General features: G+C 43.1%; 1 protein-coding gene across 1 annotated transcript; it reads left to right on the top strand.

Annotated features, from left to right (window-relative positions):
* Positions 1-33,113: 33,113 nt before the first annotated feature.
* Positions 33,114-48,210, top strand: NPTX2 (neuronal pentraxin 2). Its single transcript, XM_054042031.1, has 5 exons — positions 33,114-33,801; positions 36,433-36,649; positions 41,846-42,090; positions 43,831-44,010; positions 46,391-48,210. Exons 1-5 carry the CDS (start codon positions 33,340-33,342, stop codon positions 46,616-46,618), a joined length of 1,332 nt encoding a protein of 443 aa, XP_053898006.1. The 5' UTR covers positions 33,114-33,339; the 3' UTR covers positions 46,619-48,210.
* Positions 48,211-72,089: the final 23,879 nt, after the last annotated feature.

Consider the following 72,089-nt stretch of genomic DNA (forward strand, 5'->3'; position numbering starts at 1 on the left):
GTTAGATTGGTCGGCGGGTTCTGGGGGGGGGCTGTCATGAGAAGGGGATGTAGAGAGCGGCTGGGGCAGGCAAGGGACAGGGAACAGTGGGGGTTAGATTGGTTGGGAGCTGTGTGGGGGCTGACAGGAGAAGGGGGTGTAGAGAGCGGTTGGGGTAGGCAGGGGACAGGGAGCAGGGAGACTTAGATAGGGGGTGGAGTCCTGGGGACAGTTAGGGTGGGGGGGGATAGGTAGGGGAATTCTGAGGGGGGCGGGAAGTGGGAGGGGGTGGGGCGGGGCTAGGGCAGCACCCCATGTCCTCTTTTTTGATTGTTGAAATATGGTAACCCTAGGTATAAAAATGAGAAAAAAAGGTCAAACCTGCTAGTTTCTGTTGATGTGAGAATTTCCCTCAGTGACTCCAAGTAGTTTTCTTTATTAAAAAAAAAAAAAAGACATAAGGAAATGTACTCGTTTACTAATTAACCATTATATTCTGACTAGGCCTAAATGGCCATTGTGACAGATAATGCAACTTATTGTATTAAGTTTATGGAATGGGTTTTGTATTGCACGCAGTTCCAGGGGTGAGGGTCGTCACAGTTCTGCCAGGAACTAAGAACAGCAACTGGTGATTAAGGTGCATTTCTTAGGTTCTAAGCAGGGTGGATTTGATTTAAATAGGTTAGTTCAATCAGGGTCCAGAGAGATTGAAGTGTTCTCCAAAATATGCAATATACAAAAACCTGTAGGAGAACACTTCAATCTCCATGGACACACAAAGCAGATTTAAAGGTAGCCATCCTGCAGCAAAAAAACGTCAGAACCAGACTTCAAAGAGAAACTGCTGAGCTTCAGTTCATTTGCAAATTTGACACCATCAGCTCAGGATTAAACAAAGACTGTGAATGGCTAGCCAACTACAAAAGCAGTTTCTCCTCCCTTGGTGTTCACACCTCAACTGCTAGAAGAGGGCCTCATCCTCCCTGATTGAACTAACCTCGTTATCTCTAGACTGATTCTTGCCTGCATATTTATACCTGTCTCTGGAAATTTCCACTACATGCATCTGATGAAGTGAGTATTCACCCACAAAAGCTTATGCTCCAATACGTCTGGTAGTCTATAAGGTGCCACAGGACTCCTTGTTGCTTTTTACAGATCCAGACTAACACGGCTACCCCTCTGATACATAAAAGTGCATTCTTATTGGTTGTTATAACCTTAATACATATTCTTCACAACTCAGAGATAGATGTAGGTTTCATTTTTAGAAGGTACACACTATACATTTTTTAAATGATTTATTTTGAAAACTTTCCAGATTAGTTTTACAGCTATATCAGAAAATGAATGATTGTTTGGTTATTTCATTTATCAAAGGTAATTGAAGCAGATATTTATAAAGTCATTGTGAGGTGAACTATTTCCAATTCTACAGGTTAATCATTAATATATGGAGGATTTTCTTGCCATGCTGTATTAGGAGACCATCACCAGACAGACATTTAAATTGTTTTATTTAACTAAAACAACAACGTTATGTATTCTGGATTTTTTTCTTCAACAGCAAACATATATTTTAACAAAACAAGCATATGAATTTTTGAATTTAGTTAAACATTCAAGTTTTTTAAAATCTGGTTTGTTTTTGTTAAAACCGTTTTTAACTAAAATAGTTAAATGAAATTTAAAAACAAAAATTAAATCGACTATGTCAGCCCAGTCAACATGAGAAACTTAATATTGGCGTCTGCAGCTAACTCAGTTGTCTTCACCTTCATTTTCCTGTTTGTTCATAATCTGGAAAAGAAAAAATAAGCTTTCTTGCTTTTTCAGGTCCCAAATGATTTCTCAATTTGGAATGAATTAGTCCAATGGAAGAAAATATTCTTTCTATACTGGCAGAAAAAGCTACTGTTAAAAGTGAGATTATCACTTCAACAGTCTCTGAATACAAGTGTTTAAGTGACTTCCACCAGTTCACTGGTGTGACTTTCTTTAAAACATCATCAGCAACCATATTTCTTGAATGGTTCACCCTTAGCGCTGAAGTTTATTTTAGTTGGCATTATGGAAGGATGATTGCTGGACGTCCATGTCATAGCCAACTCCTCTTCTTCAGCAGTTAAGTACCTGGTATTGAGAATATTTGCAAGAAAATGAGCTGGAGATAGTGCTTATCCATTTGTTTTTTTTAATGCTTGTAATTTAACTCTGTCATTGCATATTTCTCTTAAGATCTCACTCAGTTCCTTCCATATTTCAACAGCATCAGCAATAAAACATCTATCTCCTTGCATTTTGTTCAAGGCTACAGAAATAGGCTTCAGGGTACTCAGCATGTGTTCAACATTTCTCTTAAGCCCAGTGTTGAGAACTTTGGCTGTGACAGTGCCATCTATTTTTTTCATGATTTTGTTCACAAACTGTTATCAGATTAGGCCAGTTTTTGATATAGTGCTCAAAACAGTCCACTATTGAGTTCCATTGCACGTCTTGTGGGAGAGTTAGCTGGTTCCTCCCACTTTTTTCAGAGCAGCTGCTGCAAAGTGGTCGTTACGGAAGTATTTTGCAATTTCAACGTTAGCCTTTATTTCTGGAACACTGAAGTCTTTGGCTAGGAAGTGCATCAAATGAGCACTGCAGCCGTATGTTATTAGCTTGGGACTCTCTTTCCTCTCTTCTAAATAATTTCTTCTCATCTTGGATACATTTGCAGCATTGTCTGTGACAGATTTCAGATTTCTGCCCATTTCAGCTATTTATTTTTTATCACAACTGCATCTAAGGCCAGGTCTACACTACCCCCCCTAATTCGAACTAAGGTACGCAACTTCAGCTACGTGAATAACGTAGCTGAAGTCGAAGTACCTTAGTTCGAATTTACCTTGGTCCACACGCGGCAGGCAGGCTCCCCCGTCGACTCCGCGGTACTCCTCTCGCCGAGCTGGAGTACCGCAGTCGACGGCGAGCACTTCCGGGTTCGACTTATCGCGTCCAGACTAGACGCGATAAGTCGAACCCAAAAGTTCGATTGCTTGCCGTCGAACTAACCGGTAAGTGTAGCCAAGGCCTAACATGACAGTACCATAAAGTAACAACTATATTTTTTGCTCAAACATGAGAATTCAAGAATAGTCCAGAAGGAAGACAGGCGGTCCTTAAGAAAGAAGTATGAAATAAAAAGTTTACCAACCTAAAGATCCTGTATGTTCAGAAATGTTCCTTTCATCATCTTTAACGCAGCTTCCTCCTGAGAAGGAACACTTCTCATGATGTTGTTTCATTCGGGCAACCAGACCCTGCATTTTTTTGTTTGCATTTTGCATGCATGCCTGTCTTACCCACAGGTAGAGGAAATTCATTAAAATATTCCCATACTGGGTCTCTTTTATGGCCTGCTGCCATTATAGGTTTTCCCTTCTAGTAAGAGAATGGTATGGTAGATCTCAAATCAATGAAGGCTACACTCAGAAAGACCCCAAGACTTCTGGAATATGCTGCTCAAACAGTTTCACTTTTGTTTCTACTGCTTGTCCCTCCCTTCTCACACTTATCTCCAGACTTTTCCTCATATAGATCTATTCCGACCCCAACAGACTTCTATTCATTGAACTTTTTGAAACTTTGCACTTTTAGAGAGAGGTAAGGGATTGACTCTGTAAACAAATTTGCAGAGAGACAATAGGGTTGAGGTCTGTTATTTCTCACCTCTATATATTATTTATTTATTTTAAAACAGTTCTGCTGTTAACAAGCATGTTATCTCTAGAGACACAAATCCACAGTTTGAGAACTGCAAAACTAAGCATCTCTGATGGTATCTTCTAGACTGAGCACTGAGTCCCATTGGGTAGATAGAAAGATTAACTTAAATAATCTATACAGAAGCCCCTGAAAACGCACAAGATTGGGTCCCTAATCCATGAACTATTGGAACTCATTTACATAACTTTTCTTAAATATTACATGAATATATTGTCTCATACTATAGAATTAATAATCACTATTCCATGATGAGATAGTTTTAATTAGGATACATTATAGCTCAAAGATATCTTTAGATAGGTTTTTTCCTCAAAAAGCATTTGATCAAAAATTTGTTTGTGACCCCTTGTTCTTGTATTATGAGAAGGAATAAATAACACTTCCTTATTTACTTTCTCTATACCACTCATGATTTTATAGACCTCTATAAAGGTAGCTCTTTGCAGTCTGCCTGGGACTTAACTATCTTGAGTAGTTTTGTATCATCTGCAAATTTTGCCACTTCACTGTTTACCCCTTTTTCCAGATCATTTATGAATATGTTGAATAGGACTGGGCCCAGTACAGATCTCTGGGGGACACCACTATTTACCTCTCTCCATTCTGAAAACTGACCATTTATTCCTACCCTTTGTTTCCTATCTTTTAACCAGTTACCAATCCATGAGAGAACCTTCCCTCTTATCCCATGACTACTTATTTTGCTTAAGAGCCTTTGGTGAGGGACCTTGTCAAAGGCTTTCTGAAAATCTAAATACACTATATCCACTGGATCTCCTTTGTCCGCATGCTTGTTGACCCCCTCAAAGAATTCTAGTAGATTGCTAAGGCATGATTTTCCTTTACAAAAACCATGTTGACTATTTCCCAACAAATTATGTTCATCTATGTGTCTGACAATTTTGTTCTTTACTATAGTTTCAACCAATTTGCCCGGTACTGAAGTGAGGCTTACTGGCCTGTGGTTGCCAGGTCACCTCTGGAGCCCTTTTAAAAAAATGGCGTCACATTACCTATCCTCCAGTAATTTGGTACAGAAACAGATTTAAATGATAGGTTACAGATGAGTTACTAGTCCTGCAATTTCACATTTGAGTTCCTTCAGAACTCTTGGGTGAATACCATCAGGTCCTGGAGACTTATTACTGTTTAGTTTATCAATTTGTTCCAAAACCGCCTCTAATGACATCTCAATTTGGGACAGTTCCTCAGATCTGTCACCCAAAAAGAATGGCTCAGGTTTGGGAATCTCCCTCACATCCTCAACAGTGAAGACCGATGCAAATAATTCATTTAGTTTCTCCACTATGGTCTTATTGTTTTTGAGTGCTCCTTTAGCATCTCGATCGTCCAGTGGCCCCACTGGTTGTTTAGCAGGCTTTCTGCTTTTGATGTATTTAAAAATTTTTTTGCTATTACTTTTGGAGTCTTTGGCTAGCAGTTCTTCAAATGCTTTTTTGATCTTTCTAATTATGTTTTTACTCTTCATTTGCCAGAGTTTATGCTCTTTTCTATTTTCCTCATTAGGATTTATCTTCCACTTTTTAAAGGATGCCTTTTTGCTTCTCACTGCTTTTTACTTTGTTTAACCATGGTGGCTCTTTTTTGGTTCTCTTACTGTGTGTTTTTTAAATTGGGGTATACATTTAAGTTGAGCCTCTATTATGGTGTCTTTAAAACATTTCCACGCAGCTTGCAGAGATTTTACTTTTGGCTCTGTACCTTTTAATTTCTGTTTCACTAACCTCCTCATTTTTGTGTAGTTCCCCTTTCTGAAATTAAATGCTACAGTGTTGGGCCGCTGTGGAGTTTTCCCCACCACAGGGATGTTAAATTTAATTATATTATGGTCACTATTACCAAGCGGTCCAGCTATATTCACCTCTTGGTCCTGTTCCTGTGCTCCACTTAGGACTAAATCAAGAATTGCCTCTCCTCTTGTGGGTTCCAGGACCACCTGCTCCAAGAAACAGTCATTTAAGGTGTCAAGAAACTTTATCTCAGCATCCCTTCCTGAGGTGATATGTACCCAGTCAATATGGGGATAGTTGACATCCCCCATTAATTATTATTATTATTGAGTTTTTTATTTTAATAGCCTCTCTAATCTCCCTGAGCATTTCAGAGTCACTAACACCATCCTGATCAGGTGGTCTGTAATATAGCCCTACTGCTATATTCTTATTTTTCAAGTATGTAATTACTATCCATAGAGATTCTATAATACAATTTAGTTCATTTAAGATTTTTACTTCATTTGATTCTATGCTTTCTTTCACATATAGTGCCACTCCCCAACCAGCATGACCTGTTCTGTCCTTCCAATATATTTTGTACCCTGGTATTACTGTGTCCCATTGTTTATCCTCATTCCACCAGGTTTCTGTGATGCCTATTATATCAATATCCTCATTTAATACTAGGCACTCTAGTTCACCCATTTTATTATTTAGACTTCTAGCATTGGTATATAAGCATTTTAAAAACTTGTCATTTTTTGGCTGTCCCCTATTGCATGATGTAATTGAATGGGACTTTTTTCATTTGACTGTTTCTCATCAGATCCTCCCTGTATTTTATCATTTTCCATTCTCTCCTCCTTATTAGGACATAGGGAATCTCCATTTATAGATCCTCCCCTAAGGGATGTCCGAACCATATGATCCTCTGCACCTGTCGGCTTTCCCCCAGCCCTTACTTTAAAAATTGTTCTATGACCTTTTTAATTTTAAGCGCCAGCAATCTGGTTCCGTTTTGGTTTAGGTGGAGCCCATCCTTCCTGTATGGGCTCCCCCTCTCCCAAAAGCTTCCCCAGTTCCTAATAAATCTAAACCCCTCCTCCCTACACCATCATCTCATCCGTTATTTTCCCCCTCTGAAATTTAACGTGAAATATTATTTCATTCCATACCAAAATGGTTTTTACCCACTAGTGTAATTACATTGATTTCAGTGGAGTTGCTTTTCACTGACACCAGTATAAGTGGGAGGAGAACCAGGTCTATTACAGTGATTATCATCCTAAGTGCAGTTCATTCTACTGCTTGTAAATGACAAGAAATGTTTAAACATTCAGTCAATTTTGTTTTCTTCACTTGACATACGGCTGGATTCAGAAAGCAACATGTTTCTGAAATCTGGAGTGTCACCTCCCTGAACTAGAGTCTCTAAGGACGTTTGCTTTCCATTGAAGTTACAAGAAAAAATAGTTTACCTCACCGTCATGTTCTACTAGTATCGAAGTACAGCTTAAGGTTAGTGGGGAGGAAATGTATGTGCCTTTTAATATGTGACTCTTGCATGTCAAAAAAAGATACATTTTAGCTGCAGCCTTTACTGCTGGTTTGGATTAAATGGATGTGATTCCCTGAATGTATGTTAACATTAAAACAATGTAATCAAGAATTAATGTCTAGTCGGAATTGGATTTCTTCAGCCAAATAAATGTATCACAACTGGTTTAGATAGCACAGTTATACCCTATTTGGCTCCTTTGAGACTAGATCTTTGGAGCAGAGACAGTAAAGTGTTAACACGTCACTGGTACTATACAAACAATGAGCCTTAATACACTTAATGCTTGATCAAACATATAGTAACACAGGGAGTGCTGTTAAAACCTTAAAAGATATGCTAGTCAGGTTGCTGAAAAACAGCATTCACACAGGTGATGCTGCCATTACACCTTAACTTAGAAGCACATAAATACAGATACATCCAAATTTGAAAAGCTTCAGAACTCTGCAACTGGCTGATTAGCTAAAATGAAATAGTGGAGCTGGGCAAACCAACAACAGATTAGAGCTACTGCGAAAATTATCCTGGGATTATTTGTTTGAATTTTGAAGTGAATTTACTTGAGCTGTGTTGGTGCCCCTTACATTTGCTTTCTGTAACTATTCTAGCCAACAACTTCACTGATGGGAATGTTCACAGAAAATACCGGAGAATATTTTGGAAAGCAAATGTTGCAATTGCAAACAATATCCACATTGGAGAGACCTGGTTGTACAAGTTCTGGTCCTGCAATCTTATATCAAAAACATACCATGTGACCCATGTGGCTAATCCAACCTAAGCAATCCATGTCAAACTTCAAACACCCAATGCCTGCCACAAAAATCTCACAAAAGAATCTACAGATCAAGAATTATTTGCAGAAATTATTTGGCAAATGCACTAGAAAAACAAATTCGAAAAAATCTTGATCTTATGGGTTATGTCTACACTGCATCTCGGAGTGTGCCTCCCAGATAGTAGATGGACACATGGTAGCTCTGCTTGAGCTAATAAACTAAAAATAGCAGTGTGGATGTTGCGGCACGGGCTAGCCACTCAAGTACATGCCCACCTGAGCCCTTGGGTCCACATTCAGGTGGCTAAGCCCATCCTGTAATGTCCACACTGCTGTTTTTAGCACCCTAGTTCAAGCAAATCTAGTGTGTGTCTGTCTACCCAGGCTGGGAGTCATGCTCCAAGCTGCAATGTAGACATACCCGTAATGAGAAATTCATGAACGAAAAGAGCCAAAATATGTTGAATGAATTCATCATAACTTATTAATGTGGTTGTAGAAAAGAGATTAAATAGCTGCATATAAAGGAGATCTCTCTCAAACCATTAAAGAAACTGGTGTGATGAGCTGTCATGGGGCCAGTACACCCTGTCACCCTAGGGTGGGGCAAGGGCGTGAAGCCCCGCAGTTAAGTTAACAGGGTTGCGCTCAGCCTCAGGGCTGCGTGGTCCAATGGCCAGCACCACTAGGGCTCCCCTCGTCTGCAGGGAACTGCAGCTACTGGCCAGATTCAATAGGGCTCCCCTTGGCTGCAGGGAAGTGTGGCCCAAGGGTCAGAGTCAATAGAAGGGGATGTTTGGTGGGGAGGGCTCCCTGCTCCACCAGGTCCCAGCCCAGGGCCCTGGTAGTGGTGAGGGGCTTTATCACAAAGTCGGCGGGGAATCTGCCCGCAACACACTGACTGCTGCAGGGACACTGGCTAATCCCTCCCTGGGCTGCTTCCTACTGTGACTCTTGTAGCTGAAGTTAGGGTGTCTGAGGGGTCTCGGAGTGCCTCCGGTGGTGACTGCAATATCCCTAGGGCATCCGTGGGTGCTTGGGTGCCTGCCTGGCCTCGGCATCTCTTGCTCCCTCAGTCCGGGATCCAGGCTGCTCCTTGTCTGGAGCCAGCGAGGTGTATCCTTCCTCCTCAGCAGTCCGCCCACATTGAACTAGGATGCTCTCTTTTATGCTGCAGCAGCAGTTGGAGCGTGCCCAGCAGGATCCAGGGGGCGTGGCTTCTGTTGCTAAGAGCACTGCCTTAACCCCTTCCGCTCCAATGCGGGGCCAGTACACCCCAATCACACCAGCTCCGTGTAATCTCTGCATATTTATATTCCAAAATGTTCCATTATTATTATTATTTTTATTACTATACTGTCTAGGTGCCCTAGTCATGGATCCCATTGTATTAGGAGCTGTACAAACACAGAACAAAAAGACTATTCCTTCCTCAAAAAGCTTACAATCTAAGTATAAGTCACAAAACAGATGGATACAGACAGATGGATGAAGTACAAGGAAACAATCCTGCAATATTGGTCAACATGATAGGCAGTGGTCTCAGCACGCTAAAAGTCTAATTGTTGTCAAGTTTTTTTTCGTAGGCATCATGGAAAAGGAGAAGGTAGGTTTTGAAGGAGAATAATGAGGTGGCTTTGAAAATGTTATAGGGAGCTCCTCATAAGCATGGGGCTGGGGGTTGGCAGGGCAGACCTTACAATGGGAGACAGGGGACAAAGAGTTAAGCTTGGAGGAGTGTGAAGCATGGAGAGAACAAATCAACAACCATATCAATGGAAAATAGGGAAGAGAATCATAGAATATCAGGGTTGGAAGGGACCTCAGGAGGTCATCTAGTCCAACCCCCTCTCAAAGCAGGACCAATCCACAGACAGATTTTTACCCCAGTTCCCTAAATGGCCCCCTCAAGGATTGAACTCACAATCCTGGGTTTAGCAGGCTGACAGCAGACAAGATATCATCAGTACTGATGGACTGGATGTCAAAGAGAGGCTGAGTGACAGGGTTATGTTAAAAGAGACCAGATGAAGGTTGGAGAAGAAAAAAAAACCTCAGCAATAGAGGATGAATGACTGATAAGCATTTTGTTTGAAAGAGTTAACTAGGTTGAAAACGCGAAAAAAAAAATGTCTTCCAAAATGTTTCTAGGCAAAGTATATAATACATTAATATGACAAATATTTGTTTTTAAATCTAAATGTTATGCCCTTTTAAGATAATGCCAGACATCTCATTCAATCCCATCTTTATGCTTATCTCCATGTATCAGGATGCTGACATCTCATAAAACATTACAGTATTAGCATTATAAACTCTAAAGTTCCCTGGAGTCATAAAGGCACTGAAAGCAATTATCATGAAAGATTGCTTTAACAGCTAGGTTTCTGGTCTCAGTGAAGGGCCCAATCCTGAAAACACTTCTTACAAGCATAGTGCTTCCTACTAGAGCTGGTTGGGAAATAATTTTCTAACTAAACATTTTGTCATTGGAAAATGGCTACTTGCTGAAAACAACTGTTCACAGGAAAGGGTCAGTTTTGACTAGTCCCCTGATTTGAAAAAAATGAAAAAAGTTTTGAAATAGTCAAAATATCCCACTTTGACAAATTTGGACTGAAAAATCTCATTTTTTCATTCAAAATGACTTTTTTTTTCAAAATTTTAGTTACCTTATACTTAAAAGGTCAAAAAGGTCAAGATCAAAATGAAATGTTTTGATTTCACCTGATCAAAAAAGTTTTTCAGATGATAGGTTCATGAAATTTTGACTTTTTGTCCTGATTTGAGGCCAGGAAACTTTTTTGAAATCTCAAATTCTGATGGGAAGATCATTTTCCTCCCAGCTCTATTCTTACTGTGCCTTAGGTCAATAAGATTACTCACAGTAGTAAGTATTATGCTTGATGGTGTTTTAGGATTGGTTCCTATATACAGAGATCATTTGGTGCCTCAATAGATTTCTCACAGTCTTTCAGGAATAGCCCTTTCACTGGAAAACTTCTCCAGTCACTGCTTAGTTTGGCTAAGGAAACTTCGGCTGTTTTTTTGGTGTTTTACACAAATATACATCAGAGTTCCTATGGTACATCCTTACCATTGCAGCACGACTGTTTCTGTGGCAAGGTTTCAGATGCCAGGGCTCAGCAGAGACACAGAACTATTCTGCTGACATGCCCTGGAAGGCAGATCAAGGGAGTTGTGTTAAGTCAAATCTAGGAGAATAAGGGGTTGAGAGTTGTTTCTAGGGGAAGGGAGAAACAGGGATGAGGGCTAGAGGCAGCCAAGCTCAGTAGGAGGTTTGGGCTGAGATCTGTTTATTGAAGTTAATATTGAGGTCCAAGTCCAGGAAGGAGTATGTTTGGACCTGATGCAGTGCCCGTACTGCTTACAGTTTCCATTTCTCTTTGTGGTAGCTTTTTACATATTTGGGGTGGTGGTGGCAGGGGACAGGGAGATTTTATTAATTAGGGAGAGGTACAAACCAGAATCTTGTGCATCTCTCTGCGCCCCTTTCCAATTTGGTGGGATCAAATGAAAACCATCTCCACATCACCCCTGTGTTTGAAAACCTGCAGAGATTTGCCATATCCACCACTTAGTGTTGGGGTGGAACAGGATGGTGAGAAAGTGAAGGGTGTGGAGTACCAGCGTGTACAGCTGTTTCCTAGGCGTGGTTCAGAAATGGACTGGCTGCATGCAGCCGGCTCGGGTACAAAGGGGTGCAGCCGGGGAGGTTCATAGGGCTGGGGCCTGACGGTGAAGCCCACAGGGCCAGGGGTGGATGGGGAGCACCCTCCCGCAGGACCTGCTCGAGGAAAGCCCGAGAGGTGGATGGTAAGACTGCCCTCACCACCTGGAGGACACGAGGGATGGAGTGCCCCTGGCACCAGCTGAGCACCAGGAGTCTACCCTGTCCCTCAAGTTGTAGTCCAGGAGGTCTCCGATCCTGGTGGTACCAGCCAGGACCAACCTCCAGCATATTGAGTGGGACTGCACCACCTGCACAGATCGAGGTTGTGTAGCATGGGCTCCACGAGGAGATCTTCCCTCTCGGTGGCCGCTATGGAGCTGGTCGCTGAGACCAGCTTGCAGGTCCTGACGAGATCCTGGTAGACGACCAGCAGCTTGAAGAGGTCTCATGGAAGACCCCTCAGATGGAAGTAGAAGAACTGCTGGTTGTGTCGGAGCTCTCGGAGGTGGCAGAGGAAGGCGTGCACCAGCACGTTCCAGGCTGGCTACCTGCACTATAAAGGAGTCTCTGCAGGGCCTGGAGCGGAAGACATGGACCTGACTGCAGAGACAAAGCAGGTTGGAGCACTTCCAAGGGACTAAAAGACACAGAGTTGGTGATTCAGTCATTGGCATTATGGTCTTTGAATCCCTTTTGAGCCAATGTCTCAACCTGGAAGTAGGGAGCATAATTCTGCTAGAGGGGAAGTTGTCCTGACCAAATTCCAACACGGGGAACTATATTCTGCCTACATATCACCCCCTTTCTCTGCCATTGTGCTTTGATGCTTTGGATGAAGTCCTGGCCCCAGTGACATCAATGGAAGTTTTTCCATTCTCTTCAATATGGCCAGGATTTCATCTATTGTTTTTCTTCCCTTTCTTTCCTAAATTATTATGTAGCATATTAAACAACATTCTACCCTAAAAACAGCTGCATTTCAGTGGTAGATGGAGTGAACTATATGGGATTCTGTCTTTAACTCAGAAGAGTAAGAGGAAGCTAAATTAATGTTTGCAAAGCACTTTGAGAGTCTCTGGTGAGAAGTGCAAAGTGTGATTACAAATTTATTATTTAAGAAAACAATCCCAGCCAAAGGAAAAAGCCAGTGGGTATCACTGAAAAGAGGTAAAATTAGGTCAGCTTTCTGACTTCTTGGAAATGCTTTTGGAGCAAATATATTTTGAAAACAAATGCTCTGTTCTTCTATTATTTCCAGCTTTTGAAATTTCAGATCTTTTCAGTCAACACCACCAGAGAGAGAGAGAGAAATTTGGACAGTCTGGTCAAGATTCTCCTCTGTTCTATGCTTATGTAAATTAGGGTTAGCATCATTAAAGTCAATGGTGTTACGTGGTATAAAATCCCATGTCAGAGAAGAATTTTTGTGATTGAAAAGATGAAAGGTGCTACCTCCAAATTATTGGTTAGATGAGCAATTCACACTGACATCTGTATTAATGGTGCTCAATGGATTAATTAGGGTCTGTCACTGCAGTACCTTCAGTACTTTCTTGCATATACTGAAATTGTTCTGGGCTCCATCAGCGTGCATCCCATGGAACACACTATTCCTAATTCATTTTCCCATGTGTGATTTAAAAGAACACTTGAATTTTATAGCCCCTATTGGCAAAATGCTTTCAGATTCTCCTGACTGGCTCCAGACTAATTAGAGACCTCTTCCCTTGCCTAATTGAGAATGGAGCCATTCTTGTTTTCTTAGGATGCATTTTTAAGTCCACTGAATGCCTGGCAACAACTGTATGAGACGTATTGAATTATCACTGGGAGATATGAATACCTTTTGAACAAGAGGTAGCAGGGGAGAAATAAATATTACACTCATGCCCTGGTCAGGTGTGTCTACCCCTGAAAAAAATTGAGCTTAAGATTTGCACTTTAAAATAGTTTCAGATATTACAGATGGGAAGTGCACAAAAATTGTAATTGTCTGGTTATCTTAAAAAACAATAACAAGAAAATGAATGGAAATTGATGGGGGGAAAGGGACCTTGTAAAGTTGGCCTGAGACTTGCCAGGTGAAATGATAAATGGTTATGTCAACCAGCTCGCTATAACCATAGAGAAAAGCGTAGGCCCTTGCTATCACAACTTATCCCACAGTCATATTAAGTTTTATAAATCAAGGTGGTTGTTCATGAGCATGAATGTTGAAAGAAAGAAGGCATCATAGTATATGTCCTCTTAGAGGGTGGCCACTTAATGCAATGTATATGAACTCATTTTATTGTTTACACAGGATTTAATTTCACTACCCCCAAACCACCATGGCATTACCCATGTCCTACTTTCAAGTGTGTGTGAAATGTCACTTGGAAATGTCCCATAAAAAAAACAATTCTGCATTGGCCAACAGGTGACTTAATGGGTCCGTTCCATTTCTAGGATACCATAAATAAAAGAGACAATCCAGCACCTCTGAGAGTCATTCAACTGGGAGTCACAGAAAAATGGCAATATTTATATATTAAAAAGGATAATGCTTATTAAAATGAAGACTTACATTTAAACACTAATGTAAAGTAGCTTTTTACATTAAGCCTCTAAATATGTAGATGCTGTATTTGGTGTAAAGAATTAGAGAGGGGGCATAGTTATAATAATAGTTGATAGAAGAATTGTGAATAATGAGTTGGAGCAAGTGAAAGCTAATGGAAGATAAACACAGTTCAGAGATAACTACTTCTATTCCTCTCATTTTCATGATGCGCCTTGGGTACTGTAGGAATTAATGCCACATCTGGCAGTACTCAGGGATTTTCTCCATATTTATAATACTCTGCACATATCTACAAAAACTCTTAGCTCAAGGGGAAAAAATAACACAACAAAGTTCAAAGCAAATAACTGCAGAATATTAAAGACTCCGTCAATGTCATGAAACGTGAGAAAAGGAAGGAGTGACGGAAGTCCTAAGGAAAGCAGAGACACAGCATTACTGAAGGACGCACATTGGAAAGTTGGGAAATGAATCTCAGTACATGGAATGGTGACTGTGAGCGTTTGAAAATAACTGGCCTTGAAAATCACAAGCTTCAAGAAAACAATGGTAACTTTTGTCAGACTGAAGCTGGTGCAGCCAGAGGAAACATAAAAGATGTAAGTAAATCAAAACGCAATTTAACTGAAAGGAGAGCAGGAAATGCAGCCAACAGCAGTACAAGTCGTAACAGCACTAGCAACAGCCTAGGCAGCAGATCTGGTTAACATTAAGGGAAGTATAAGTAACACTTATTAAATGAAGACCTATCTCAGAGGATGCTTACTTCCCCTGGACATTGTGTTCTTTTTCAATGTACATGCATAGGCGTGCGCAGCCCATTTCATTAGGGTGTGCACCCAGGGAGCCCCGCCCTTGCCCTAGCCCCGCTCCCACCCTGCCCCCATCCACTCCCTCCTACTTCCTGCCCCCTGACTTCCCCCCTCAGAACCCTCAACCCCCCTGCTCCTTGTCCCCTGACTGCCCCCCTAGGACCTTACCCCCTACCTGTCCCCTGACTGCCCCGAGCCTTATCCACACCCCCACCCCCAGACAGATCCCCGGGACTCCTACGCCTATCCAACCGCTCCCTGCCCCCTGACAGGTCCCCCAGAACTCCCGACCCATACAACCCCCCCTGCTCCCTGCCTGCCCCAACCCCTCTCCACACCCCTGCCTCCTTACAGCCCCCCGAACTCCTGACTCATCCAACCCCACCCAGCTCCTTGTCCCCTGACCACCCCCTCCAGAGACCCCCCCCACCCTAACTGCCCCCCAGGACCCGCCTTGCTCCCTGTCCCCTGATCCCTATCCACCCCCCGCCCCCGACAGACCCCAGGACTCCCATGCCCCATCCAACCCCCCTGCTCCCTGACTGCCCCCTCCAGAGACACCCCACCCCTAACCACTCCCCCGGATACCACCCCCTATCCAACCCAACCTGCTCCCTGTCCCTTGACTGCCCCCACCCCTTATCTAACCTCCCTGGCCCTGGACCCCTTACCATGAGATGAGGCTCCTAGCCTCCCCACGGAGCCAAACACTGCCCCACGGGAGTGCACAGCCCCGGCCCCCAGAGTGCTGTGCGTGTGGCGGCATGGCTCCAGGGGAGGGGGGAGCGTGTCTGCTTCCCCGCGGAGCCAAACTCTGCTCCGCAGGACTGCGCAGCCCCGGCCCCCAGAGCGCTGCATGCGGCGGCATGACTCCAGGGGAGGGGGGAAGGCGGGAGAGGGGCTGGCGGCTCCGGCCTGGGAGCGCAGACCCCGCGGCTTGCCGCGCTGGGAGATGGGGGCCATTTGCCCACCCTTGTATTAGGGTGTGCCTGAGCACACCCTACACACCCTGTGTGCACGCCTATGTGTACATGTTTCAGAGTAACAGCCGTGTTAGTCTGTATCCGCAAAAAGAAGAACAGGAGTACTTGTGGCACCTTAGAGACTAACAAATTTATTAGAGCATAAGCTTTCGTGGAACGAAGAAGTGGGCTGTAGTCCACGAAAGCTTATGCTCTAATAAATTTGTTAGTCTCTAAGGTGCCACAAGTACTCCTGTTCTTCTATGTGTACATGTCCCTTTTTGTGGCTAAGGCTACTTGTAGTCACCTATGACACCGACTTAAAATGATCCACCACTCCCAAGTGGCTAGCAGCAAAATCTTCTACCAAAAATGAGAGCGCTCCACAGCAAAAAAGGCTACTTGGCTTTCATCATCCTGTTATGAGGACATAGGTTGATTGTGCAAGCTAGACAGGTTCACAGGAAGATTCCTGAATCACTAGTGAAACTTGCCAAATGTGCCTTTTCACTTATGGAGGGCCCAGTCTGGCAAAGTGCTGAGAACCCTCAAAGCCCATTAGAGCCAATCAGAGTTAAAGGTACCACACATCTCAAAGGATTGGACCACTCCCTACTGAGCAATTAGGTCCCTGACCATGCTAAGAATGAAACTCAGCCACTCTCACATATGGACGAATGTTTGTAGTTATAAGTTCCCAGGTGTGATTCTCCTCTCCCAGCACTGTATATCAAAAGTAACTATCACAATGAACTAGTTAGTGGAGAATCAGGCCCCTAACGTTTAAGAGACTTTAATTTAGCAAGAGACAAAATTTTTAATGCTGTACAGTATTTTTTTTTTTTTAAGACGGTCACACAACTGTGTCCACTTTCCCTCAGCAGCCACAACCAGTTGTGCCATAAAGAAGACAAAGTACCAGCATGATGTCCTCAGAAGAATCCTTAGGGGCTAAAATGGCCTTTCAGCTGACTCTTATTAGCCTGCTCATTGTAATTTTGAGGATTTCTTGCTGCTTCCTTCAGCATTTCCTGATTGCACTGATTACCTTTCATTTACAATGACTACAATGACTTTTCTTTTCCTTCTTTTCTAAAGGCTCAGCACTGCAGTCAGTACTGACGAGCCCATATGGATCCTGCCGTTTAATGACAGAAATCAGATGGAAGCTGTGGAAGAGATCTGAATGTGTCGTGAGCCTCATTAACCGCATCTGAAGCTTAGGAGTTCCCAGTATTTGTGCCCCAGGCTGTAGGGGCACTTGGACTTGTTCTCATTCTTTGTTGCTTTCGCTCTCTTTAATCCTGAGCATTGTATTTATCAGATAAGTTATCTTTACCAAGAGTTAATTTCTGATTAAACTCTATGTGCAAGCAAAAAACTTGGGACAGTGCCAAGAGCTAACTAACCTTTTCCTCCCTTGAACTGCCTCACTCTTAAATCTCTGTGCTATTGCTACTACCTTTTTTTTATCAACAGGAGGGGTGACTGTTGAGCATTTTCCAGCTGTTAAATAGGATACCTCTGAATCACTCTGTGCCTTCCAACCTGGACAGTGAAAGAGCAGGTTTGGCAATTAAATTAGAGCACTACACAAAGTTCTCGCATAATGGCAATTATATAAGATTTTGCGACCATACCCTACATAACTAGGTCTTTTTACCCACACACAATTGCTTTTGCGTAACTGTGGCAAAGGAACATAAAATTTAAACTCTGCTCCCAAGTTCATAAATCTTACAACCGCCTAATTTTTCTGGTACTAATTGGTCTTGAGCAATGCCTGCATGTCCCACAAAGGAAAATGTTTTAATATTATTGGTGAAAAAAATAAAATTAAATAACTATTTACTCCCTCTCCCTGAAAGATTCCAAGCCCTCATTCTGATTCTAAAAAGCTGAATTCCTTATCCAATCAGGGCACAAACCCAATGTGACTTATGTGACCAATTACAACTAACCAATATAGCTCATTTGGAGTAGTGAATAGTCCTACTGAATTGTTTGTGATCAGTCCATAGAGTAAGGAAAGGAATCTTCCCCGCCCCACACACATACATACACATGTTCCTTGAGTAAATTCAAGTAATAAATAATTTGGAGGAAATCATGATCTGCTTGTAAGTAGGAAAAGGCTACATTAATTAAATGATTCAGTCCCCCCTCCTTACAACTTTAGCTATAGAATCACTATAGTAGCTCCATAATCCCAGATGACAATGGGACTGGGTCACATTTAAAACTCTCCAGTGCTAGTGAAATAAATAGATGACTAAGGATCTTAGCATTGTACAAACAGATAAAATGAATTGGATTTTAATGTACCGACACCTATTCAACTTAAAATTTCATAGCTAAGTGAACTGCCTTATCTCTATGCATCATTACTATAAATCTTTCAGATAGCTTTATGGGGGTTTAGACTTTGATTCTTTAATCCTGAATTGTTATTAATTACTTCATTTGCCTTTGTCAGAACTGCTGTTAAATCTGAGAACTGTGAAAAGCATCCATCAAAGCAGAGGTACAAGATGTCATCTCTTTGGCCTTTAATCCTGTTTTTCCGATTTGTGTGAGCACTGGTGGTTAACTCAGGTTTCAATCAAACCTAGACAAGTAAGCTTTTTTTTCTGCCCTCCCGACAGCTAGTCAGACAAACGGTGATTTTTTTTTTCACACTACTCACAAACTCATTTAGACCTTTGTCCAGACTGGATGAGGCACAGCAAGGACCAGAACATGCTGTTTCACAGCGCACGATATTTTTCACAGACTGAAATGCGTGGATTATGAAGACATTATTTTTCAGTTCATTGGAAATTGCATCAGATTAGTTTTATGCAGAATTTTATTGCTTTAAGAAATGAAAATATTCAACTCTGGTCTATTGAACAAATGAATACGCTAATGTTTCATAATATTTAGAGTGGCATCAACCAATTTAAATCAAACACAAAACACCAAAAATTTGCAAGTTTAATCACTATTGGCTTATGTGTTCCCCTAGCAAATCTACATCAATCTAAGAAATAAATGTATTATCTGTTATGTCACTGTGTGTGCAAGGTACCTAAGAAACAACTGAAGCTGAATAGAACAATTAGTGATAGGATCAGATCTCATTGACCAGGAGCAAATCTAGAGTAATTTTATTATACAAATAATTAATTATCTATTTGTATAGCAATCGTGCCTAGAGGCCTCAATCAGGAATCGGGGCCTCATTGTGCTAGACATTGTACAAACCTAGTAAAAAGACAGTCATTTCCCCAAAGAGCTGACAACCTTGGTAAATGACAAGACACAACGGATGGATGAAACGTGGATGGAGAGGAGGAGGTGGTAATGGTATTATGAGCAGTGAGAAGTTCTTCTGGAGCCACACCAATGGAAATGAGATCACAATCTAGCCAACAGAGTGCAATCAAATCCTTTTTGACAAATCTTATCTGAAAAAGGATAGACCATTTAACCCTTTGTCACACAGATAAGCATGTACTAGCTCAAATAGCCTGATGGAAGCTAATGAGTGAAATGCTGGCCCCATGGAAATCAATGGTAAAACTCCCATTGACATCAAGGGAACCAGGATTTCACCCAGCATGACTACTTGCATGAGTAAATATTCACCAGGGTAAAGGCTCCACAATCTGGCCTCAAGAAATTTAACTATAAAGTAGAACAAATCTTAGGTGCAGAATCCTTAGCTAAAATGTAAGAAATCCACTATCTGTAATTCTCTAATAAATTCTCTCCCTCATAAATCTGCTTCAATGTAGGTGCATCTCGGCAAGACTAGTGTCTCTTAAAAGGGCCTTCAACTGATGTGGACAATGACTTTTTCCTCCCTGCAAACCAAGAAACTCTTTTGTTGCACTCATTAGAAATAGAGATGAAGTCTATTGAGTCATGTCTCTAACATCATTGCAGGATACCTGATGCTTTGGCATTTCAAATGTCATATGGGTCAAGACGTAATCTCTAATTGTCAGTCACAGAGCGAGACATGGAAATAGTGAAAGGAGGAAAAAACCCTGTAGATATAACTCAAGGTTATCATTGCACTTCTGAAAGAATGGAAACCCTAACTTCCCTACATGAAAGCTTTAGCTTCCATAGTAATGTTCTATAACTGAAAGGCATAAGAGGTTTTTTTCTGCCTTTTCTCCTAGATTTCTAATTCTCATGTATTCTCTCCTTTCATCCTTTATATGACAAGATGGGGGCATAGTTTGAATAGCATTCTCATTTGTAGCTCCTAGACATAAATTCAAGTGTATAGGTGTGGAGGGAGGGGGATTTCAGTCATGAGGTTTTTTTTTTTAAAACATGAACGTGGGACCTGATGATCACTTAATGATCTATTTGTATTTGTCTGTCTGCAACCCCTGTACCACAAAATCCTTTGTCAGTATCACAGTCCTAGTGCACTGTCTACTCTGAGGACAAAATTACACCATCTACAAAAGGGGAAACCTCAGCGGTTGCTTAAAGGCAGCTTTAAGTTGGGGTAGCGTAAAGGACTTACCAAGGGTCAAGGCTCAGGGATTCTAGGGATGCCACCAAAGCAGGGCCACTATGTGAGTCATAATAATTATACAGATGATAGTTAAATGTACTTGTAGCTGTAGTAGCCCAAGGTAATCCATTCTGTTCTCTGGCAAAGCAATGAGGCCCCTGAAATTAAAAGCAGATTTAATAATTATGTATCTATACAGATATCACAGCTTCTACACTGCAAGCTATAATCCTTGCTATAATGGTGCTGCTGATGTTAACAATGAGAAGTAGATAAGAAGAGAGGAAGGAATTTTTCAATCTTGCAGTTGCATCTCAGCTGTAGTCATATACAGACTGAGAGCCATTAGGTCTTTTCCCAAAGGAAGATGCTTCACAGGACATATCTGTCTTGCTGTGAGTGGAGTAATAGGGACTGTGAGCTTTGAAAAGCTACTTGTACAATATACGTCAAATTCTGAACTTATGAAGACATGTGGCATGTTGCAGTATTTCATAATATGTGTCTGAAGATTTTTAAATGTATGTCACAAGATGGATTTTCTACATCATGTGCCAAATCTTGAGTTTCATACTCCCTTTGGACTTAGGACTCCACTGACTACATGGGAATTTGCCTGACTAAGTGACTAAGGGCCTCAGGATTTGGTCCACATGAAAACTGGCCTACTTCCCTACTGTATTTTGTAGATGTATTTTTGGTTACATATTTGGGCTGCATTAGGAAGGCAACAGGGTCTTGAAGTGGTTGACCTAATGGTTCTCTATTTCAGTGGTTTTCAAACTGCGGGTCACGACCCAGTACTGGGTCGTGGAATTAAGGCACTGGGTCACGGTGGCTCTGGTCAGCACTGCCGACTGGGTCTTTAAAAGTTTCCGGCCAATGGGAGCTGGGGGCCAGTGCCTGTGGGCAAGAATTGCATGGAACCTCTTGCGCACCTCCGCCTAGGAGCCGGACCTGCTGGAAGGAAGTTCACTGTGATTCTGGGTCTTGAATGGTGGGAGTCATTAGCCAAGGAAAAATGAGAGAAAAGTAATATGTATCCATGGATATCAGAAGAAATCCTGACCCTATTAAAATCAATGGCAAAACTCCCATTAATTTGAATGGGACCAGGATTTTACCCACAGTTTTACAGATTAGACCAGTACTGGAAACTGAAATAATGAGAGATTATCTCCCTTCTCTATTAGTCTCTTCTAATATTTCATCTTTATTTTATCAATTAAAAAAAACATCTAAAATAGGGATGGGTTGAAACCAAAGCCCATGTTTGAACATCCCTACATTTTGTGAATTTCAGACTCTGAACCCAAATCCAAGCTTCAAGGCAGGCGCCCTATCTGTAATGGAATGAACCAAAACCCTGGATCTGAAACACCTTCTCCACATGCTGCATGTAACTTACAAGGTTCGAAATCCAGATTCTGAATTTTGTGGCTCAGGCACATCTCTAATCAGAAACCAAAGTCTTTTATTCAGTCTGAGGTATATATTCAAATTTAAGCAAGGATGCTGTTTATAGCTTTGATCATTTTAGTAAGCACATTATCAAGGACACTGAATAAAGTTCATATGTCAAGACTTTATCACTGACTTTACTGGAGTTACAACAGAGATGAATTTGGTCCTCGGTCTTTTGTTGAAAAAAAAAAAAGCAAGAACCTAAAGGAAAGATTTTGTTTGTTTGTTAATAAATGTATTTTTTTCCCTGAGATTACTGGCTGCAACATGCAGAACTTTGCAATAAATATATCTTTACAATACAGTAATAACCTAAACGTCTGCTTTTCTTTCCAAGAAACATATTTAAGCACTGTGGCTAACACTGTGGCTGTTTTAGAGAGAAAGGGCCAGATTTTCCAAAGAATTCATCTCCCTTTCAGGGAGAAGTGAAATGGCTAGTTTTTCAAAAGCGTTCAACATTTAGCAGCAACCATGTCTGCTGGGGTGCTGAGCAATTTTGAAAATCTGTCCACTTGATAGCAATTCCTGAATCATTTTTGTGAAAAATACTCTTTTTCTATCCATACGTTTCCAAACTCTGTGCCATTTATGATTCTAATAGTCTCTCCTTGCTTTGGACAGCCTGCCTTATTCTAAAATTAAGATTCAAAATCAAGCTTTCTTCTCTGTAAATCTTGACACTGAACTCAGGAGAAATCAATTTCTTCTGATAATTATGTACGTGCTTTGGTTTGGCTAATCACATTCTAAAGATAGGTCTGGATTACATTAATTCTTAATAATAAACTGTCACTGGAGTCATCAGAAACCAAAGAGAGAAGGACGTTTTGTATGCATAACCTCTAGCAGTTATCATCGTTGGCCTACGTAGGACCTTCTCAGAGATTCATATATTAAAGAACATATTAATTCTTATTTGTTTTAGAGTAGTGCCTAAAGGCATCACATGAGATCAGGTCCCATTATGCTAGGTGATGTACAAATATATAGTAAGAGATAATCCCTGCCTAGGAGGGTTTACAATTTAAATAGGCAAGACAGACAAAAGGTTTTGTCACAGGATGACACTGGCCCTTTAAGGGTACATCTTCATAGCTAGTGGCAGCCCATGGCAATGAGTCTCACAGGCCGGGTCAACAGGCTCAGGCTATGGCTCTAACAATAGCTATGTAGACATTGCGCCTCGGGTTGGTGCTCAGGCTTTGAAGCCCCCACCTCCATAGGCTTTGGACCCTAAGCTTCACAGTCTCCACAGCTATTTTTAGTGCTGGCGCATGAGCCCCATGAGCTTGAGTCTGTCAATCTAGCCCCTCAGACTCGCTGCCATGGGCTCCCACTCCCTGTGTGGATGTACCCTAAGATGAAGCAGGGTCAGTGCACCAGTGATCATCAGCTGCCTCCCAACTGGGCTTAAAATAAGGATCTGGGCCCTCAAGGGAGAGACACCTGGTGAGAGCGGGTTACCTTTAGAGCACAGACAGTCAGGACAGGTGAGAGCTGCCAGAGACCAGAGGGATGGTGGAAAGCCCTGGAAGGAAGTTGTGGTTGGTTCCTGGGAGAAGGCTGATGACCAAAGAGCAGCAAGAGGGGTTTGTTGGCTGACTTCCCCGAGCCAGAGAGCCGGGTCTAGAGGGCTGAAGGCCAGAGAGCAGCAGAGGGAGTTGCTTGCTGACATCTAGGCTGGAGAGTCAAAGCCGTGGGTCAGAAAGCAGGGGAACAGCCTAAGGGCTTACCCATGAACACCTCCACACTGGAGAGTTGGACGGAGGGGAACAGGGAGAAGGCCAGGGGGACTGAGGGATGCTCCCCTTGTGAGGATGATCTTCCAGAAGAGAGGCTGTGGGAGTTTCTGCTGAGAAGATTGGAGTTCCTTTCTGGCTGGAACAGCTGGAGTGTCTGTCTTGGCAGAGGTACAGAAGAGGAGCAAACAGGAGCCTAGGTGTAGTGGAAGACATCAGAGTATGGTATTGAAGGACTCCCAGCAGTGAGGCTGCTGTGAGTGCCTGCAAAGAAGAGCAGGGTTCTTAATAAGGTCTGCTCTAGTGTAAGAAGAGCAGTGCCTAATTGGTGGGCTGTGGGAAATGGACTATGGTGGGGACTTCTTGTTGGGGATTATTTGATCTACGTTTTGGTAATTAACTAGGGTTACCATATTTCAGCGAGCAAAAAAGAGGACGGGAGAAGCCCCGCCCTAGCCCCGCCCCTGCCCCTCCCACTTCCCGCCCCCCCTGACCTCCCAACCCTCCCCCCGTTCCTTGTCCCCTGACTACCCCCTCCTGGGACCCCTGCCCCTAACTGCCCCCCAGGACTATCTAAGCCTCCCTGCCTCTTGTCCCCTGACTGCCCCAACCTTTATCCACACCCCCACCCCCAGACAGACCCCTGGGACTCCCACGCCCCATCCAACCACTCCCCACCCCCTGACAGCCCCCCCAGAACTCCCAACCCATCTAAACCCCTCTGCTCCCTGTCCCGACTGCTCCGATCCCTCTCCCCACTCCTGCCCCCTGACATCTCCCCCCCAGAACTCCCAACCCATCTAAACCCCTCTGCTCCCTGTCCCCTGACTGCTCCGATCCCTCTCCGCACTCCTGCCCCCTGACAGCCCCCCCCAGAACTCCCAACCCATCTAAACCCCTCTGCTCCCTGTCCCCTGACTGCTCCGATCCCTCTCCCCACTCCTGCCCCCTGACAGCTCCCCCCCAGAACTCCCAGCCCCCTACCCCCCCGCTCCTTGTCCCCTGACTGCCCCCTCCTGGGACCCCTGCTCCTAACTTCCCTCCAGAACCCCACCCCCTACCTAAGACTCCCTGTTCCTTGTCCCCTAACTGCCCCCTCCTAAGACCCCCCCCCCCAACTGCCCACCAGGACCCTACCCCCTACCTGTACCCTGACTGCCCAAAACTTTCTCCACTCCCCCCAAAAAGCCCCCCCCCCGTTTCTTGACTGCCCCCTCCAGAACCTCCCTGCCCCTTCTCCTGCCCCCCTTACCCTGCTGCTCAGAACAGGGTGTTGGGCTCTGTGCGAGCCGGACACGTGGCTAAGCTCCCCAGCACAACAAAACCCGGTCCCTGGCCCTGCACAACAAAACCCGGTCCCTGGCCCAGACCGGGTTGCAGGGGAGAGCTGCCCTTGTATCAGCACAAAGTGCTCTCGCTCCCTTTTTGCTACGCTGCATGGCAGTAACCGCTCCCAGTTGCAAAAGGGGAGGGCTGCACTTTGTGCTGAGACACTTGCTCAGAATGCAGGGCGGAGCTCCTCTCCAGCTGCTCCGGAGTCCAGCCCGGGACTTTCCTGCAGCCCTCCCAGCCGCTCCGGGGGAGGGGGGAAATCCCGGACATTGTGAGTGCTTTACAAATTCCCCCCGGACGCTATTTTTAGCACAAAAAGGAGGACATGTCCGGGTAAATCCGGACGAATGGTAACCCTAAATTAACAGGCCCCAAGGAAGGGCATCATTAAGGCAAGAAAGTTGTGTGGTTACTGAGGACTCTGGAAGGGAAAACTGAGGTGCCTACTGCAGGAGCTTCAGGTAGGGCTGCTCTATTCCAGGTGGAAGAAAGAAAGGAATATTATGCCCACTTTACAGATTGAGAAATGAGGCAGAGAGATTAAGAGTGAAATTGTCAAAAGCCAAATTTTAAAAGATATTAGGTGTCTAAATATGCAGATAGGTGACTAGAGGGATTTTCAAGAGAGCCTAGGCACCTAACCACTTCTGAAAATCCCATTTGGCACGTAGTGACATCTTTAGGTGCCTAAATACCTTTAAAAATCTGGCCTAAATGACTTAGATGGTGTGACAGAGTGCAGGGCAACAGCAGCTGAGCCAGCCCTCTGGTCACTGCACCTCTACTTAATTACTCTACAGCAGACCTGATTAAGAAGAGCTGTGCCTAACTGATGGGCTGAGGAGAACTAAGAGGCTAATTAGGCCGAGCATACAAAAGGCACAGGAAGGAAGTGGGAAAGGAAGTAGCAGAGAGAGAGAGAGATCTCTCTCTCTCTTCCCTCTGGAGCTGCGGGCTCCCTAGGACTGTAGGGATTAGGCTATATAGTGAATAAGGATGGTGGATATTAATATTGTAATAAACTGCACCAGGTGTTTTACCAACAAAAAGGACTATGAGCTGTTTATAGGCTTGAGCAGAGGCAGGAGAAAGTTGGCCTTGCCACAGAGGGCTAAATCCATTTTCAAAAGTGACTTAGAACTAAAGATCTTAAGTGCCATTGACTTTCAATAACACAGAGCCCTGGTCCACACTGTGGGGGTGTTGACCTAAAATATGCCGACTTCAGCTATGCTATTCACGTAGCTGAAGTCGGCGTATCTTAGGTCGACTTATCTGGCTGTGACGACGGCGGCAAGTCGACCGCTGCCACTCCCCCGTTGACTCCGCTTCCGCCTCTTGTGAGCTGGAATTCCGGAGTCAACGGGGAGCACGTTCGGGGATCGATTTATCTGCGTCTAGACGAGACGCGATAAATTGATCCCCGATAGATCGATCCCTACCCGCCGATCCGGTGGGTAGTGAAGACCTGCCTCTCCTAAGAGTATGTCTACACTGTAATTAGACACTTGTGGCTGGCCCATGCCGGGTGACTTGGGCTTGCAGGGCTCAGGCTAAGGGACTGTTTAATTACAAGGTGGACATTCGGGTCACATGGCCCTCCCATCTCACAAGGCTTCTTGCACTGTGAGCCTGAGTCAACTGGCACGAGACAACCGTGGATTTTTAACTGCAGTGTAGACACACCGTAAGTGCCTAAATCACTTTTGAAAATGGGACTTAGGCCTTGCAGTACTGAGCTCAGCAAAGCTTAAATACCTTTAAAAATTTGGACCTAAATCTCATTGAAAGTCAATTGGACTTAGACTTCTAAGTGCCTAAGTCACTTTTGAAAATGGTCAATTTGAAAATGTTACCTTCAGTGACTTGCCCAGAGTCACACAGGGAATCAATGCAAGAGTGAGGAGTTGCATCCACAGCCCCTGAATCTGAGTCCAATACCATAACTACAAAACCATCCTAATTCTTTTTAGAGTCCAACAGCATTTTAAAAACTTATTAAAGTTCTGGTCCTAGATATTTTCAATTGTGTATCAAAGATAAAGAATGATAGCAGCCAGAATGCAAATGCTGTATCTGAAGAGAATAAAGCCCTTTTGAAGGCAGGAGAAATTGTCAAAGTTAAATAAAAAATTAAGAAGCCATTCTGTGGGCTGCAGAGAAGTTAGACTGTGAGACAGTCCTTAGGGTCAGGAAGTTTTAGAATCATTTTGACTGAACTAGTAATTTCTGCTTCTCCAGACAACACTTATCCTGTGGTGAAATATATAGCCATTGTGCTATGAACACCTGTACCTCTCATTTAACAGCAGAAAAATATTTTCCCTCTCAATTGTCCTTAATAAAACAACTCCAGTGATTAACTATTGAACTTGCTTAAGCCTTATCATCTAATTACAAATCGGCAGCAAAGGCAGCAGACTATCTCTGTTTGGTTTTGGTTGTTTCCACGCCAATAAACAATTGATGCATATTAGTGACTCAAAATGAAGATTTATATGCTCTTAAACATCAAAACAACCGCTGTAGTTGCAAGTAGTGCATTTAATAAATATTTATCTCACTTAAGGCCTTGGAATCTAGAAGATGGGGTTATTTTAGTACTGAAATGCCAAACAAAAATATGGATAACATTAATGGAAGAATATCGCTATTACTAGACTCCGTGTCTGCCTTCACCCTGCCTCCCTCCATACTTGCATTCATGGAGCATGGAATCTGCCATTTCTCATAGTCTCTATGTTAGGATTCTTTGCTATCTTATTGACCTTGCCTGTCAAAATGAAAGATACAGTACAGTTCTGTAATATGGGGCAATGCTTTTGTTCTCATAACCAATTTACTGCCATATACTGTACAGTATTCTGGAAGTCAGACATGCAGTGCTTACTACTGTTGGTGGTATTATATCCCAACCTGCCTGATGAGTGATTATCTCTGTGCCAAAATCCAGTTACAATTAAAGAAGAACCAGAAACAAAACCCCAGATCCAAACACTGCTGGACTTTTAGGAGGATTCAGTATTGCTACCTCTACCCGTGTCATGGGTCAAGCCAAAACCCTAGATGCAAACACCTGTCATCTTCAGAGCTGGGATTCAAAATCTGGATCTGACATTTGAAAAGCTGGCCTATCATTAGTTGCAATGAAGTCGTTCCATAAAATACCACCAGCATTCCTATTAAGGAGTGAGGAACCAGTTGTAAAAAAGAAACCTGTATCTATCCTACAAACCTCAGATTTAGTCAAACTCAAACCTTCTTTCAGAGTGAAAAAGTTTGGTAAGTTGTGTATGTGTTTCTACACTTCTTGACTTTAGCTGGGCAAAAAAGATATTGAGATGAATGACATGATGTTTTCAGGGTACTTATACGGCCCTTATCATCATAATATCTAAGTGCTTATTCCTATCCCAGTCCAAATCAGGACAGCATGAGTCTCTGTCCCCAGAGAAAAGGGATATTTTGAACAAGCATCTGAACTTTGGGATGGTACTTAGATCAATCCTGAAAACTTTCTCCTCTTGAATAAATAAGCTCAGAATCATATCTTTGTTGCATGACTTAAGGATGACCCAGGTTAGCTTTGACTAATGTGATTCTCAGTCAAATAGGATATTGCAAGAGGAATTCCTGGCTTGGTTAATAACAGCAAGCAATTCTTCTGGACTTCATTCAGAAGTCAGATACCATCATATCGTTGTTCATACGCACTTCTTGAAACTCCATAACACATTCTGAAAAACCTAGCAATTCACACATTAATCAAACAGAACTAAAGATCTTTCACAGTACCTAAGTATTATCAAACATTCATTAGTTACACTGTTTACTGTAAACAAATGTTATTTTTTGTTCTGTGACAAAATGTCTTTAATTTTATGTTTAAATATTTTTAAAATGAAATTGCTTTACAGTATGCATGTTAGAGGTACAGTCTTACCCTGTGTTATAGAGCCAGGTAGAAGAACCTGTATTCAGGCATAAAATGTCTCTCTCAGTTTCACCATCTGCAAAATGAGGATAATATTTACCTACAACAGAACCACAGGAGGTTTGCAACGATTAATTATTTGATGTTTGTACATGGCTTTGAAAATGTAAAATGCTTTATCAATAAAAGTGCTAAGTATTGATGTAAATATTTAAAAAAATGGGCACCTAAAGGCAGGCATCTAAATGTACAGTCATCTTCCATTAGGCACCCAAGTTTAAAATTTTTGCCCTATTGGATCATTTTAATATTATTTTAGTGAAAACATTCTTGTATGGCCTTGTCTTCCCTCCCACCTCCAAATTGCTCGCAAGTGTCAATGCTAACATTGTGGTAATGTTACTAAAGTCATAACAGCATTTATGGGTCAAAATCATCTGTGGTATCTCCCCTTAACTCAGAGGGGGTGAGGGCTAGCTGAGTGATTTGAGCATTAGCCTGCTAAATCCAGGGTTGTGAGCTCAATCCTTGAAGGGGCCATTTAGGGATCTGGGGCAAAAATCTGTCTGGGGATTAGCCCTGCTTTGAGCAGGGAGTTGGAGTAGATAAGGTCCCTTCCAGCCCTAATATTCTATGAAATCAGGGATAAATTTAGCTTGGTATAATTCAACATATAAAAGAAACTACCTTAAAGTTCATTTGGAAGGAGCCACAAGACAGCTGAATATCACTGGCCACTCCTACTGGTAGGTGGGTCACACACATGACATCTCTGGAAGATCTTTGGTTTTGTATGGCATTCAGGGAAGGATAAAAAAGGGTCATAGATGATCCTTGGGGCCCCCTTTGGGTGTGAACTGTTCATTCTCCATCACTGTACAACGTTGTTTTCTCTCTTCCGGCTGATGAATTCCAGCAGGGTTCCACAGTCTTGTGAATGTACTGAATGTTATAGTTGTTCTTCATATGATACTTCTTGGGTTTGTAGATGGAAAGGATATTCAGAGAATAAAGCGGATAGCTAGTCCCTGTTCCCAGATGGGAGAATGAGGAATTCTATGGGTATAGAACTTTGCTATCATGCTTCATTTCTATATAAACTGAGAATCTCTGTACCCAGTCCTTCAAGTTCTCACTAGAGAGAACGGTCCATTAAAATCAATGCGACTACTGTTTATGGAGCATTTGCGGGACCATTTCCTATGGTTGAAATTCATGGTCTTCTGCAAATCAGATAAATTCCCTCTTTCTCTTCTTACCACTTCAAATATGAAGCTGTTTCCAATTTCAAGGACAAAATAATGTGAACAGTACGCACCGGTCAAGCTACATAAGCAAACGTAGGAGGATAGATTGTGTATGTTGTGAAAGGACCATAAATGTTAAGATATCTCTGCTACCTAATATGATAAACTTTTTTCCACAGACAATCTCATTTTAAGGCATAAATGGCTAGTCAGTTTTGAACAAATAAAAGGAACACTAATTTAAAGAGCCTATGTTCAAACTGAAAAAATTGCTGCTGGGTGTTGGATCTGTTCCTGCATCTATGAAGTCAATGGGAGTTTTGCCTTTCATGTCAATGGCAGTCAGATTAGGGCCAGGGTAAAAAATACTCTGGTTTGAGATTGCCATTTGAAAATGATAGCAGACTTAAATTTTGGACAACACATTCAGATGAAATGTGGCAATTTTGGTCTTGAATAAATATTCATTAAAGCTACATTTGGAACTTAATAGTCAAATAATCTGAAAACATTTAATACTCCATCTAATTATATTTGAGATATTTCTTTGATTGTCTGAATTTCATTTAACAAGGTTTTTTCTAGAGACTTAATAAAATCAATTATTTTAAGGATATTGTATCCTATTTCTCTTTGCAATTATTTAAATTGCTCAGAAATTATTCAACTTGATCTTGCTAAATCATGAAAGAATTAAACGTGATCTATATCACTTTGATATAGTTATGAAGCACTATCCTTGCACATCACAGAATTAATATAATAAGCAGGATGTCCAATCATGTGCATTCGGTTTTATATCCTCATAATAATTTCATTTAATGTCAATGAAATTCTTTGCTAAAATAAATTTTTGTTTGCTGGCTTTGTCATAGAAACGACAAATCTATTTATACATAGTATTAGCGATAACAATACTAATTGCTTTTGAACAGTATTCCTTAAAAATAAGGGGCAAATAAGTGTGTATCTGGTATAATGCACTGCAATGGTTGTGACTGTTGTGCCTGTGTTGTGGTGCCAACTTAAAGCTCACTGAAATACCAAACATTGCTCTTTCCTATGCCATTGCACTTACAGATGCATGGTACCTCACAAACATCCTTCAGACCTTTAGTATATATTTTTATATTCATGCTTTTAATAATGAATACTCCTTAATAGTTTACATCCTCAAAGTATAATACAGACATTAACCAATTACTCTTTATCTAGTCTGAAGATATGACATTATTGAACTAAAACATTGTTTCTCAACCAGAGGTATGTGTATCCCTGGGGGTATGCAGATGTCTTCCGGGGGTTATATCAACTCATCTATATATTTGCCTAGTTTTACAACAGGCTACATAAAAAGCACTAGTGAAGCCAGTACAAACGAAAATTTCACACAATGACTTGTTTATCCTGCTCTGTATACAATACACTGAAATGTAAGTACAGTACACCTCTACCCCGATATAACGCGACCCGATATAACACGAATTCGGATATAAGGTGGTAAAGCAGCACTCCGGGGGGCGGAGCTGCGTGCTTCGGCGGATCAAAGCAAGTTCAATATAACGTGGTTTCACCTATAACGCGGTAAGATTTTTTGGCTCCCGAGGACAGCATTATATCGAGGTAGAGGTGTATTCATATTCCAATTGATTTATTTTATAATTATATGATAAAAATTAGAAAGTAAGCAATTTTTCAGTAATAGTGTGCTGTGACAATTTTGTATTTTTATGTCTGATTTTGGAAGCAAGTAGTTTTTAAGTGAGGTGAAACTTGGGGGTACACAACACAAATCAGACTCCTGAAAGGGGTACAGTAGTGTGGAAAGATTGAGGGCCACTGCCTTAGAAATCTTAATATTCTGCATGAAATACCTGATCTGAAGCCCACTGAAGTCAGTGGAAAGACTTAGTTTTAATGGACTTTGGATCAGATCCTAAGGCATTGATTCAGGAGAGAATCCCAATTCAGAAGCATGTCCCACTGAAGCCAATGCTTTCCTGAATAGGACTGTCTTAAGTAAGTGCTTAAGTGCTTTTCTGGAGTGGGTCCTAAGGCTTCCACCTTGAAGAAGAGATACTTAAGGAATGCTTCCCCAGGCAGTGGGTGATGGGTATTCCTGAACTGACAATGGGGAGTGGATAGCTGATGCCTACACACACTGAAATGCAAGTAGTTGCATGCTTGAATTCAGTTCTCCCTGAAAATGCACTGTACTGAACAATTCATCAGTCAACACAAAATTGACTGGAGAAAGCGGAAGTCCCTAGTATCACTTCAAAGTTATAGTGTCTTTCTATATGGAATATCTCAACACAGACTTTAGCACTGAACACCTACCCCTCCCGTTGACTTCCTCTGGGGTTATGAGCCTTTTAGCACTTCTGAAAAAACAGATCAAAGGCAGAGCAACCCAAAACCTCAAACTCTGTCCACTTTCGAAAATGGTGGCCTCAGTAATTTACCCTCACTAGCGTAAAGTAGGGAAGTAGCAGGATGCCCATCGTAACAACGGTAAACTGAGGCATGGCGAGACCGTGACTTGGAGACAGGACAAGAACCCAATTGTGGATCCGGTGCTTTCACCACGTGGCTGTCTTTTCCCCGAGCAGGCTATTGCTGTAGCGTCCAGCCTGGATCCAGCTGAGGCTCTACCAGCCCCCACGCCGTCCCGTACTCATCACCGCAACTCGCCCCCGAAGTACCATCAGCGGTGCCGCCTGCGTGTCAGCCTTGCCCGCGGGCTAATGACTCAGGCGGCGGGGCTCTCCCCTGACTTGCCCGGAGCCCGGCTGAACGGGCTCACGCGTCTCCCCGTCCTGACGAGCAGCCAATGGGAAGTCTCCCTGGCCTCCCACACCCCCTCCAGCTCCTCAGTGCGCGGGGGACCGTGTGGCGTCAGCCCGGGCCCCAACCAACCAGCGCCCGCCGCCCCCAGCGCCCGCCGCCCTCTCCCCCACCGCCCTGCCTTTAAGAGCCCGCGAGCCGGAGCCGAGCGCAGCAGCTAGGGCGGCGCAGCTAGTGGAGCGGGCTCTGCACAGAGCTGTCCGGGGCGGCCGCCGCCAATCGTGCGCTCGGAGGAGGCAGCGGGCAGCGCCGGGTCCCCTTGTCCCAGCCGCCCCGGAGAGCTCCGTGCTGGGGCTGAGTTACACCACGTCCCCCAAGTGACGCCCCCATCCCCTTTCCCGCAGCTTTAAGGGCTCGTTCCCCGTTGCCCTCGGGGGCTCTGTGCCCCGTGAGCCGGCATGCTGGCTCTCCTGGCTGGGCTGCTGTTCTCCCTCGCCTCCGGGGCCAGCTGGCGGGGAGTGAGGGGCCAGGAGAGCCCCCCGGGGAGCCGCTTCGTGTGCACCTCCCTGCCGCTGGACGCTGCCCCCTCGGGCTGCCCGCTGCCCCCGGTCCCCATGCAGGGGGGCGCCCTCCCTTCCGAGGAGGAGCTGAAAGCCACCGTGCTGCAGCTGCGGGAGACCATCCTGCAGCAGAAAGAGACCATCGGCAACCAGCGGGAGACCATCCGGGAACTGACCGGCAAGCTGAGCCGCTGCGAGAGCTCCCCCGGCCCCGACGGCAAGCCTGGGACTGGAGGGTGGAGGAAAGAGTTGCCCAAAGGCAAAGACACCATGGGGGACCTGCCCCGGGATCCCACCCAGGTCATCGACCAGCTGAGCCGGACCATGCAGACGCTGAAGGACCGGCTGGAGAACCTGGAGGTAGGAGATGCTCAGGGACAGGCTGGATGGGGAGCTGTCCTTGGTGCTGCAGACAGGGCGGCTGCTGCTGTGTATGTCTGTCTGTAGAGCACTTTTAATCCGAGATGCCATGTCCACGGCAGCGCCAGGCTGTAATGAATAGCCCTGGGGGGACTGATGTCACCCACTGAAAATACACGGGTCTCTTTCAGGAGGGCAATTAACGAAGTTGCTCCCAGTCACAGACTGAAAGGAACAGGCATCGCTTGCCAGCAGCTACAGATGGTTCATCCAGCAGCGGGGCCCCGCCAAGAGCCTTTATTTTGTCAGCTTCTGGGTCAATCAGTGCTATAGTCTCCGACCCCTCTTCTCTAAGGATATGCCCTAGTGTAGTGAGAGCGAGGGCCCACGTTTCCTTTGAGGCATAGGAGGGGAGGTTTGAGAAGAGAACTGGATGTAGGTACTGTACTTTCTGAATAAATGGGTGCTTTAGACAGGCAATCTGCAGTGCACACCCTTGTGCTGGGTGCATGTTAAGTTGTTAATGAATTCCTTTATATGTATGTTTAAAGGGGGAAAAAAACAAGTGACCCAGCAGGAGAGGCTACAGAGAATTGATTTGTTTGTTGTTTTGGTTAATGGATAATAGAGTATCCTTCTTAATATGTCCCTGCCCTTAAAATGAATGGGAAGAGATTTGTGGATTTTATTTTCCTGCTGTTATGGGCTTAGTATCTGTTTTTAATATTTCTAAATCTCTGCTAGGGCTGAGAATCTGCCTGTGCAGGGCTTGGAATGTGATGCTGACATGTCCGGCCAAAGCGGCCATACGACCTTGACATAGGGTGCTGAACAAAACAGCAAGGGCCTGGAGAAAGTTGTGAAGTGCGGGTCATAAAGACAACACGATGCTTTAGTGAGAGCTGGTCTAGAGTGAAAGCGAGTCATTCAAAGAACTGTACAAATACAAAGCCTGACCCAAAGCCCACTGAAATCACTGTAAAGGCTCTCATTGACTTCAGTAAGCTTTGGATTAGGCTCAGTTAGACAGCACTTGTGACAATGTTTGCTTGGATGGAAACTTTTTTTCCAAGCAGTGTTGCTGGTTTTCTCCCCCCGCCCCTCCCCCCCCGACCATGGCAGAACTCTAGGTATTTTCTCCCCGACCCCATTCTGATGTATGTGATTCCCAAGAGGATTTAAAATGTTTTATTAAAAGTTCATGTCTAGTCAATTGTTACTAGCTATTCTTTAACCAGAATGGCTGTTGAATCAGTTTTAATAATAGATCAGTAGTAGAGGTTTTAAACATTTTTCAAGGCACTTTCTCATAGATTAGTGTTTGGGCCTCGCCTGCTGCTGGAGATGAGGGTCTTCTGGAGTCACACTGTCTAACATGTATGGGACTGTCCCAGAATATGATCCATTTGGCTAGAAGTAGGCAGGAGGATTGATACGGTAATGGATACCTCCTTAAAAATTAGATCCCAAAACACAGTTCTGGGAAGTAACCCACCATCTTGGAAACTCTCCAATTCACGGAAAGCTTGGCTCTCTAGAGCAGTGCTTGTAGCCAAACTACTTGTATTGCTTGGAGGACGAGCAAATTGCTTCCAGTGATAGAAGCTTGGCACAGTGACTCGGCTGTCCTGGCAGCTAGAGAGCAGGTAATCTTTCAGAAAAGATGGACCTCAGGTAAATTTGAAAAGATTTGGTCTGACATTTTAGAAATCTTTGTTTCCTAGCAGATGGAAACTGAGATCATTCTTCTCTCCTCTGCCCTATTCCTTTCTTTCTTTACCCTCCTTTCCATTTCTTTGCTTTTGTTCTCTTTTGTTCTCCTGTTCTCTTTGGAAGAGATCATTCAATACAAAATACATAAAATTTTAAAAAGGGCTGCTTCTCAAGGACAACTTTGAAAGCTTTTCCTGTTCAGTGTAACATTAAGTCTCTTATTATGCTGCTATTTATTGAAGAACCTCCTGATAGCATTATAATTTTGGTGGGGGAAAAGGAAAGCTTTGGCAATAAAATGCCCATAGAAGATAAAACTTGGTTTTTAGCTGTAATTTAAGTAAATCAGTGTCATTTGGGATAAAGGCTATCCCACTTTGACAACTTAAACAAATAATTTTCATAATGGGTCACTTTCGGAGTTGATTTGATGAAATATCTGAACTCTTGTTGTTTAATAAATCATTCACTATTTACCAAATTAAAATACCCAAAATGTCTATTTTGATTTTTTTTTAAAGTAATCAAAACATTTTCTTGGTTTAATTAACTCTGGTTTAGTGTCTGGTAATGTCATTTTTAATTAGTTGAATTGACTTTTTTTTAAATGTGCAACATGTAGCTATTTGAAATACATCAAACTTGGCTTCTGGGATTTATTTTATTGAACTTTCAGTGATAGGAAACAAGGGAAGCATTAAACAAATACGTTGGTATTAAAGAAATGAGTCTGTTTCTTTTGTTAGCCTGATGAAAGGTTTGAACATGTCGTTACTTTTTAGCATTTCTATTATACGTTCAGGAAAGCTTAGTGCTCTGGGTTTGAAAACTGCTTTCTTCCTTGGTCATGAGCAGACCCACACTTCACAATTTTTGCTTTTTCAGATATGGCATAAAATCTTTTCTTTTTCCTTGAAGCACCAACTTCGAGCCAATGTGTCCTATGCAGCCCTGCCTAATGAGCTTCGAGAGATGCTTCAAAGGAGGCTTGGAGATCTAGAGCGCCAGCTTTTAAGCAAAGTGGCTGAACTTGAGGATGAGAAATCCCTGCTTCATAATGAAACTTCAGCCCATCGGCAAAAGACAGAAACAGCCCTGAGTGCATTGCTAGAAAGAGTTTCTGAATTAGAAAAAGGTAATTTAGAAACAGAATTTAAAGCCTTCCCTGCATGTTGCTGTTTAGTTTTCCTCCTCTTCTGCTGCAGTACTAGAATTGTACCTCTTAAGAGACAGAGCATGGTCTTGTGCTGAGGGACTGGACTATGTATTTGGAGATCTGGGTTCAATTCCTGCCTCTGTCACATACTTATTGGACAAGTGACTTTGTCCATACAGTTTCTCCTCTCTAAACTGGAAAAAATAATACTAGGGGTTTTCCTTTAAAGTTTGTTGGATGCTAAGATATCTCTAGATATGGAGGCCATGTAAATGGAGAAGGGTGTGTGTGTGTGTGTGGGGGGAGGCAATTCTCCTCAAAAGTGCTCTTGACACTTTGTTAGCTCACATGACTTTCAGTGCAGATAAAATTAGCGAACACAAGTTGCCTATTGGCATAGGCTGGTGCAGCTAACTTTACCCTCTAGATCTGCAGCCACTAATTATGCCACTAGACCCTTTCCACTTTTTTTTGTTGAATACACCATTGAGACAAAACCTTTGGTTTTCCTTAGTGGTGAATATTGCCTCTGAGATTCAGCAGACCTTGAAGCATGTGTCCTATCCCAAATGTGCAACCTTCAGGTTTTACAGTGGATTACATGTGCCACTGGGAGAAACTCTTAATCCTAATCATTTAATCAGATATTTAGATTAATTATTACTGAGGAACTGCATGTGTGAGTAGAGTCCATTTATTTAACTTACAAATGCATGTGTCAATGAATTACAAAATGAAACCCTCTGCAAGGACAATATACCTACAGAGAGAAAAGCATAGCATTAGATTCTCCTTAAATTTTTATAAAAACAGCAGGTTTGGACAATGACTTGCTTGGCTGAATGGGCAGTCCACTTAAAAACAAATTGTAGTGGGTATACTTTCAAAAACGTGCAAACATACACATCTCGTGAATTTTAAACTACAGACTAATGGATCCACTTGTTTAGTGATGGGCATGTTCTTTTCATTTAAAAAATGTGCAAAAAGAGATGTCTGGTCACTTAACATTTTCCCAATATCAAAGCTAAAGTCTTAGCTGCAGTGAAAATGTCTGAGATGCAATAAACTTGGAGCAATGAACCCTTCCAAATTAACAAGTTTCTCTAGAACCTTTTTGATGAAGACTATGCCTATAAAAGTGCCTTGAATTGCAAACTCACTGACACTTGTAATATTGGGCCAGAAATAGTGTGTCCCTGTAGGACACAGGTCTTCAGAGAGAGCAGTAAAAGAGTCCAATATCCAGTGCTTATAACTCTTTGGGGGACTAAAAACAGCTGAGAGGACTTCTTAAAAAAGCTGATCTCCAAAGATTTCTAAGGAGTTGAAGTGTTTGGGGCCAGGAATTGGGAGATGTGGGTTCTTATCCTGGCATTGTTGCTTTTCTCTGCAATTTTGAGGCAACTCACTTAGCTTTTCCTGTGCCTTACTTTTCTCCTTCTGTAAAGTGCAGGATAATACTTGCTATGTTTAATTCTTGAGACTGAGAAATTCAGTCCATTAATGTTTGAAGCCCTTTGGGATGCTGTAATGAAAGGAGCAGTACAAGTGCCAAGTATTAATTTTATTTCAAATGCTGATCCGTTTGTAATCTGCAATAGACTGTCAGCCATCCACAGTGCCATAGGCTCTCACTGGACCTTACATTTGTCCTGGCAAAAGACAATCTTTTTGTAAAGGGTAGTAGTAGACTATTGAAGAGTTCTGACTGGCTCTTGATTTTGATATGGAGGAGTTAGAGATGACTATGGTCTCCAAGGACTTGTCTACCTGATGAGGTAATGAGCACTATGGGGGTGTGATTTCTAAAGCACACTAATCTGTGGCTCATTAATTGGTCCGTATAGACCCTGCTGGTGCACACCAAAGGCTTCTGAGGGCATTTTAACCTAGTGCTATGTTAGACTGCAAGCCACTGTCTCTTACTATGTGTATGTAACCTAGCACCTACTGTTACAGCTCCAAATGTCTGTTTCTTTGTTAGTTATTATAGTCAGGGCTGGCAGCACCACCTATATAAAAGGCTGCCTGACACTCCCCAGGATAAGACCCTGTTTAGTTGCTTTTGGCTTTGCCAAACAACTGTTTGGGGTTTGGAACTTTCCAGGTCAGCCTGAATGGCTTTGGCTGAAGTTCTCCCCCCCCCAAAAAAAAAAAAAAAATTCAAGAATTTCAAAGATCAAGGGTAGGGGAAAATGCACTGATTTGTCCATGTTGAATTCTAGCTCTAGTTCCCCGTGCTTTGGCGAAAGGGCTTGAAATTTGTCAGGGGCATGGCCTTTGTGTCAAGGATGTGCCTTTTAATATCCCCCTGAAAATCTGGCCAAGTTATACATCTTGGAAAAATCAGTTTGCACAAGTTTAATGGAGAATTCTTTGATTTGTAGCAGTTACTTTTTTTTTTTTTTTTTTTTTTTTTTTTTTTGAAGATACCATCCTCACTGAGCATGCTTGAGCCTTGGAGCACCTACTGACCAGGCTGTGCATGCACAATCCTCTGAGACAAACTGAGCATGCTCCCTCCAGCCCATAGCAACAGGGGTGAAGCTGGACTTTCCCTGTAATCATTGCTCCAAGCTGCTCTGGGCGTGACTGGGGCCAGGCACTGAAACCGAGAGCAGGGAGCCTATCTCTCCTGTGCTCTTGGTGACCTTCCCACCTTTGCCTGGCTGCTAACAAGGGGAAGGTGGAGGAGGAAGCCACGTGATCTGCATGCAGAGGGGACAAAACCCAGACTAGGGGAAGGGAAAGGAGTTGATTAGGGCAAGGAGTCTGAGACTCCCTCTGGAAGGAGGGGAAAGAAACTAGGACTGGTTGGATAAGGAGAGTGGGACTGGAAGGGAGTGAGAAATGGGGTGGAGTGGGAGAACCAGAACCGGGGGTTGGGGGAACACAGACTGAGTCTGGCTGGACAAGGAGACTGGGACTGAGAACCAGTGTGTCAGGGAATTGGAAGGAACAAGGGAAGAGGGGAGGGGAAACAGATCTGAGAGTGTGTGTGTGTGTGTGCTGGCCAAGAGATTGGGGTAAGAAGCTGTGGAGGATTATGAATAGGGGAAGACTGAGATTGGATAAGGAACCTGGAGAGGGAGACTCGGCCTGGGAGACAGTGGAGGAGAGATCAAAAGAGGAGTTGGGAGGGGGGAACTAGGCTGGGCAAGGAGACTAGCACTACGTGTGGGGAGGGGAAGAGATTGGGAGTGTTTGTGTGTGTGTGTGACTGAGACCTAAGACTGGCTGGACAAGGAGATTAGGGCTGAGATGAGAATCTTGAGTAATGGAGACTGGGAATGGTAGGCAAGGAGAATGAGCTACAGGTGGGGAAGAGTAGGACAGGGGAGGGGATCAAGCTTCTGGGGGAAAGGCACAGAAGAATCTGGGCCCACTAGAGAACCCCCCACCCCTCCAGAGCCTGTAATGGAACCTTACATCCTGAGTCTCGCCATTCCTCTGCTGGCAGCAAATATCTGAAGTGCACCAGCAAAGTGTCTCAACCCTCTCCAGTGCTGGTCCACATAGTGGATGGTTCCTACTATTGCTATCAGTTACTTTGTTAGCACAAGTGGCAGAGGTCTGTGGTGGATCTAAAAGTTCCCTGTCATTATGATGCCAAGTAGTAGCATTTCTGAGTTTTTTCCAGTTTGCTTTTTTTAAAAAAAAACCCTAGGAAATTACAAAAACCCATGTTAAAAGTCAAGCACACAAGTGAGGAAATACCAGAATTAAGATTGCACAGGCAACCCTAATTTGGCCCCCTTGTGCATAATGTGCTAGGATACAGTCTTTAATTACATGCTCACATATTATTGTTTCCACATGATCCTTGCCTTGTTCAGTGCACAGACTAGACCTTCTCTGGGGATGAATCAGGGTTGTGTAGTGAAGGAGGCTGTTGCAGAAATTGGAAGGTGTGAGTAAATGAGGCAGAATAAAATAGGAAGAATAAAAGTCTCATGGATAAGGCAATTGTATATTGCCCTGGAGAACTGGATTTGATCCCTGCTTCCTACATATGTGATGCTGAGCAAGTCAAACCAAGCTTTTCACAGGGAGTCATGAATTGTTTTCCTCATTTTTCTGGGTGCCCAACTGGACCCTGAGGTCTAATTAGCAGAATTGCACTCACGGCTGTAATTGAAGGCAATGGGAGCTGGGCTCTTAAAGTGCTATATAATGCAAGTATTAGAGCTCATCAAAAACCTTTTTATACAAGTTTCCACTGGACAATGCCATTTAGTCAAAATCAAAATGTATTGTAGTAATATATTGATTTTGATGAAACTTTCAACAGGAAAGTTGAAATAATTTAATGTCAATTTGTTTTGTTCTATTACATTAATATATCTACATTATGTTGTATAATATATAAATATATTAAAATTAATATAATAAAAGATGAAATAAACCAACATTTATCAAAGAAGTGTCTTGATGGTGCCAAATTTTGTGAATTTTCATTCTGCAGTAAGCTTCAAACTTTTCATTCCAGTTCAGAATTAATCTTTAAAAAATTCTTCCCACAGAATGGAACTAGTAGGCCTGATTGGAAACTATGTACTCTGAGATATCTGGATCTAAGTAGTTCAAATTGGTCTCCCAGACCTAGTGAATACTTTCCCCTTAATCTCTCCGCTTTTGGTCCTCATCTCTAAAATGGAGATAATGATACCACCTCATCTTGCAGTGGGTTTGTAAAGATAGATTAATGTTTGTGAAGCACTCAGATACTATAGTGATGAGTGCCATAGAAAAGGCCATGGGCGGGGGGTGGGAGAGGGAAATAAATTAGTTTTTAGAGCTGCCTTTTAATAACAGGGAGTAAATAAGGCCTAGGCCACACATTGGACAAAAAGGAGAATTCAAAATATTGAATAGCTGCTTATTGAACACTGTCCGTTCTGTGCACTGAATGAGGCAGGAATCCTATGGAAAACTAGTATGCAGTCATATAATTAAAGACTGTATTATAACACAGACACACAAGTGGGGCAGATTGTGCAACCTTAATGTAGGTCTGTGGAACCTTAATGTACTTTGAACATAATTTGTGTGTAATTCCTTAAATCAGTCAAAGGTAGAAAATAACATGTCTTAACTATGAGTTCAGCTTTAGCTAAGAAGAGACTGTCAGCTTAAACACATGTAAAGCTTTTTCTCTTTCTGTAACCATAGGAAGCAGTGCATTTAAATCACCGGATGAATTCAAGGTCAGTCTCCCTCTTCGCACAAATTATTTATATGGGAAGATCAAGAAGACTCTGCCAGAGTTGTATGCCTTCACTGTGTGCTTGTGGCTGAAGTCGAGTGCTTCTCCTGGAATTGGAACACCATTCTCCTATGCTGTCCCTGGGCAGGCTAACGAAATTGTTCTGATAGAGTGGGGCAATAATCCAATCGAATTGCTAATTAATGACAAGGTGAGAACTAACTACTTTTCTTTCTAGAATATACAGCTCAGGTAAAAGGATGTTTTAAGGCCTGATCCTGCACTATAAAAATCTCCGGTAACTTTTCCATTGACTTCAATGGCAGCAAGATAAGGGCACTAATGTTTAAAATAAAAAATGCACATACTTTTTATTGAATGGCTTTGAATAAAATTAGGTGATGCTTTTGTTCATGAGAATAGGTAATGTGGTATAGCTGGATATGCTTCACCTATGCTTGTACGTTACAATTACAAACTTTTAGATATCCTGGGTCTGAGTCTCCTCTCATTCACACCAGTTTAAATCAGGAGTAACCTCTTTGAAGTTAAACCAGTTTAGAGCCTGTATAAAAGATCATAGTCAAACCAATGATGTTCTTTTAAAATTAATAGGAATTCAATATATCAGAATGAACCTGACGTATGCCTTAGTCTTTGCTCTCAGGTTAATTTTATGCCAAGACATTATTATTAATATTCTAATTACTAGGTCTTCAATTTATGTCAAACTCTTCCAACTGTTACCTTTGTCTACAAGAAGTTTAATTATCAGGGACCTCTTCTACGAAGTGTCAAATACACACTAACGGTGCTCAGCACACTGCTGAATCAGGCCTGAGAAGAAAAATACTAAAACCCAACTTTTCAAAATTGTTTAAGTACCCTGAACATGTCCCCACCACCCCCAGTTTGGGCTAGATGTCAAAAGAAATTGATTTAGAACTTGTACACCTCAAATTAAGCCATTATACTACTTACCTGAGCAAAAACTAGATTGTTGAACAGTGGCTGAAGTGAAGTTTATCAAAACTTGGCGTCCGACACTGTTCTTTGTGTGGGGTTTTTAAAGTCTGACACCTAATCCCTGGGAGTGTAGGGATAGGGTTGCTAAGATACCTACAGTACAACTCAGATGGTTCATGGTCATGCAGTGGGTTAAGAAATGCTTATTTAAATTTTGGCTTGTGTATGTGGGGCAGGGGGGAAGGGAGGTTAGAGCTTGCTTATCTCTAATAGTAAAATGTTCTCCCCATTTGTAGTCTTGTTAGCCTACACTGTTAACTGCTTGTGTAAGGCTAAAAATATTCTTCTGCCCTAAGGGTTGATCCAAAGTCACTGAAGCCAGTGAGTCTTTCTATTGACTTCAGTGTTGGATTATGCTGATAAAGGGGCCTAATCCTGTGCCCTTTGAAGCCCATAGTAAAGTTCCCATAGACAGCTGGAGTAAGAGGGGCTCAAGATTTTTCTCAGCAAATAGAGTGCAGCAGTATTTTCTACAAATGCCACAGGCAAGCCCCAGGATTGAAGACAGACAATCCTAGCATGAAAACTGAATGGAAGGTTAGGACTAAGCATTAAGGGATTTAAACAACAAAGAAATGCTATGGACTAACGTGCAGCATCAGCAGGAATGGTGGTAACCTAAGCTCTCGTACCTGTGGTATTTAGCCATAGCTGGAGCAGAAAACATGTCCTTCTTGCTGAATTTCCAGTGCATGGAATGTACCTCCACCCCTCCTTTTATTGAGAGGATTGTCTTTTTAGCCATTTGCAGCATAGCTGCAAATGTAAAATTACTTGTGTTAAATTTTCAATGGGAATGTTTGTCCTGTATCATAGTCTATGAAGACCCTGGAATAGTAATGAAGCCTTGGTCTTTGAATAATGGCCATGGGCTGGCACTGCCAGACTCAGATCTCCGGCATTCATTATTGTTCTCTACATGTAGGTTGCCCAGCTTCCTCTGTTTATTAGTGATGGAAAGTGGCATCATATCTGCGTCACGTGGACAACTCGAGATGGAATGTGGGAGGCTTTTCAGGATGGAGAGAAACTTGGCACTGGGGAAAACTTAGCCCCTTGGCACCCAATTAAACCTGGAGGGGTCCTGATTTTGGGTCAGGAGCAGGTGAGTTGAAGAGAAATTTTTCTAGTAAAAACAACCAAATTGCTCACCCTTCTCTAAGAGCAGAAATTAAAGAAAAACCTACCGTTCACAAATAAAGTGAATTTGGAATTTGCTATTGTGCAGTTATAAAATACCATTCCCCTTTCTCCATGTGTAGCATCTGAGATGCGTGGTTAAGCAACAGATGTTTGAAATCAGTACCTATTACCATGCTGTATTTCTCTTCATTAATATATAATGAAATATTTCCTATTGCAAGTCTTAACTTAATGCTAAAATATGAAGCATTGGCTCTGTTACTTTTGCCAGTGATCTGACTAATGCCCTGAATATGAATCCTTTAAAACTGATTGCTGGTAGCTATATGGATGCTAGATGCTCTATGGAAATAGGCTGATTTGGACCAGTTATGATGCATCTGAACATAGTGATGGGCAACTGCCTGCAATGGTAGTTACTGTGCCTCCAATCTTAGGGCCAGGCACAATTTGGCCCTCTTTAGGGGGAGAGTGCAGGGAGCCCCTTCCTTCTCTTTCCACCCCCTTCTTCATAGCTAGAATATTGGCACTGTTCCTCTATGAATGCATAGAGGAATCCAACTATTATGGCAGCTGAGCACTAAGCCCCAACGGGGCATAATGGAGAGGCTTGTGGCTATGTCCAGGGTCCCTTCCTGCCCCACCCCAGAGGCAAACCCACTGGAGGCTGAAGCAGATGCTATGCCTTTGTAAAGAGGCAGAATAGGCCACTTTTCTCTAATACTTACAGCTCTCCAATCATGCTTTGTTGACCAGTTACATAAGTCATCCAATCACTAGCTATCCCCGGGATCTCAAACTCAAATCATCACGAGGGCAACATGAGGGCTAGTACATTGGCCCGAGAGCCACATCATTGACACCTTTTCATATAAAGGTACAAAAGCCTCCCTCCCCCCACACTACACCCCTTCCATGAGGCCCCACCCCTGCCCTGCCTCTTCCAACCCCTTCCCCAAATCCCCGCCTCCTCCCCTGAGCGTGCGGCTCCCCGCTTCTCCCCCTCCCTCCTGGAAAGCGCTAAGCGCTGCCAAACAACTGTTTGGCGGTGGGAAGCGCCTGGAGGTAGGCAGAGGAGCGGAGACACGGCATGCTGGGGGGAGGGAAGGCAACAGGTGAGGGGAGCTTGGCAGCCACAGGAAATAACTCCGCAGGCCACATGTTTGAGACCCCTGAGCTATACAGTGACTTATATAACTAGCCAACATACTGAAAATTGTGATACACCTCTACCCCGATATAACGCTGTCCTCGGGAGCCAAAAAATCTTACCGCGTTATAGGTGAAACCGCGTTCTATTGAACTTGCTTTGATCCGCCAGAGTGTGCAGCCCCCCCCCCACTGCTTTACCGCATTATATCTGAATTTGTGTTCTATCGGGTCGCGTTATATCAGGGTAGAGGTGTATTTGAATATTGGCAATGGCTTTTACTAACTTTTTTGTAAAACAGAAGGTATCTTGCTATGAAATTTGCAAATATTACCTAAGGAATAAATTGACAGATTTTTGTGATCTGCTTATGAATTGAAAGGCAAGTGAGATTCAATGACCTTATTGGCTGTAACCGAATTGCTCCTTGACCATGTCAGGTTCGCTGCATAGTAGAGGCTCAAGTTCAGCATTAAAGCACTAGCAGAGCCCTTCTGTGAAGCTTTCCTTCTGCCTAATCATACTAGTACAGATTGGAGCCAAATATATCGTCTTGCTGTATAATCATGCTAACTCAGTATAGCTCTTTGCCTCTTGCTAGTGGCTGGACCACTTAAGGAGTGAGACTGCTATTACCGCCACCATGATGGTGTTAGTCTTTTAACACCGGCAATAGACGCTACGTGGTTTGTGTTTGAAACCCAGAGGTCCTGGTTCAATCCCTGCAGATAACTGGTCCAGGGGCATGTTATATTTACTACTATAATTGCCTAAGAACTCAAAGCACCCTTTACACATGCACAGTTATCGCTGAAGTGAACAAAATCTAATCTGGGCAAGGATTGCCCAATCAGTCCCCAAATCAGCTCTCTTTTAAGGCCAGCATGTGCATGCCTTGCTCCAACAAGTGAGCATGAGTAGCTCCTCTGATTTACAAAGTGGCCCTTTTGCTATAGGAAATGGCATCCACACTCTGTGATACAGCACACCAGTTCTTTGAGACATGAACTTCTAAATGTTTGAAAGAGCAATATTTTGTGAAAAATAAAACAAAGCCCCCTTCAAAATCTTGGTGACTAGCATTTTGCATTTGCATTTCACCTATTGTGGGTAGTGTGGGTGGATTTTTTAATTTTAAAAAAGCACATGGAAAAACCTATTCAATTAATTTTTTGTTTTAATATGCATAAAGGACACAGTTGGAGGAAGATTTGATGCAACTCAAGCCTTTGTTGGGGAGATGAGCCAGTTCAATATATGGGACAGGGTCTTAAAAGCAGAAGATATCATGAATATTGCTAACTGCTCTACGAACATGCCTGGAAACATCATACCCTGGGTTGATAACAATGTTGATGTATTTGGAGGTGCAACTAAATGGCCCGTGGAGACATGTGAAGAGCGTTTGCTAGATTTATAGCTACACTCATTTTTTTTCTATTTAAGTGCCCCATTTTATTAGGACAATTTCTTGTAAGGTCTATCACACTTATTTCCCCATCAAATGAATTCGGAAAATCCTGAGTAAACTGCTTGGGTACAAATAAAGCTGGTAGTTCTGGGCGTGACTCCTGAAGATGAAAGAGGCGCCTGTTGGCTCAAATAGCAATTGTCATCGTAAGGCGGATCCAAAGATACCTAGTGAGTTTAATGGACTTTGGATCTGGTTCTTGCTTGGTACACTAATTCTTCGGCAAATGTTCCCTATCTCGAGTGGCAGAATTGCTCCTCTCTGATAACATGTGATGCAAACAAAGCACAAAGCTTTTTAAGAGGCAAAACATACACCTTGGTATTGAATTCCCCCCCACACACACCTGTATTCAACACATTTCTTTTACAACTTTTTTAAAGAAATGAGGTAATCCTTATACTACCTTTACCACATCTTAACGCAACACACCTGAGACCTGCAGATAGTAGCAGAGGCGCCACTACCCGCATTACAGAAGGTAACTGCTTTACAATTTAGACAAGTTAGAATTCTTGTCTTGTGGTCTGTCATGATCTAGACACTCAGCTTCCTTCCCCAGACCTGAAGAAGAGCTCTGCATAACTCACAGGTTTGTACCTTCTACCAACAGAAGTTGGTCCAATAAAAGATGATCCCCCCCCCCCATCTTGTTGCCTCTTTTAGGTCATGAGAGAGATTAAAATATGATGCAAATGCTATTCTACTCCAAATTCAGAGACAGGGCTAGATACTCAGCTGACTTACATCAGCTTGGCTCCATTGATTTCATGGAGCCACATCAATTGATACCAGCTGAGGTTCTGGCCCCCAGTCTGTGTGTGTTCCCTCTGCTTCTCCCCACTCCCATGGGTAAGGTGATGGTTGAACAACTGTACTCATATTCCATGTAGGTCAATGAGTGTGCTGCATTTTTCTCTCTGAATTCTATCACTCTAGTCTGTTTTTTCTTTTCTAGATACATATAAAATGTTTCTAAGTGAATTACAGTTTTGTTTTGCTCTGAAAGGCCTTTTTTATAAGCAAGTGCCAAAGTTCAGTTTCCATTTGCTGAGAATCACTATATATATATTTTTCCAACAAGTCTCTATTGCAGACACTTCCTGTGTTATGATGGTCCTATGTGGTATGACTAATGTGCTGGCTTTCAATTCTTGTTAATTGTCATGACTTCTGTAAGCATTGAGCTGACTTTATAAAGTATATTTTATTATGCTTTTTATTCTTTCTCAATACTCTGGAGACAGAGTTGTATTTTCTTGGTATTGGTGACTCTTTGGTTTGTGGCTTGCAGATAGCATATGTACTGTACCGGAAAAAGAGAGGTAATACTCTTATTGATTTAAAGAAAAGTGATTTTTAAAAGAGGAAATTTATAAAGTTAAATATCATACTTTATTTTTCATGTTTTGAATTGTAAGAATCTCTATAGTGACAGTTCCATTTGTTGGATAAAGTTACATGATCCTACTAATATGTAGTTTGTTCTTAAAAAGGAAAAATTATTATAATTTTTAATTAAAAAATGCACTGTAAAATCAGTTTTCTTTATTTCCTTTATATTCTTGCAAAGTACCATCTGACACTTCACAGTGCTATGATTTTATTCATATTTTTTAGACATATAAACTGTGCCTCTAAAAAAAGTTGGTCTTCTCAAATTATATTTCTATTTATATACTTCCTTTATTCCAGAATGACATACAAACTACAGCCCCCATCCTGCACTGACTGAAGTGTGTACTTACACTACACACCCAGGTGGCTCCAGTCACTAAGTAATGGCATGTAAAGTCTCTTGTAAAAAGGCATTTTCTTTCACCACTGTGGCAGGCGGAGCCAGACCTAAGTATCAGTGCTGGCATTCGCTTTCTCCTACCTTCTCCATGTTCCCATCCATGGCTGGGAGGTCTTGTCTAGGCTGGGGGAGGGAGGAGTGTCATTTCTTCCCTCCCTCCCCTGCACTTACGAGGGCATAAATTATCATGTAAATTGCATTATATTGAGCACTAGTCCCAACCCTTCTGTGGTTATACCAGCCCATACTGCAGCAAAAGTTCAGAGGGGAAAGCAATGGACGTACCGGAGGGCAGGTAGGCCAAGATCCAGCAGAAATGATTCTCTCCCTGGAGAGGAACAATGAGAGCTAGGGGAGCACATGGCCATAGATACTCTCAGGGTAAAGGTAGTAGGTGGCAAACGAGGAGTGAAGAGTGTGCTGCACAGTATGCTGAGGACAATGGGCTAATCCGCTTACTCCTAGGCAAAGCGTCAGATCTTTTATGTCCAGTCAGGCCTCTCACTTTTAAAGTCTCATCAGAAGGACCCCCACAGAGTGAACTAATCAGGAGCATATTTTACCTACCTCAGAAGGAAGGGCTCAGCATGTTATCCTGTAGCACCCAGGACTGTACAGTCTTCAATATAAGCCTTAAAACAACAGGTGCCCTGCCTGATATTTCAATCCCCTCTGTCTCCATGTAGATTCTAAAGAATCCAAGTATATAACATATGCAGCAAATTTTGAAATCTATAGCTAGCAGTTACATGGATCAGAACTGAGTGAAATGATTTGGTGCCCATGCACAAATTGTTCATCAAATTGTTAGACATAAACTGCAATGAAGACCACAGGGTCTGGCAGCAAGAGATTAAGGCCCCAGTCCTGGGCCCTGTGTAGGATACTTGCATTGGGCTGGCAGCACAAAGTAGATTTAAAGCTGGAGGATCCAGACATTGGCACACTCCTCTATACAGGAGAAGCCTCAGCTGGTGTAGAGCTGCTGTTGCAGCTCTGACACACCCTGAGCAGGATTCTGGCTGAGGTATCTCTACATCCCAATTTCTCTCAGCTGCCAGAACAGCATTAGGAGTCTGGGAGTTGCCTGGTGTAAGTTAGAGCAACCCTGAACAAAACAGGATTGCCTGACTCTGGAGTGTGGTCAAGATTTAAAAAATTCCCACTGCGGTTATCAAACAAAAGATAGCAGGACATTGAGTGGAGGGGCTCACATTCTTCCTTCATCTTATTGGGATGATAAACAACTGGATCCATCACTCGGGCTATCTGTCTCTATCCCTCTCTTTCTCCTTCCTTTCCTAATCAAACTGGTAGTTACCTCAGGTCTACTCGACTCTGAGACCCAGCCTCTCTCCAAGAAGAGGCTTTCGGGAGTGATGGGTGGAACTCTGATTCAGATACTCCCCCCATATAACTGGGCCTCTGCCCTAAAGAGCAGGGCTAACAATTCACATCTAGAGCCTTTGAATCCTTTCTGTATCTGAAGTAAGCAAAAGCCTGTGAGTTTCAGTTGGTCCTGTGGGTCCTTATTCAGAAAGGTGCTTTAGCACATGCCTAACTTTAAGCATGGGAGTAATCACATTAACTTCAGTGGGACTAGTCATGTGCTTAAAGTTCAGCACATGCTTAAGTAACTTGCTAAACTGGGGCCTAAATCAGGATATAACATAATTGTGCAATCTACTCCACTAAGTCTCCCAGCTCCACCATCCCAAAGCACGTGGAGCCCTACTTTATGGGGAGGACTTCCCGGAGCGTGGGGACAGTGTGGGGAGATAACCGGCTCTCCTCAGCTCTCTCTGCCTTTTCCATACTTATGGTTTGATTTTCAGCTGCGTCCTACTCACAGCTCCTGACTTCAGTGGGAGCTGGTGGGGATAAATAGCTCTGAAAATCAGGCCCTTACTTGTTGACTGTTTTTTGCACAAGTTCCATCTCAGCTGTGCAGTGGAGGGAATGGACAGATTCTAAAACTACAAAGAAGGGGATGGATCGCATCTCCAGTGCAGAAATCAAAGAACAAAGTGTTTGCATTTTAAAGGAGATGGCTCAATACTCAGGTAAGGGTGCATTCAGGGCCAGGATAAATTGACTGCAATGGAATTATAGCAGAGATGGATATGTCTCTGTTTGCCTAAGATAAACAACTGGTATTCCACTGTGTTTTGACTGATTACATAACTAAAATGGTGTTGTTTTATATAACGGTTCTTTTCAGCAAAGGCATGACACTGAACAGCATATTATCCACTGAGAGTGGTTTTACATTGTTTGATATATTTTCCTCCAAATTGGTGCAATACTACATTGTTTTATTAAAAGGAAGAAAGTATATTTATTGCATTTTTAACATTTTTCTTGCATCTAAAAGTAATGGATATTAATCTGCAGCTCCAGATTCCTGGGAGTCACACATTTTATGTGCATATATAAGCAGATGGCAAAACAGAAGTAAATATTACCATATTCCGGCATCTATATTGTTTATGGAGTGTGAAAGTGACATGACAAACTTCATTTCTCAAAAAGCTTTGAATACATGGAAGTAATGACTTACGGGGAGCTGAGTGACAGCTACTGCACTTGGAACATGCAATAATGCAGATTTCTATAAAATCTGTTCCACTTTAAAACACACAAAGCTGTAACTTGCTGTGAGCAAAGAAATGAAAGTACTCGTGAGCCAGCCTCTCTCCCTCATATGGCCCCTTTGGGGCTGTAAACTGGCTAGGTATCTCCAGCTGAAGATCTCCTTGAGTTGGAACAGTCCTCGCTGGTTCCTACACCATGTCCATCTCAGCCATGGTGGAAGGTACACACTGGAGACATGGGTGTGGGGCAGGAATGGTGGGCCAGTAAGAGTATTCTACTGGGCTCCATTGATCCCTGGCTGGCAAATGACCCCTTTGGTAACATCGCTCACTGGTATGCTCTAGAGCAGCCTTGAGGCTGCTCTAGGGTATGCCAGGACTGCAGCCAGTGTAGAACCAACCCTTGGATCAGGGACCATCTTGTTTGTGGCTCTTCCCACTTGGTTTGTCTAGTGGATATTGGGCACAGCAGAGAATCTATCCCTCAGTGTGTATGTCTAATTGATGTCACTTAATGCTGTGTGGGTTTTTGGCTAGTGTGCACGGCATCAGTAAGCACAGATCATGTAGGTCAGTTTTTATTTTTTATATATAAGGGAATTCACTGTAAATTCACTGTCTAGCCAGAAAAGGTTTTTCTGTTCAAAAGATGCAGCCAAATATTGTTACATAGGCAGGGTACTCTTCAAAGGCCCATGTCTGCACAGGTCTTATTGTGAAAGAGAGACATGCTTTCCCACTTAAATTACTGTATGCTCTGTGAATTTTTCTGTCTGGTAATCCATGCACAGCTTGAGCTCACTGCATGCAGCATTAGAGTAGGTGTGGGAGACAAGTAACTTGATACAAAGATGATTAATTTCTGTAATAAATATTGGATTCTATTCATTTTAGCGAAAGCTTCAAAATTGCTGATTTCCCTAACTTTTGATTAAAAAAAAAAACTAGAACGAAATAAAATTAACATGGCACATATTAAATGGATTAAAAACTGGCTAACTGATAGGTCTCAAGTGAAATTGTAAATGGAGAATCAGCATTGAGTGGGTCTGTTTTCAGTGGAGTCCTACAGGAATCAGTTCTTGGCCCTATGCTATTTAATCTTTTTATCAGTTACCTGGAAAAAACATAAAATCATCACTGAAAAAGTTTGCAGATGTCCCAAAAATTGGGTGAGTGGTAAATAATGAAGAGGACAAGTCACTGCTTCAGAGCGATCTGGATCACTTAGTAAACTGGGCACAAGCAAACACTTTGCATTTTAATATGGCTAAATGTAAACGTATACATCTAGGTACAAAGAATGTAGGCCCTACTTACAGGATGGAGGACTCGATCCTGGAAAGCAGTGATTATGAAAAAGATTTTGGGTTCATAGTGGATAATCAGCTGAACATAAGACCAAAAGACCAAATGCGATCCTAGAATGCATAAACAGGGAAATCTTGAATAGGAGTGGAAAAGTTATTTTACCTCTATTTTTGTATTGATAAATTGCATAGTCCATTACTCAACCACTTTGGTTTGTTATGACATGTATTCAAGAGACCAAATAACCAATATTAATCAGGTGTATTGCTATATGCCAATAATAATATAGTACAGGAATATGACACCAGTCTCTGTGAAGCCTTCTTGTGCAGTGGTGTTTACATTCACCTTACACACCAGGTGTGCTCCCAGAGTTACATCCCTAAAGCCCTCTTTTTATGCCCAACCTGTTTACAATTCCAGTGTAAGGTGGAAAACCTCACATGCCACAGAGCTTAAGACACAGCTCAGTTTTTTCCTATTCAAAATCAGACACTACTAGGGACAGAAAAGTGGCTGTTCCCAAATCATTCCAGAAGGTTGGAAGCAGAAGGCCCGGTGCAGCCATATCAGTGCCTAGAGTCCTGAAGGAGGCTTGGGTGAATTCATGTGAGTATCAGGTCTTCATTTGATGCTATGTATAATGTCTTCTATCCAGAGAAGCAGGTAATGAAGTTTCTGGTTAACAAAGTGGAGCAGGGCTGGACTCACTTCAAAAGCACACTCTCACTAGCAGGCAGGACACTGGGGGGCTTGAGGAGTTTATTTTTGGCTTTTGTTTTAAGCAAGGAGTCAGGTTCTTTATGGCCAGTTATAGGCGGTTGGGAAAAACAGACCATACAATCATCCTTTTTTCCATTAAAGAAGCTGTTAGTTACAGTTTAGAGAGTGCACATAGTCCTAAGAGATCAAATTATTTATGGTAGTGCGTTAATTGGGGTTTCTCAAGGGTCATCAGGTCTTGGAATTGGTTCCAGCTTCAGGGGTAATTATGATAGGTAAATACTTGCGGCACAAAGATATAATCTAGATGAAAAAGTCACCCATGTACTGGTACATCCAGGATTGGTTTTGGCTGGGTATGGTATCCTTGTCACACCTAGGAAAATAGCTATTCATGGGGTGGTGAAAGGAGCAATCAGAACTTGCCAGCGGAATTGAGAATGGGCAGATCAAACAACCTTTTCTTGGTCATTGTCCATCAAAGCAATTCTGGAGGAGTTCTAAGATCAGATTTCACTACCAGTTACACTGGTGTAAATCTGAATTATCTCCAGTGACACCAAGCCTTTACCATCATTCCCATTTTCTCACTCACCCATGACTTCTGATTTATACCACCACTGCACTTGGCCCAGTGGGCATAACTTATAGTGCACACAGGCCTGACTTAAATATGCCGAGTACATCTTAAATGCAGTGTTCAAATATTTCATTTCAGTCTCTTAGAAACAAAGCAGGCCTGATTCCCCTCTCACTTACCCCGGTCTCACAGCAGTGTAATTCCAGGGACCTCAATGGCATTCTTCCTGGTTTACACCAGAGTCAGCTCCATGTTTTGCATATTTCACTCCTTGGACTTCTGTCTCACAGTTTACAAGCATTTGGATTGTTCAAATATGCTGCCATGGTTACCCAGCATCACTGACTCTACGGTTCAGCTAGGATCAGGGCTTTATACTCTGGATTCAGGATCGAAGGTAAAGACTGTGTGCAGTTCTCCTTTTTTAAGTTATGCCCTGGTCTCTAATACATTATACAGAAGATGCTGTCTTTTGTCTACATTGGGGATTTAAAAAAGAACCAGGACAATATTTTCTTTGGCTCAACCCAATTTAATTAGCGGCTTGGGGTACCTTGATGTTTGGGTGCTCAACTTGAGACATCTAGGAGTGAGATTTAAGCCTCCCAATGCTGGGCTGCTCTGGAGAAGCCTGCAGCCTAACTTAGACAGCCCTGGGTGTCTGTCTAAGGATTCGTCTACACTATGAGCTTGGGGTGTCATTCCCAGCTCCAGGAGCCATACCTGTGCTAGCGCTGATCGAGCTAGTGCACTGAAAATAGAGTGTAGCCGCAGTGTAGGCATATCCTAAGTTAATGTAGATCCTATGGGATGTGTCTTGCAGCAGGGCTTGAAAGTGGCCCTTGAAAGACAATTTTATGGGTTTCTTCCCAGTTTCTGCACTGGGAACCCCCTTTACATGGCGCTGGTCAGTTTACCCAGCTGTAACGGGGGTGAGAATCACACTCTGACTCAATGGCAGAATTCCCACTGAGTTAAATGTGAATGAGATCAGACACCAGGCTTGCTGTTGTTTGTTATGGTAAGTCTAAGCATACTGGTAAAAACAAGTTACAAGGATGAAATGAAAAATATACTGTGACGTTAAATCACAGGGGAGAATGGGTTACTCTGAATCACCCAGGCTCTGTTATGTTCTTTGTTTTTGTTTTTTTCATTCTGACACCTAGTAATTTTGAAGACTGCATGGTGCTGGAGCGGCGATTCTTTAAAGATAGGTTACACACGTTAAAGGGGGAATATGCCAGTGTTGTTGAGTACAATAATTATCACCGCAAAGGATCAGAAAGAGGCCTGATATACCAAATGCATAACAAATAGGAATTTATATAAACTCACTACAGAAATAAAAAGGAAGACAATTAATTTTTACCAAAATGTTTAGTTTCCATCTAATTTTTTTCTCTTCTGGTTGCCATCCTGTTCACCACAAAACAATTTGCCTTTGATCTGCATTCTGGGTGTCAGGGAGCTTTTCTGATTTCTTGATTTATGTTTGGTTTTTTGGTTGTTTTGCTGGATGCTGTGAAATTGCTGAGCTCACTTTCAGGCCTGGAGGAGGAAGCCTGGTGGTAATTCATTTGTTAAACACTTTCTATACTAGGTTTTGTTTTTCGTGAGCATTTTGAGAGCCTGAGTTTGCTGTCATTTGGAGTGGGAAAGTAAAATAAAAGCAAAGCCCCTGTAATTAGTAATGGGAAAATGGCCATTAACATTTAATGGGAGCAGGATTGGGCCCCAGATTTCTGTTCTGTGTCCGTATGCGTAGGAGCAAACCCCACACAACTGTGAGGGATGTTAATTTTAGTAGCAGCTACTGATCTGAGAGGTGGCAGTTTTCTTTACATAATAATTTTCCCACCTCATAGTAGCCATATTGTCCTAACTGGAACAAAAATGAAAATCCAAACCATCCAAAATGAAATAACATAATCCATTAAGAATGGAAAAAAATTATGAAGAGAACTAGTGACTGTGACAATATTAAAAATGTGAAAAGGGAAAAAGCTGTCTCTGAACTCAACAGTAGAAGTCAGAAATAATGGCTGTTTGACTGGCTTTTCAGGACACATCTAAATCATTCTGATCTTCATGGGTACAGAAAGAACTGTCTCTCACTCAGACTTTGCCTGAAGGTCAGGTTCATGTTTTGGGAAACAATACTGCAGCAGCTGGCTTCAGACACATTTGTTTTCATTATACTATCCCATGGGCTGGGGAAAAAATATCTTGTAATTACTGGAAATATGATCACTTGCTTTTCCAGAGACAGACCAGAGCTCTGCAGAGCCATCTGAATTGAATAAAGGCCAAGGTGAAAACAGGTTGTTGTAGAAATCTGTGTCAAACTTGCAAATGCTATTTGTCCTGTCTGAGGGTTGTGTCACTTGTAAAATCCTTCTTCAGCTATTTCTATTTTCAGTGGTACAAGGAAAAGGTTTTGGCTGCAAAAGACTGACACGTCTACCATTAAAATGTAAATCAGTGTAGCTATGTCATTCAGGGGTGTGAAAAACCCTGGTGTAGACACAGCTAGGACAACAGAAGACTGCTTCCATTGACCCTCCTACCACCAATCGGGAAGGTGGAGCAGGGCTGGCCTTATCATGAGGCGAACTGAGGTGGCCGTCTCAGGTGCCAGACGGTAGGGGGGCGCCACTAGGACCCAGAGTGTAGAAAATTGTGTCTGCTGCTGGTGCATATGTATTCTCTCTACTCTAGATGCACAGAGAAGGTGGAGTGCGGTGCTGGAGGAAGGAGGGCACAAGAGACATAACAGGCAGGCAGGAGAAAAGGTGAGAGGGAATAACAGAAAGCAGCAGGAGCTGCAGGGAGAGGGAGGAGGAGCCTCTTATGTACCTCTCTAGCACCCCCAGGAGCCTGGACTGATTAACACCAGCTTCTCAGGGAGCTTCCTATTTCTTGCTGCTTCCCTGAACCCAGTTGGCAGTTAACTGAAGTAGTAGGATCCAGTTAGGCCCTTAAGACATTGATATCTTCCCTCACTCAGGCCCTGCTACCAGCCTGCTTATTTGTCCCCTTCAATTGAGTGTTGAGAGCCACTATAGCTGGCACAGAACAGCAGTCATGAGTGAAAGAAGAAAACGCCCCTCTGGGGCAGCATTCAGAAAAAGAAAGAAAGCAAAGGAAGCTTTTCTATCTAAGCAGGAAGAAGCTCTCCTGAGATACATAGACACAAATGTTCACGGTGAGCCTTCCGGCCCCAGTGAGGATGTGAGTGGTGAGGAGATGCCTAATCTTCCAGTTAGTCAGAGTGCAGGTGACCTGGCAGTACTGCTGCATCCACATCTACATCTCAAATGGATGTAACCATGCACATTCCTGAAGAAAAGTGTAGATCAGAGAAGAGTGTGGTGGAGGCGCAAGAAACAGCTGCTGCTGAGTTTAGTTCCTTAAGTCTAGATGATCCAGGACTGTGGACTCACTTGAGCAGTAGCCTGAGGGACTTCCTTGTACTACATGGGCAACAGCAAGTGACAAACTTAATGTTCCCCAAAGACAATGAAAACAGAAGTTTCCATCCAACACATTACTGGCATGAAACCCCCAATGGTGACAAAGTGGAGAGGCCATGGCTTATGTACTCAAAAACCCAGAATGCTGCATACTGTTTTTGTTGTAAACTCTTCCAGTCTAATGTTCTAGTCACATTGGGTTCTACAGTAACAAAGGACTGGAAAAATCTGGCTAGAAATTTGGCATGCCATGAGAAGGCAGCAAATCACCAGAGAGCATTCCATAGGTGGAAAGAGCTTGAGATGAGACTAAGGTTAAAGGCCACATCAGCATCAAGAGAAGATTGCATCAGAGTCTCTTTATTGGCAAAATATTCTGGCATTGTGAGAATGCTTGCTACCCAAAACCTAGCACTGCGTGGCAGGGGCGGATTAACAAATTTGCCGCCCCTAGGCCGTAAAAAAATTGCCCCCCCCCCCCCCCGCCAGCTCACCTCTGCTCTCCCGCGGCAAGCCGGGGAGGGAGGGGGGAGAAGGGGAGTTGTGGCACTCGGGGGATGGCGGCAGTGGAGCAGGGGTGAGCTGGGGCAGGGAATGGTTCCCTGCCCCCCCCCCCAACAGTTACTCCCCGTGCCCGCCGGCCCCAGCTCACCTCCGGTATCCCCCGAACATGCCGCTACTCGCTTCTCCCTCCTCCCTCCCAGCGCTTTCATGCAGCAAGCCTGGGAGGGAGGGGGTAGAAGGTGAGTTGCGGCGTGCTCGGGGGATGGCAGCGGCGGTGGAGCAGAGGTGAGCTGGGGCGGGCCGGGGAGCGGTTCCCGGCCCCCTGTTACTCCCCGCGCCCGCGGGTTCTAGCTCACCTCTGCTCCGCCTCCTCCGAGCGCGCTGCAACTCGCTTCTCCCTCCCTCCCAGCGTGGCAAGTCTGGGAGGGAGGTAGAAGGAGGGAAGTGTGGCGCACCTGGGGGAGGAGGTGGGCCGGGGATTTGGGGAAGGGGCGGAGTTGGGGAGGGGGCAAGAGCAAAGTTGCTGCCCCGGCAAATTTGCTGCTCTAGGCCTAGGCCTTGTTGACCTAGGTGATAATACGCCGCTGCTGTGTGGCACTTCAGATCAGCTGTATGTGCCAAAGAATGGAAACTTCCTTAAAATTGTGGAGCTGATGGTTGAGTTTGATACTGTACTCCAGGAGCATCTAAGAAGAGTCACCACCCAAGAAATGTACTGTGATAGACCCAGGCCAGTTGGGAACAGCAGAGTAGTCGAAGGCAGATATACTGGCCACTGGATAAGCAGTTTTCTGTTCCCTGACTGACCATAGCAGGAGCTGCTCCAGGCTAATGAGAACACCTGACTCCAATTAACCTGCTAAGAGTCAGGTGAGGCTGATAAGCACCTGACTCTAATTAAGGCCCCTCTGATGCTATAAAAGGGCTCACTCCGGTCAGGCCAGGGAGAACCAGGGAGCCAGAGGAGAGGAAGTGTGGCTAAAGGGCTGGGTAATGAAGACACCCTGAAACCACTGGAAAGGGAGCCCCAAGGTAAGGGTGAAGAAGGCATTGAGAAAGAGAAGTGGGGAAGTTGTGGGGAAATGGCCCAGGGAAATGTAGCAACTCTGGCAGTGAAAGGTCGGCTGCCAACAGCTGCTGCCATTAGGGTCCCTGGGCCAGAACCTGGAGTAGAGGGCGGGCCCGGCTTCCCCCCAACCCACCACTACAGAAACACCTCCTAGGAGGGGAAGACAGGTCCCTGTCAGGACAGGAGACTCAACTGTTCTTGAATAAGCCTGTAGAGACAACAGAGACTGTGGGAGTTCTCTCACCAACCTGCTTGCTGGCTTATGATGAAAAGGGCTCAGTAGATTGTACCCTGGAGCTAGAGAGAGAAGGGCTACATGGAGGGTCGCAGTGAGCCTCTGAGGCTAGCATAAACCGCCTGGAAGCGTGGGACCCACGGGGACAAGGTTGGAGCTCTGCCACAGTACACTCACCACTACCTTGGAAAAACAATTCAAAATGAGATTATACAGTTACTGGCAGATCTGAAGTCAGCAAGATATTACTCTGTTATTCTGGACTGCACACCTGACATCAGCCATACAGAACAAACAACTTTAATGGTGCATTTTGTAACAACAACAACAGAACCTACTGAAAATGTCCCTGCAATGGTGACTGTCAGAGAGCATTTTTTAGAATTTATTGACATTGATGATACTACAGGAGCTGGTCTGACAAACGTGCTTCTTAAAAAGCTGGAAGATATGGGAATTGTGGTAGCTGACGCGGGAGGTCAGGACTACGATAATGGTGCCAACATGAGAGGAAAGAACAGAGGAGTGCAGACACGGATCTGAGAGTTAAACCCTCGAGCTTTTTTGTCCCATGCAGTTCTCATTCATTGAATTTGGTGGTCAGTGATGCAGCATCAGCTTCTAGTGAGGCTGCTGAATTTTTTAATGTAATTCAAAGCATCTATGTATTTTTCTCTGCATCAACTCATCCATGGCAAATTTTGAAGCAACATCCTCTCTGACACTGAAACCACTGAGTGCCACACGATAGGAAAGTCGAGTGGAGGCAATAAAGCCTATCAAACACCAAATTGGGAAGATAGATGATGCCATAGTTGCCATTATGGAGGATAATATTATGACAGGAACTGTTCGTGGGAGAACAGTGGTAGAGGAAATGGAATCACCAGAAACATACATAATTTCAAATTTTTGTGTGGCTTAAGTGTTGTGGCATGACATACTGTTTGACATAAATGTTGTAAGCAAGAGACTCCAAGGTGTTGACCGTGATATATCTGGAGCAATGGAACAACTGGACAAAGCGAAGTCATACCTACAGTCTTACTGGTCAGATGAGGAATTTCAAAACGTTCTGAAGAGTGCACAGAAGTTGGCAGGGGAACTTGACATTGAAGCTATTTTCCCACCCATTCAAGAATACAAGAGTCACCAAAGAAGACAACATTTTGATTACGAGGCATGGGATAATCCCATAAGAGACCCAAACAACAATTCCAAGTTGAATTCTTTAACCAGGTGCTAGATTGTGCAATACGGTCAGTTGAACATTTCATGCAGCTCAAGGAACACAGCAGTATATTTGGGATGTTGTAGGATATTCCAAAACTCCTCACTGTACCTGAAGGAGGCCTACCCCAGCAATGCAGGGCACTAGAGACAGTGTTGACACATGATGACATGCATGATATTGATGCGAGTGATTTAGGTGATGAACTGAAAGCCCTTTCAAGATACGTTTCAGCAGGATCAACTCCAAAGACTGTTCTGGAATATATGTGCACAAATAAAATGACCACCCTTTTTCCAAATGCTTTTGTTGCTCTGTGCATACTTCTAACACTTCCTGTAACAGTTGCCAGTGGAGAGCGCAGCTTCTCCAAGCTGAAGTTAATAAAAACATATCTACGTTCCACAATGACACAGGAGAGGCTGGTCGGCCTTGCAACCATCTCAACAAAGCATGAGCTGGCCCAGACTGTGGACCTTCAGGAAGCAGTTCAAATCTTTGCAACCAAGAAGGCACGGAAAGCACCACTTTGATTATTCAAACAGATAAAAATGCCAGTGTTTACTATGCAGACAAAAAAGTTAACTTTCAAATGCCTGAACAGCAAATGTAAGTGTTACTTAAAATTTTTGAACAAGGCATTTTAAGTTGTTAGTTCTCCTTTATTGGGGAAGGTAGCAGAGCAGTACCATGAGAGGAGAAGAACAGGAAGAAGGCAGAATTGAGACCTTTCAAAGTTTTGGCCCAAGCGAGGGGGCATAGGGGCGTCATTTGAGCTCCCCGCCTCAGGTGCCAAAATGTTGTGGGCCGGCCCTGAGGTGGAGTTACTACAGTGACAGGAAAAACCCCTTCTGTTGCTGTAGCATTTACACTACTAGGTGACACCAGCATAGCTATGGGGCTGTGGCTATACTGCTATAGTCCCTGTAGTGCAGACATGGTCTAAAGTTCAAATTACCACAAAGAATGTACTACTGTCTGTGCTAGGCCTGATCCAGAGCCAACTGAAGTCAGTGGAAAGAATCCCATTGACTTCAGTAGGTTTATGGTTGGGACCACTGTAAATTCTACCCTATGATACCAGTGTTTCCCAGCCTTTTCATATTGGCAGCCCCTTATTCAAAATCAAATGTGTTGTGACCCCCCCCCCTTAGGTTTTTACTCTTACTTGTACAGTAAATATATCAGGGATAACAATGTTCTGTCTACATAATTTATTTGTGTGTGTATTTCGAGAGGTTGACAGAGAATACCTGACCTTGAAGAATGATGGTGGAAAGGAAGTGAGGGTTTCTTTAGATTGTAATGACATTTTCAATGTCTCAGGACCCACCTGATTGTCTTTCGTGATGCCTGAGGGTCACTACTCCCTGGTTGAGAAGCACTGTTATGCATATCTGTAACCTTACAGTTCCTTATATGCTATTTCTATCTTCTTGGGTTATGCATGCTGTTACAATTAGTTGTACAAATCTGGATGCAATATTGCTTTGGTTAATGACTATACTCTCCTATAGTCTGAATACAATTTCAGAGACATTACCAAAAATATCTGTGTGGGTTTTGGCTTTGACCATGATACAAAATATAAAAAAACCTCTGTGTTTCATCAAATTATACTTCTAAATAGAAAACATGGCCCAAAATGAATTTTCCAGGGCACTGAAAAATAAACAGTGTGTATTCACAATGGCTTTGATTGAAAACCCAGCAAAAACAAAAAAACAAAAGGCTAATAGTCTCCCCCCCCCTCTTTCTTTCCCTACTGTGTTGCTTTCTTTCCAGAAAAGATGGGATACTTTGCACCCTCAATTTTTAAGCAACAAATCTTTGGTTAAAAATCAATGGCGTCAGGTAGCCATTGTGTTTGCAAACCCATTATACTTTCTTAGCCACGATGTAAATGTTGCTGGTAGTCATTGAAGTCACCCTGGATTTTCAGATAACAGAATTTTGGCTGTGATGATTACATCACTTAAAGCACTAGAACAGACTGGGAAGGTTATTCTTCAGCTTGGCCCAGCCCTGGATTTCTATAATGTACCCTCCTGAGATTTGAAATACTTGAATGACATAACCACAAATGAAGAATTATCGGTATTATTTTCATCTTAGTGTTGGGCCATAATCTGCCATCATTCTGCCTGCAAAATTGCTATTGAAATGGGTGCAGGGTTGGGTTAAAATTGATGGCAGAGTGCAGCTCTTTGATTTTTAGTGATTCACAACATTTTCTGTTCTCTCCTAATGAAAGACTAGAAGCACCAAATATTAAACTCTAATTAGCTGGAAAGGAGAGGAGGAGAAAAGGCCAGTTTAGCATTCCTGGAATTTAAAACCTTTCCTGAATTTGAGGTGGTGGTGGTGGTGGGCAGGGGGGAATCAAAACCTTTGTTTGTGAGTCTAGCTGAGTTTCTAAAACATTCCCTAAGAGACAAAACTTATTTAATATGGTCACTAAAGTAACAGCTGCTTTATATTTTGCTGCCATTATCGAGCAGAGGTTGTAATATAAGGTGGGTAATTCTGGGCTTGATTCCCTTCTCACATTGTAAAACCCATGGAAGGGAGCCGGGGAGAAGGAAATCTTGCGGAGACCCTCCCGAATGGTTCCTCTGGGGCAATAGGGTGAGGTTTGCCAAAGCCCTAGGAACCAGGGCTACCGGCACAGAGAACCTATGCCTCCTTGCTGGCTATAGTATCCCAGTACTTCCCCCGACACAGATTTGCTAGCAATATGGTTCCATTGGAGCTCTATTGTCAAGAACTCCCGTGGCCAGTTGGCCAGAGCTACCATGAATGGGATAGGAGGGGTATGGAGAATCAATACAGCATCACATTGTAATATGACTCTATGAGTAAGCTTGGTCAATGGGGACGGGGGCAAAAATGATGTCTGTGTGTTCTGACTCACACATGCCTCCCTGGCCTGCCCACTGTCCCTACTTCCCCTGAATGGGAAAGAGCAGAATGCTGCCTGGAGGCAGCTGACCCTCTTTTGCATGTGGAGAACTGAGTGCAGATCATGCATCATATTCCCTTGCATTGTATAAAAACTGCAACCCCTTCGAGGCAGGCACCTAACACAGTGGGGCCCCGGACCAGCTTGCAGCCTCTGGGTGGTACTTTAGAAAAATAATTAATAATTAATACTAATGAACATATGCATTTTTAAGACTATTTCATGCGCACATCCTAATTGTCACAGTCATCTTGGCTTTGAAATCATTGAGTCTAGGTTTGCAGGGGTCCATGGAGTCCTGATATGTTCCTCTACCATTATGTTGCTGTATCAGATTACAGCCATGTTAGGTTAGTGGCTGTCAGATTGATCCCTGTCTAAGACCTACAGGCTTTTCAGCTCTCACAGCCTAGTTTTGAAGTTTATTGCATAATCACATGGAATGAAAAAAGGCTTCTCTCCCCCCCCCCCCACCCCCGAGTGATTATAAAGACAGAAAAAAGACTTCCAAGCCAGCGAGACACTCTGGGAAGTTTTCTTTAAATATCCTTTGAGATGTGCCTTTGGAGGCTAAAGTGGGATAGCCACAAACTGGACAACCAGTTTATAATTGTGTAGTTAGTTTCTGGGGCCAGATCCTCAGTTGGTGTAAAATGCCATAGATCCATTGTCTTTAGCTGAGCTACAGATATTCACACAATTTGAGGATCTGGCCCCAGAACTTTTATGTAATTCCTTTGGGCAAAATTCATTGCTGTCCAGAGGGCTTAACTGGGAGCTAAATAGTGCATACATCAGTAGTGGCTCTCAGCATAGGGGTGAATTTTGGAGTGTACAAATAATTTGTCCTGGTGTGTTTGAAGCGAATTGCTCATGGAAATTGATCTAGCTAACAAACCCCAATGATAATGAAGACAAGTGGATTAGATGTTATTGTGAGAACAAAGACACGTTTCCTTTCATTTTATTTTAAAACAGTTACAAATGTTAGGCTAAAAAATTAAAACAAAATATTTTTGTTTCAGGTTGAACACAATGTTTTGTTTGACCCAAAACTACTGTTTTTTTTTTTTTTTTTTTTTTTTTTTTTGGGGCGGGGGGATGACTTTTTGATATGCTGGAAATGTCTAAAATATTCATTTTCAGTTTGACCCAATACAACTTTTATTTCAGATTTTTCAGAATAGCTAGTTTTTATGAGCTAGAATGTCACTGCCCTGACTCAGGCCAAGTCTACACTATACTCCTACATCGGTATAACTACATTGCTCAAGGGCATGAAAAATCCACCCCCGAGTGACACACTTATACCAACCTAACCCCCGGTGTAGACAGCAATATGTCGGCATGAGACATGGCTACCACCTCTTGGGGAGCTGAATTAACTAGGCCGATGGGAGAGCTCTCTCTCATCAGCTTAGAGTGTCTTCATTAAAGTGCTACAGCACCGGCACCAATGCAGCATCTTAAGTATAGACTTGCCATTAGTCTCTCCTCAGATCAAGGGGGAGTAGCAGAGGAATTCTGAATCACAGTTCAGTGCCTGGGTCCATGGTTTGCTCCTGGAGTGATAGAGCTACTGTGCCACCCCTGGCTCAGGGCGGATAGGGCTAGACTGTAACTTTACTATCTGATCAGCTGAATGTGATACAATTTGATGGATCTTTAAATATAGGATAAAATAGGATTTTGTTGCTATCAAATTAACTCTTATTGTAATTGCTTAAGCTTATCCAGAGCTAAGAGTAACTTCTTGGATCGGGGGGGTAGCAATCGATCTATCGGGGATTGATTTATCGTGTGTAGTGTAGACGTGATAAATGGATCCCCAATCGCTCTCCCTTCGACTACTGAACTCCAGCTCGGTGAGAGGTGGTAGCAAAGTTGAAGGGGGAGCTGTGGCAATCGACCCCACGCCGTGAGGACGCGAGGTAAGTCGAACTAAGATACATCGACTTCAGCTACGCTATTCTCGTAGCTGAAGTTGCGTATCTTAGGTTGATTTCCCCCCCCCCCAGTGTAGATCAGGCCTTAGATAATGATGACTGTCATGCTTCAAAGATGGTCACATTGGCCTCTGCTTCACCTCTCATCCCTCCCTCCCTCCCCCCCAGATATTATTACTTTCAGTTTTAACAAAAACGGAGTGAGAAAAGAATTATTTACAGACTGAGACTAGATAAGAGCTGAGCTACTAAAATAGGAAAGGAGAATGGAAATGGACTTGAAATATAACAGAATCCAAATTATTAAAGAGACCAATCAAAGCAAAACTAGGTGGAAATATAATGATAACCAAGGGCCTGATCCAATCGGAATCTTTCTATTGACTTCAATGGGCTTGGGATCTGGCTCAATGTCTCCATCTAAAATCTTTTATTCATTGTCTCTCGATCTGAGAAGCAGAGAAACTGCCCCAAAGCACTGCTTCAGCAGTCAAACCCACAGCTCGCGCTGTCGTTCACACTCTGAGGGGGACAACGGAGCCTGTGTCTGTAGCACACCAGCACTTTTGTCAGTAAATTTTTGTCGGCCAGGGTGGAAAAAACACATCCCTGACCAACATAAATTTCACTGACAAAAGCGCTGGTGTGGACAGTTCTATGTTAGTGGGGGACGCTCTCCTGCTGATAGAGCTACTGCTGCTCATCGGGGGTGGTTTAATCATGTCGACGGGAGAGCTCTCTCCCGCCGGCATAGAGTGGCTACATAAAAGACCTTACAGCAGTGCAGCTGTAAGGTCTGTAGTGTAGACATAGCCTGAGCCTTTTAATCTAAGCACTAGCCCATCAATCCACTCACCAGATGAACCTGGGCCTTAGCTGCTGCTTCAAAGCAAAGGATACATGCAGACACCCTTAAATGATGCTCTTTCCTTCCCAGGCAACCTTCACGAATTGGCATCTTGCTAGCTTCCTTGGCAACTAGTGTGCAGTCTGTGTACCATTCCATTAAACTTCAAGTTGCCTTAGTTCATCTCTATCGTCTGTCATTTTTAATGGTCCAAATTTCCTAGGTGTGGCCTGAGCAAATGCTGTGCTCTCATACAGGTCTAAGCGGCTTTAGCACCAACTTCATCATCTTTACAGAATTATTTTCCACAGTTACGGCCCACTGGTGCATATCAATATATTAATTAGTCCAAACAATTGAGTGCCCAGATGCCTGACCATCACTATGTATGGTGGATTAAAATGAATCCAGAAGAAATATTCAAATGTCACTCAGGACGCTCTGCCACATAAAACAAGGGGATTAGATATGGTGAATTTCTGGTAATGAAAGCAGGCAATCACGTTCCTGTCACATAATCCGCTTAAAAGGCCCTAGATTCCAGAGAGTGGAACTAAAATAACTTGACCTACCTTGGTCCTATAATCTTTAAATACTGCTTAACATCTGCTGTTCAGCACTTGGCAATAATATTTATTATGAGTTTTTAATAACATGCACTGTATCCAGGGTTTATATTAATTAACAGTGCACATATACACACAGAGACAAAAAAGCTTCATTATACTGGGGTTCAGACTGAAATGAGGCATTTGTGATTTGAGGGAAACAATCACAGAAGAAAACTGCAGCTGAAAAAATCCAAAGAAAACAGGGAAGCCATGAAATACGTAGGGCTTGTGGCTTGCACGGCAGCTCAGAGCAGAGAGGAAATGCAAGGTGTCTGCTTTCTTCCCTGCGGAGACTACGCTCATTTTTACGGTAGCAGCACCAAGGAAGGGCCTCTATAGAGCCACTATGTCCCCTCCTGCTCACGTGGGTACATGGGACCATGGGACAGAGCAATTAATACCACTCAGCTCCAACACCAGCTGAACAAGTATCCATTGCAGTTCAGGGCGCATAAACTTCCCTGAAATGATAGTTAAACGAGGGGAAAGCAATTCGGGAAAACTAAAACCCAGCTGAAATGTAAACCAGGTCAGCTATGAATAGGTTGATGAACAGCCCGATCCTTTTCCTATTGAAATCAATGCCAAAGGCCTATAGACTTCAGGGGGGGACAGGATCCGGCCCTAAACTGTGTTGACAGGAAACATTCAACTACTATGGTGTGGAATTCATAGATTCATCGCATTTACGGCCAGCAGGGACCATTCGATCATCTAGTCTGATCTTCTGTATAACAAGGCCCATTAAATTTCATCCAGTTACTCTGTACTGAGCCCAATAACTTGCATTTGTCTAAAATATATCTTCTAGAAAGGCATCCAGTCTTGATTTGAAGACAACGAGAGATGGAAAATCTAACGCTTCCCTGAGTAATTTATTTCCATGTTTCATCACCCTCACGATTAAAAATATGTGCTTAATTTCTAATTTGAATTTGTCTGGTCTCCGCTTCCAGCTGTTGGTTCTGGTTCTGCCTTTCTCTGTTAGACTAAAGAGCCCTTTAGTATTTGCTGTAATCAAGTCATCTCTCAGTTCTTGTTTTTGATAAGCTAACCAGATTGAGCTCTTTAAGACTCTCACTATAAGGCAAGGGTCTCAAACTCAATTTACCTTAGGGCCAGGGCCAGTCCTCAAATCCTCCCAGTGGGCCAATACTGTCGCTGAAAATGGTGTTCAGAAAAGAAAACGTTTATATTGTAATTTTTATTTTGAATTTCTTCGAAATAATAAAACTGTCATACAACTTTATACAATTCTTTGCCTGCCAGAGAGTTTTTAGTGTTTGCCAGACACCTGGCAACGCTTCAGTTCTGTCAGTTTGTCGATGTTTGGCCTCAGTGATGAAGCCGTTGAAACCTTCAGGACTGCAGCAAGATGATCAATTGATAGCTGTGTTCGGTCCACTTTCCCACACTCCATGCTCTGCTGACAGCAGGACCTTGCTGGGTTGGGCCTCCTTGGGCACAAAAGCGGCTGAGGAGGAGGCACAGTCATGGTCTGCCCACTGGTCAGATGCAGGGGGTGAGGAGCATGGCTACTACCCTAAAGAGATGGGGCAGTGGGTGGTTCTAACCCTCCTTGTGTGTCTGGGATTATGCTTCCATCAGGTTCAGTGCCTCCTGGTACTCCTGCTGAGATGGCCTCTCCTACACAACATACCAACAGTACATGGGACAGTGGGTAAAAAAGTAAATACAGGGGCCCATTTCATTACACAGACCTGCAGTGCCAACAGCTAGAAAGAACCTCTTCCCTTTCTTCTTATCTTCACCTTATCTTATCTGCAGGCACCAGGCACAATGCCTCCGTGCAGGCGCTGTCCCACGGAGCTCCCATTGGCCACAGAGTCAGCACTCGGGGAGGGGAGACGGAGGCAGCGTGCCCCCTTGCACTGTCATTGGAGCCTCATGAGTCATGCCACCTTCCAGTCCATTTTCCTACCCTTTTCCCGCGCTCTCTTGGCCTCATGCCACCCTGGCTGATTCTGCCCGGCGACTAGTGGCACTGCCTCCATGGCTGACTCTGCCTGGCGACACTGTCCCTCTCCCCCAGCCAATGGGAGCTGCGGGGGGCGGCACCTGCAGCAGACAGAGCTGGCAGCGTGGCTGCATCTATCCCGCCCGCTCCCTTCCCGCTCTCCACCTCTCCGGCCGGCAGCCACGAGGGCCGGATGAAAAACTTTTAAAAAAGTTTCTGTGGGCCGCAGTGGGGAGTTTCTCGTGCTGCAGATGGCCCACAGGCCGGGACTTTGAGACCCCTGCTGTTAGGCATTTTCTCCAGCCCTCGAATAATTGTTTTGGCCCTTTTCTGCACACTGTCTAGTATTTCAATATTGGTTTTAAAATGTGAATACCAGAACCGTGCACAGTATTCCATATTGGTCTCACCAGTGCCATACACACAGGTAAAATCACCTCCCTGCTCCTACTCACTATGCCCCTGTTTCTACATCCAAGAATGGCATGAATGCTTTTTGTGACAGCATTGCCCTGGGACTAATATTCATTTGCTTGTCCACTATGGTCCCTAAATACTTTTCAGAGTCACTGATTTCCAAGATACAGTTTCCCCCATTCTGTAGGTGTGGCCTGCATGCCTTGTTCCTAAATGTATAACTTTGCATTTGGCTGTAATACTAAAACCAGCTTACTAAGTGATCCAAATCTCTCTGTATGACTGTCTTATACTCATTATTTACCCTTTCACCAATCTTTGTGTCATCTAAAATTTTTATATTTACTTACAGATCATTGATGACAATATTGAATAGTGTTTGGCCTAATTCTGATCCCTGAGGAACCCCACTAGAAATACTGCTCATTTGATGATGATTCTGCATTGATGACTACTTTTTGAGACTTAGCCAGTTCTTAATCCATTTACAGGTGCCTTATTTGAAACTACAAAGTACCACAATAAATACACTAAAAGTTAAAATCTCAATCTTTTTTAGCAGCAGCAAGTTTTTCCTCTCAGCATTTCCCTGAGAGCAGATCAATACCTATTCCCTTTTATTTTGTCATTTTTCAGTAGTTGGATAGCTTAGGTAACCCGATCAATAAAGTGTATACTGTTTCCTCCCACACTGGTAGGTCTCCAAATTGACCTTCTGTGCGGGAGTTCTATAGGGAACTCAGGTTTCTGTATGGAATATCAACTCAATATGTCTCTTTGAAGTCTTTTACCAATCATTTTTTCTTTTCCTCTTCAGCTATATGTGTCCTTAGCTCTTTCTAGCATGGGGATTTGAATGCATGGGGATTTGAATGCATGTAGCATCTTTCTAAATACTGTGGGCCTCATTCTGATCTCAGATGGGCTCTGATTTAGGAACGCACTTAAGCACATGCCTAGCTTTAAGCACATGGATAAGTGCTTTTCTGAATTGGGGATTTAGACTGGTTTTGCACCAATAATTCTCAGGACTTTATTCCTGTTTTATATTGGTGTCAGAAGGAGAATCAAACCTTATGCTTTTTAAGGAACCCTCCTGCCTGGGTATATGGCCTGCGAATTGTGCAATTTCCATGTAAAGGTTCAAATTCTGCAGAATATCTTCACTGAAGTCAATGATGCTTTTGGTAAGTTTGCTGCTGCATGCCATCCCAGAAGTGGCTACATTTAAGTGATGTCGTATGTCTCCAGTTTCAAAGGGCTTTAGGTACTATGTATGTATACATCATATGCGTAAACTAGCAATTTATGTTAATATACTCTGGATTTCTAAGTATCTAATTTATTAATTAAGAAACACTATTGGCCTGATTTCCTTTTCTCTGACACTGGTGTAAATCAGGAGTGACTCCACTGAAATTAATAGCTTTACACTGGTGTAAAACTGGTGCAAGTCAGAAGAGAATTGGGCCCTCTATATGGTAAAAGTGTGTAAACCAAGGTTTCAAATCAGTTTGTGTCATATGACAATGGTAAAGAATCACTGACAGAGTCACTTCCTTCTAAATGGTGAAGAAAGAGCTTTCTTTGAATAAGGAAAACAGAATTGTTCCTAAAACTATTGTCTCCTGCAGGGTTTCTGCCTAGAACAGGAGTTTCATGCTGTTTCACACCCTGAACCACTTCTCATTAGAGTGATTATCCCATTTAAAATTGTGTGGGGTGCTTTCCCCGCCATTCACTATCTCACCGCATTCCTGTGGCAAAGACATGAATTACGGACATGCGAAAGTTACACTAGGAAAGTATTTAGTGTCCGTTTAGCTGTCTTTTAATGAAATGCAGCAGCTAAAGACAAGGAGGAGAACCACAATTACTAGCCAGCTGATGGCACATCCCCAGCAAGTGCTCAGCAGAACACAGTTCTCAGAACACAGTTTGGGAACTCCTACTTCTACTGTTAGGGTCCTCATTACTATAGAATCTGAGTATCTCACAGTTGTAATGCACTTATCCCCACAACACCCCTGTGAGGTAGGGGAGTGATTTTACTCCCCTTATGCAAGTGGTGAATTGAGGTTCTGGTAGCTTAAATTAATTGCCCCAGCTCACAAAGGAAGTCTGTGGCAGCACAGGGAATTGAATCCATGTCTTCCAAGGGTGGAAAACTGTGTTAGCATTATATGCTATCACTTTAAATTCTAAGGGGTTTTCCTGGTCCTGTTTGCAGGATAGGGGGTTGTGTAGGGAGGCATGCAAATTGGGGTCTTCAGCAGGAAGTCTGCAAAGAGCCAGCCTAAAGCAAGAGGGAGTGAATTGAGCCTCCCTTAGGGAGCAGCCTGCTTTGTCTCTCTCTTTCTTTTTGGTTCCTGGCTGATATTGTTCTGGGATTCTGAGAAAAAATAGTGTTATATTGCAGCTTCCAGAAAGAGTATTTTATACTTCCCCGTTTGTATGCCATAACATAACACCAAATCTCAGGCAGGTGCTCCAACTGTTGGGTGTTCCTTGCACTTGATGAGAGACACGAGCATGCACATGAAGGAGAAGTTAGCCTTAAACCTATCAAGTGAAAATCAACATCTATCCCGCCGATCAGTGCTAGGCATGTGGCCCCCAATGATTTGCAAGAAGATATTTGACAAATTAACTTCATGACTGTGTGATCTGCATATCTTAATTTGTATGCCTTGACAAGTATTATTTTGTAATTCTAGTTAAAGATGAATGCTGAGTAAGACAGTGCAATCTTCCTGGACTTCCTCCCTCTGTGCACAGCATTCTTTGTTGTTAGTCGGAAGTCTTTTATAAATTCCAAATCAATAACACTTTTAAAAATAAAAAAGGATCCGAAAGCAATAAGTCCAGTTGCAGACTTAATCAGATCATCTTTATTGGAATTGTAGACTTTGTCTCCTCAAGATGTTCTCACCCAACAAAATCAATATGGACACAAGTAAAGTCAATTCATTTTCAGGCCCCAAGCACCGCAAAAGTGGTGAGTGGAATTTGGGAGGGGATTGAGGGATTCTGCCGTCTACATTAGCTGTGTGAGTGAAATAGCAGAGATAGGATCGACCACAAAACACTGAGGCAGATTTCAAACACTTGAATGTTTGGATCGTGAGTGTCAGTTCT

The sequence above is a fragment of the Malaclemys terrapin genome, chromosome 10 (assembly GCF_027887155.1).
Source record: "Malaclemys terrapin pileata isolate rMalTer1 chromosome 10, rMalTer1.hap1, whole genome shotgun sequence".
Classification (NCBI taxonomy): domain Eukaryota; kingdom Metazoa; phylum Chordata; order Testudines; family Emydidae; genus Malaclemys; species Malaclemys terrapin.

Coding starts and splice junctions, on each gene's coding strand:
- NPTX2 (XM_054042031.1), top strand. CDS start 33,340: ATGCTGGCTCTCCTGGCTGGGCTGCTGTTCTCCCTCGCCTCCGGGGCC. Junction 36,650..41,845: donor AGTTTCTGAATTAGAAAAAG/GTAATTTAGAAA, acceptor CTGTAACCATAG/GAAGCAGTGCATTTAAATCA. Junction 42,091..43,830: donor AATTGCTAATTAATGACAAG/GTGAGAACTAAC, acceptor CTCTACATGTAG/GTTGCCCAGCTTCCTCTGTT.